The following is a 60,948-nucleotide window of genomic DNA, read 5'->3' as shown; positions in this document are numbered from 1 at the left end:
TCTTCTCTTTTGTCCTGTAGGGCCAGATAGCTTTCTTTACCCCTTAACCTGTATTTCCTATTTCCCAGTGGTAAGAACATTACATATGATCCTAACACTTTGAGTTCCAACTTCTTTAGCTCCCTCCTTCCCCACCCCTTCCCCTTGGAAGACAAGCAATTCAATATAGGCCAAATCTGTGTAGTTTTGCAAATGATTTCCATACTAGTTGTGTTGTATAGGACTAACTATATTTCCCTCCATCCTATCCTGTCCCCCATTACTTCTATTCTCTTATGATCCTTTCCCTCCCCATGACTGTCAACCTCGGATTGCATTCTCCTCCCCATGCCCTCCCCTCTATCATCCCCCCCCACCCTGCTTGTGCCCTTGTCCCCCACTCTCCTGTATTATGAGATAGGTTTTCCTATCAAAATGAGTGTGCATTTTATTCTTTCCTTTAGTGGAATGTGATGGGATAGACCTCATGTTTTTCTCTTGCCTCCCCTCTTTATCCCTCCACTAATAAGTCTTTTGCTTGCCTCTTTTATGAGAGATAATTTGCCCCATTCAACTTCTCCCTTTCTCCTCCCAATATTTCTCTCTCACTGCTTGATTTCATTTTTTTTTTTAAGATATGATCCCATCCTCTTCAGTTCCCTCTGTGCACTCTGTCTCTATGTATGTGTACGTGTGTGCATGTGTGTGTGTGTGTACTCCCACCCAGTACCCAGATACTGAAATGTTTCAAGAGTTACAAATATTGTCTTTCCATGTAGGAATGTAAACAGTTCAACTTTAGTAAGTCCCTTATGACTTCTCTTTGCTGTTCACCTTTTCATGGTTATCTTCATTCTTGTGTTTGAAAGTCAAATTTTCTTTCCAGCTCTGGTCTTTTCATCAAGAAAATTTGAAAATCCTCTATTTCATTGAAAGACCATTTTTTCTCCTGAAGTATTATACTCAGTTTTGCTGGGTAGGTGATTCTTGGTTTTAGTCCTAGTTCCTTTGACTTCTGGAATATCCTATTCCATTCCCTTCGATCCCTTCATGTAGAGGGTGCTAGATCTTGTGTTATCCTGATTGTATTTCCACAATACTTGAATTGTTTCTTTCTAGATGCTTGCAATATTTTCTCTTTCACCTGGGAATTCTGGAATTTGGCCACAATGTTCCTAGGAGTTTCTCTTTTTGGATCTCTTTCATGCGGTGTTCTGCGGATTCCTTGAATATTTATTTTGCCCTCTGGTTCTAGAATCTCAGGGCAGTTTTCCTTGATAATTTCATGGAAGATGATGTCTAGGCTCTTCTTTTGATCATGGTTTTCAGGTAGTCCCAGAATTTTTACATTGTCTCTCCTGATTCTATTTTCCAGGTCAGTTGTTTTTCCAATAAGATATTTCACATTATCTTCCATTTTTCGAATCTTCATGCTATGTTCTGTGATATCTGTCTTTCTCATAAAGTCCTTAGCGTCCATCTGTGCCATTCCAGTTTTGAAAGATCTATTTTCTTCAGTGAGCTTTTGAATCTCCTTTTCCATTTGGCTAATTCTGTTTTTGAAAGCATTCTTCTCCTCATTGGCCTTTTGAACCTCTTTTGCCAATTGAGTTAGGCTAGTTTTCAAGGTGTTAATTTCTTCAACATTTTTTTGGTTCTCCTTTAGCAGGGAGCTGATCTGCTTTTCATGCTTCTCTTTCATCCCTCTCATTTCTCTTCCCAGTTTTTCCTCCACCTCTCTAACTTGATTTTCAAAATTCTTTTTGAGCTCTTCCATGGCCTGAGCCCATTGGGTGGGCTGGGACACAGAATCCTTGATTTCTGTGTGTTTGCCTGATGGTAAGCATTGTTCTTCCTCATCAGAAAGGAAGGGAGGAAGTGTCTTTTCTCCGAGAAAGTACCCTTCAATAGTTTTATTTCTTTTCCCTTTTCTTGGCATTCTCCCCAGCCAGTGGCTTGACCTCTGAATATTCTCCTCACACCCACCTCGCCTCCTGGTCCTCCCAGCCAGCGTTTGGGGACTGAGATTCAAGTGCTGCTTCCAGCCTTAGGGCTTTTGGCAGGGGCAGGGCTGCTATTCAGTGTGAAAATTAAGTTCTGATGGTCAGGTCGGGGCAGGGCTGCCTCTCAGGCACCATTCCCTCAGGGGGTTTATGCACAGACCTTCCACAATGGATCCAGGCTCCTACCCACTTGGGGAGCCCCTGTCTGCAGCCACCTCTCAGCTTCTATCTCACGGGGGGCCCGAGCCATGGGGGCACCCCACTCCCCTCTCGACCCGCCAAAGAGACTCTCTCACCAACCGTCCTCACCTGTGGGTGGAGGGGCTTGTGCCACCACTGGAAATCCTGTCTCTGAAGCCTGCTCGTATCTGTACCTCTCTGTTATAGAGTTTTTTAAAATTACATTTATACTTTGCAGTTAGATGAGACAACTGATGTTTGTGACCTAGCAATTTTAATTGTATTTGTGAAATATCTGTGTGATTGTAAAGTGGAAGATGATATGTTGTTTTGTCAGCAGTTAACAATATACAACTGGGGGAGACATTTTTAATGTACTTCAGATAAATACTTTGAAGAAAACAAATTAATTGGTCCTCTTGTGAAAATGCACAGATGGAAGAAAATTGGCGTGTTGTTTCAAGTATTAAAAAAAGTAATGTGAATTTAATATGGACACACTCCAGCATACATGGAAAAGTTTTGGCACCAACAAGAATGTCACAATGTGAAACATTGTTAGATAATGATGTCAAATAATTAATTTTATAAAATTAATACCCACTTTTAATTGTTTACCATTGTATTCAGAAAGATGGGCAAGGAGAATCTTAGGCTTATAATAGAGAGATTTTAGTAAATTTTTCCGTGGCAGAATTATCATTTGTCTGTTTGAATGGAGAGGAGAGTTTGTTGCCTCTTCAATGGTCATTCCTTTCACCTAAGTGAGTGTACATGTGATATGACATGGTTATAAAGATGAACATATTTAGCTACTTAGTAGCTAAACATATTAATAATAAATATGCTAATAAACTATATCTAATATCTTTTTAAAAAATTAATGAATTTAGAACATCATTATGGAGTATAAATACTAATAAATTCAATATTCAAAACAAAGTAAAAACTATTATTAAGAAACTAAAATTTGGTGATGGCACAATCGATAACAGTGCTTTGTGACAATAATTATTTTATTAGAAAATGAATTTTCTTTGAATCAGGATGTCAACAAAGACATCAGCGATCATCTGAAATATTTAGAAGTGACTTTCAATGAATATTTTTCTGAAATATCCAATGGATTAAGTGTTATTCATAACCGATTTGATTAGACTTTTATGTCATATGGCTGATGAATCAACAATGGATTGTTGACACCAACAGATTTTGGACCACATTCAAAAAATGATAGCCTTGAACTTTTTGGCTAAAAATAAAGAATTAATTTCCATATCTCAGCAAAATTCTCCTACTACTTTCCATCACATTTGTATGAGTATTCTTTTTATTCTTGTGTTATTCTTGTCTGAAATACAGAAATAAACTTAATGTAGACCAGATTTGAGATTATGTTTATCTGGTGTTGAGCCAAATATTGCAAACCTTTGTTCAAATAAAACGTTCGACATCAAAATTAAGTTTGCACATGATTTTCATATTACATTAAATATATTCCAGCTTATTTCATTAAAATATTATTTATATTCAAAACAATTTTTTAAAGTGAAGAAATTTAATATGAAGTCTTGAGGATAACAGTAAGCATATGAGATCTTGCTGGACTCCTTTTATTTCTTATAAATACACATAAAATATTCATAATTATTTTACAATTAGAGTTTAAAATTTTATACTTAAAGTTTTCATAATTACGAGTAGAATGAAATGTTACATTTTATATTCATGTACTGAACATCTTAATTTGGAACCTGTGGGAGCAAAAGTTATTATGGTTATTTTAAGCACTTAATGAATAAATCTAGATTATTATGAGTATTATATTAAACTACCTAACATAGCCTTTGACCCAGTAATATTTCTACTAGGTCTGTACCCCAAATAGATCACAGAAAAAGGAAAAGGACCTATATGTGCAAAACTATTAATAGCAGCTCTTTATGTGCTGACATCAAGTATTGGAAATTTGAGAGCATGCCCATCAATTGGCGAATAACTGAACAAGTTGTGGCATATGATTGTGATGGAATACTACTGTGCCATAAGAAATGACAAGCAGGATAGTTTCAGAAAAATCTGAGAGAACTTACGTGAACTGAAGCAAAATGAAATGAAAGCAACTAGAAGAACATTATATGTAGTAACAGCAATATTATAAAATTATCATCTGTGAATGACTTAGCTATTCTGTGCAATCCAATGATCTCAGACAATTCCAAAAGACTTGTAATGAAAAATTCTATGCACTTCCAGAGAAAGAACTGATGAAGTCTGAATGCAGATCAAAGTATAATTTTTAAAACTTTATCATTCTTGGTTTTTTTTGGTCAGAATTTTCTTTTGCAACATGGCTAATATGTTGCACATGTATCATCTGTAGCAAATTGCTTGCCTTCTCAAGGAGGGGAGAAGAGAAAGAGGGAAGGAGAGAATCTGGAACTCAAAAATTTTAAAAATAAATGTTAAAAAATTTTGTTTACATATAAATTCAGGAATTAAATAAGTAAATAAATGAACTACCCTTGGGATCCACAACACATTTTCTTTTTTGGCTGAGAGGTGTTCAAGGAATAAAAAACATTAGGATCCACTGATCCAATCCAACTCCTTTGTTTTATTTATTTTTTTCATTTGTGGTTTTTTTAGTTAAATAAATATTTTTATTATGAACTTGACAGCCACTAACAAAGATGAATATTTCCACCTGCAAAAGGATGAAAAGGGTTTTACAAGTGAAGCAGTGGATTTGCCAACATATCCCTGGTTGGTTTTTTTAAGTATATGTCAACTTTATCATGGTAGTAGAAACACTGCCCTTCTTGGGCTCCCTTCTAAGCTTCTTTTCACTTTCTCAATTCTTTCATTTTTACGTATGAAGAAAGTTGAATGAAATCATGCCCAAGATTGTATAGTTGACCATAGAGTCAGGACTAAGACTTAGAGTTCTTTCCTCTCCTTCCAGGTAGCCTAAAATATGCCATGGACAGAGAAAGACACAGGTATAACAAGGAAAGTCTCATACGGTCAGTGTTTAAAGCCTTTCTTGGAAGTCTAAGTATAACTGGGTGTTAGCCATGATATCAGCAAAGGAAATGGCCAACATCTATAGCCACTGCATAAAGCCTACACTCTGCAATTAAGAATCTGAATGGCTCAGAAGAGGATGCCTTCAGAAAAGGGAGCTAAAAATATCCTTCAGTACTTTCATCTAATTGATTGTATTGTCTCCAGCAATATGAGTTATAACAATTCCGTTCTGTTGGTATCCCTTTCCTCCTATAAATTGGTCCCAGGAGTCCACCCAATGAGTTAAGTGCCTTCCTCTGGTGGTCTTACCATTACATGGATAGACACCAATGGAATACATGGGATCTTCTTACTCCTTTGTGGCCAGCCCATCTTTCCTAGTCATGTATTTCCCAGATAATTTCCTTTATTCTTCCCTCTTCTGCACAATTACTGCCCATGATATACCTGTCCAGTGCAATTTGGATGACCTTCAACTTTAATTCTTCAAAAAGTGGGATTGTCCATGATTCCCAGTCATATGGCATGGCCAGAAGAAAAAAAGAAACAGTTTTATTAAAAAGATGGATCACTGTTTCAGGGAGAAGCTTGGAGTTATTAAAAGCACTGCATAATATCCTAAAGAGATTCAATTCGCTCTCTTTCTCCCCCTATTGGACTCTGGGCCCATTTTATTGTTCTTCTGTGCATCTATCCTGGGCAGTTAGTTGGAACACTGGATAGAGTGCTAGTAAGACACATCTTCCTGAGTTCAAGTCTGGCCTCAGACACTTACTAGCTGTGTGACCCTGGGCAAGTCACTTAACCTTGTTTGCCTCAGTTTCCTCACCTGTGAAATGAGTTGGAGAAGGAAATAACAAACCACTCCAGTATCTTTGCCATGAAAACCCCAAATGGGGTTACAAAGAGTCAAAAATGACTAAACAACAATGTCTATCCTACCTATCTTAGATAGATGTACAGACAGACAAGCTGAAGGGTATGATGGGAAAAAATGTTAAACATTTGACTCTTTGGGGGAAAAAAGTATGTTCTGTTTGCATTATTAACATTTTCTCTATCATTTTTCTTGTCTAGACAAGCAACAAAACAATAACAATAAACAAACAAAAAATCAAGCCCTGATTTGTAACATTTGCTGATGACTAGGACGTAAAAGCTCACCCTGGAAATTTAATAATTAGCTCTCACAAGCTAATAGGAGCTGGCTCCCTCCCACATACCTCTGGACAAGCTCTATACCTATGAATCCCTTTCTCAGAACAATGTTTTTAAATGCATAAAACACAAAGGATTACACTTTTAAATATTTTTATTTTCCAATTACATGTAAAAACAATTTTTAACATTCATTTTTAAGATTTTGAATGCCAAATTTTCTCTCTCCTTCTTTAAGAAGATAAGCAATTTGAGACAGACAACACCTGCAGTTGTGCAAAGCATATTTCCATGTTAGTCATGTTGTAAAAGAAAACACAGACCAAAAAAAAAAAACCCAAGAAAAATAAAGTGTGTTTCAATCTGCATTCAAACTCCATCAGTTCTTTCTCTGAAGGTGGATAGCATTTTTCATCATAAGTCCTTTGGATCATTGTATTGCTAAGAAGAAGTCACTCACAGTTCTTCATCGTACGCTATCAGTGGTATTGCGGATGCTGTTCTCTTGGTTCTGGTCACTTCACTTTGCATGAGTTCATGTAAATCTTCCCAGATTTTTCATAGAGCTTCTTGCTTGTTTTTTCTTAAAGCACAATTGTATTCCATCACAATCATATACCACAGTTTGTTCAGCCATTCCCCAACTGATAGACATCTCCTCAAATTCTAAGTCTTAGCCACCACAAAAAGAGGGGCTATAAATATTTTTGTACATATAGGTTTTTTTTTTAATCTCTTTGGGATACAAACCTAACAGTGATATTGCTGGGTCAAAGGGTTTGCACAATTTTATAATCCTTTAGGCATAATTCCAAATTGCTCTCCAGAAGGGTTGGATCATTTCATAACTCCATTGACCATGGCCTAGTGTTCCGTGTTTCCCACATTTCTTCCAACATTTGTCATTTTCCTTTTCTGTCATATTAGTCAATCTTATAGTTGTGAGGTAGTACTTCAGAGTTGTTTTAATTAGCATTTCTCAAATCAATAGTGATTTAGAACATTTTTTCATATGAATACACACACACACACACACACACACACATATATATATAGCTTTGATTTCTACTTCAAATTGTCTATTAACATCCATTGGTCATTTACCAATTGGGGAATGGCTTCTATTTTTAAATTTGACTCAATTTTCCATATATTTGAAAATGAAGCCTTTATCAGAGAAAGTGATATTGTATTTATCAAATATTTTTCACAGTTATGATTACTGATTTCCCTCCACCCTATTTTCCCCCATTTATCCTTCTCTCTCTCTCTTTTTACCCTGTCTCTCCTCAAAAGTGTTTTGCTTCTGACCATTGCCTCTCCTGATCCACTCTCCCCTTAGTCTGCCCCCTTCTCTTATCCCCTTCCCTTCCTACTTCTTCGTAGGGTAAGATAAATGTCTATACTCAACTGAGTGAAACACATAGATTACAAAGAAAACCAATTATATTGTAATATAGTTATCAATTTCTTTTTAAGTTCATGGGTCCTAACTTAAGAATCCTTACTCTATAGGGTATCTATCCAAATTTGTGTTATAATCTTGGCAACAGACCTTCTTCATCTACTTAGTCTTTGCTGGGTGAATGATTAGGCTAAACCCCTTTGACTACAGTTTCTTCTCTTCCATGAGGTTCCACAATGACTTGGGGCTTCACACAATTAGCACAATGTCATCCACAAACAGGAGCATCTGGAGGACCCTTTCATTCACAAGGATCCCCTCTTTCACCTATACTCTGTGAGAGATGTCTTCCATCACAATGGTGAATAACTTTGTCAAGTATTCATCTCAATATTTGGTGCTTCATCTGATCCTTATCAGAGGGTCATTGAAACAGGGTTATTTCTTTAGTTATATCTTCCAAGGAATCTTAAGCGATCTTGATGTGGGAATAAGAGGCACTTTGTTGAAAAAGAATCTTTAAGATAGGTTTTGTTCTACTAAATTGAATAAGTTTTCACAAATAAGAACAATAAAATCATATATACTCTACCTCTTCCAGTTAATTATGAAATGGTAAAAATATGAATGTCATTTTCAAAAGCTTGTTTATTACCTCATCAAGGATGCTCTAGATTCACATATTGATGACTCAAAGATTTTGTACAGATGGACAAGGAGGAACATAGGTCAGTAGTTATTGATATTCTATCCCTCTTTTGTGATACCTTTGTGTATACTTCCTTCAGAGACCTCATATAGGGGCCTCTAAATGCCCTCACAATTGTATTGACTATAGCAGGGATCTCCTATATATGCCCTTGAGTAAATGAATGGATAGATGAAGGAATGGGCAAAAAAACATTTATTAAGCCCTTATGATGTGCTAAGTGCTGAGGACACAGAGGCCAGGGAAGAGAAGGAAGTCAAAGAGAATAGTGATTAGAAAAGACTGAGATGTTGTTGTCTGGAATGGTTGTATTGATTTATCATAGTTTTCAGAGCCCCATAAGTAGGCAATCAGCTTCTGCTCAAAAACCTCTAGTGAGGGGCAAATTCCCTCTCCTTAGGAGAACTAATTGAATTCCTCTTCTATATGGCAGCTGTATGGTGCTAGGTAGGTTGTACAAGTATTAATATTCCATTTTCCATATTAAGAAATGAATGCTTGGAGAATTTTCATTTTGCTAAGGCTACCTAGCAACGGTAAATGGAGGAGCTGTCCAACTTGAATCAGATTTCCTGATTCTTTCTTTTTTACCACTAGGCTATTCAATTAGAGCCCCTTACTACAGCAATTGGAATGAGAGCTCCATAAGTTCCAGGAATTTGAAAATGACTTCATCAGTTTCTCTCATCTATTTTAAGTCATTCATTTGGTGGCAAATGTTCCTCCTCTCAGCGAGTGATTTTCTGGTAGCATGCATTTTTGTAGAGACAAAAAAGGAAACCCAATGCACAAGATGTGTTCAAAGGAGAATTATTAAAGGATATTCTTTATAGCTTGCTAGAAACAGGATCAGGATGCTTCAGGTCTGTAAATCTGAGCCTGGATTGAGCTGAGGGTAAATTGGCTCCCCAGGTTGGCATGACATGACCCCTTTAAGATGGCTCCACAGCTTTCTCTTCTTATAAGGGAAGAGTCTCATCTCAGAATATGTAAGAGATGTTCTCTCCTTTTGGGGAACTCCATGATGGTGCTTGGTGGAACAACTTGTTATAGGCTAACAACTCCTAGATCAATGCTTTGAAATCTCTCAGTACAATAATTGGTCAAAAGGAATGTGAGTTACCTGATTTGTTCAAGGTTGACTAATGAGGGACATATGAAGGGTTTTACTGGGGCCAATTGGGTCTTGTCATTGTTGAGCAGTTTCAGTCATGCCTGACCCTTTGTGAGGGCATTTGGGGTTTTCTTGGCAAAGATACTGGAGTGGTTTGCCTTTTCTTTCTCCAGCTCATTTTACAGATGAGGAAACTGGGACAAACAAGGCTAAGTGACTTAGCCAGGGTCACACAGCTAGTAAGTGTCTGAGGCCAGATTTGAAATGGAGAAGATGAGTCTTCCTGACTCCAGGCCCAGCCTGATTCCAGGATCTATCCACTGAGCCACCTATATGTCCCTCACATTAACATATAAGTTTGTGTTTAATAAATGTTTATTGACCAAATGACAGGTGCAAAAATTCCTTCATCAATTTGAAAATAGTGAAAGTCATTGGATAATATAACATGATGCTCCATAGGAAAGACATTAGGCTTGTCTAAAGAGATTCAATCATTCCCTCTGGATCTTGGATAATAATATAATATTATCTTAGAAATAATAATATCTTGGATAAAAATATAATAATTTAGATAACAATCTAGAATTCAGGTGGTGGGTGTGCCCAGTGGTGGAAGCAGTTCCACCCAAGCTCCTGAAAGGTAATTGCTTTGTAGGGATGGAGAACAGTTGCTCTATCGACCCATTCTCTTGACCAGAGAATGATCTTGAGAACTTCAAAAGGTCATAACATTTCAGATATCCAATGGTCATCCTAGAATCAATTCATGAAATAGCTATGGTTGACTATAGAGTCTGCATTGAGATCTAATGAAAAACTTGACCCGCTAGGGAAAGGCAGCTTAAAGATTTTACAAGGAGTCCAGAAGAAAGCTACAAACTACCTAAGGGAAACTTCATGAGGACTCCACCAAGGGGAAAAAGGGAGGACAAACACTTGGAACCACCAGGAGCTGAGGATTACCCCTCTGCAGTGTGTATTCTCTAAGCTTAAACACATTTTCCCTTGGTCTCTGTAAGTATGTCTTGGGCCAGCCATTATTATAAAACCGCTTTAGTGAATGCCATTCTCTAAATATAATAATAACAATGACTAGCATTTATATAGAGCTTTAACAAAATGTTATTTCATTTGATTTTCCCAACAGTCCTGAGAGGTAGGTATTATCCCCATTTCACAGATAAGGAAAATATGGCTGAGAATTTAAGTGATTTGCCCAGGGTCACACAGCTAACAATTATATGTGTCAGATTTGAGTACAGCTGATGCTGAGTCCAGCACTCTATCCTGCCAGATGCCTACTGTGCCACCTGACTGACTGCCTACTTAAGTCTGACTTGTTAATTGCTATCCACAACATAATTCCAGCACACTGGTGGGGCTTATGAACTACTGTACTAAAGAAATGACCTCACAACCCCTCCAGAGATGACCTAGAATACTGGTGGCAGAAGTAGCTAGCTATTTTCTGGGGACTCAGTATGAGACTAGAGTCTGTATTATGCATGTATATTCCCTTTATTTTTTTTTTTTGAGGCAATCAGGGCTAAGTGACTTGCCCAAAGTCACACAGCTAGTAAGTGTCTGAGGCCAAATTTGAACTCAATTCCTCCTGACTCCAGGGCTAGTGCTCTGTTCAGTGCACCACCTAGCTGCCACATTGATCCATTTACATTTACTTAGAGTAAGGAATAGCACTTGAAGATTTAGAAAAATTTCAAGAGGCAAAACTATTTGATTATATATAAAATAAGAAAGGGGTCTAGAATTACAAAGACCAAACATTACAAAACAGGTTGCAGAAGTTTCTATTGACCCTGATACAATTAATTATACTTAGTACCTATATGGCACCTACAATGTGCTAGGTACTTTACAAATATTATCTCATTTAATCCTCATAACAACCCTGGGAGGTAGATACTATTGTTATCCCATTTTATAGTTGAGGAAACAGGTTAAATGACTTGCCTATGGTCATACATCTAGTATACATCTGTGGAAAGAAAGAAAGAAAGAAGAAAGAAAGAAAGAAAGAAAGAAAGAAAGAAAGAAAGAAAGAAAGAAAGAAAGAAAGAAAGAAAGAAAGAAAGAAAGAAAGAAAGAAAGAAAGAAAGAAAGGAAGGAAGAAAGAAAGAATGGAAGGAAGGAAGGAAGGAAGGAAAGAAAGAAGGAAAGAAAGAGAAAGAGAAAAAAGAGAGAGAAAGAAAAATAGAAAAAGAGAGAGGAAGGAAGGAAGGAAGGAAGGAAGGGAGGGAGGGAGGGAGGGAAAGGAAGGAAGGAAAACATCAATGAGACATTAAACTAGTAATACACAAAAGAGCAGAAGAAATCTCAAGAGTGAGCACATGGGCAGTTTTGCCAGACATGCTCAATTTAATATACACTTAAAAAAACTGTCATAACAGAATTCCGCAGTTTCATATACAATCCTCCATTCTGTTTATCTTTGTTGATATTTGTTTGGTTCACAAGAAAAAAAGAAAATGTTAAAAAATATAGCCCTATACCTAATTTTGAATTAAAGGCAAAAACATAAAATTATGGACCACCATGATCTCAATCCAAAAGCTATATGATCTGAGGGATAATAAACGAATATTGCAAATATTTTTCTGTGTTCCATCAGCATGTTTTTGTCCTGAGAAGAAAGCGACATTATTAAATCATACGTGAAGCAGGACTTATAGATGTGGATTTAGGGAGTCATGGTAAGCTGGTCCAGTCTCAGTGCCTAAGTTAAGGTCTACTATACCACCTCCTACAAAGAACACAGGTTCACCACTTTTCCCCCCATTTAATTGTATTTTATTTTTTCCAATTACATGTAAAGATAGTTTTTGTAATACTATTGTGCTATATGAAATTACAAACAGGTAGACTTCAGAAAAACCTGGAAAGACTTACATGAATTGATGCTGAATGAAATGAGCAGACCCAGGAGAACATTATACACAGTAACAGCCACAGTGTTGGAGGACTGCTTCTGATAGACTTAGCCCTTCACAGCAAAGCAAGGACCTAAAACATTCCCAAAGGATCCTTGATGCAAAATACCATCCACATCCAGAGAAAGTACTATGGAATAGGAACACAGAATGAAGCAGACCATTTTCTCTTGTGTTATGTTTTGTTTTGGTTTGGTTTTTCTCATGGTTTCTCCCATTCATTTTAATTCTTCTATGCAATATGACTAATGTGAAAATATATTTAATAAGAATGTATGTGTAGAGCCCGTATAAGATTGCTTGTCATCTCGGGGAGGGAGGGGAGAAGGGGAGAAAATTTAAAACTTATGGAAGTGATTGTTGAAAACTGAAAACAAATTAATTAATTTTTTTTTTAAAAAGAGATAGTTTTCCAAGGACCCCAGCTTCTGGAATAAGAATTCACTGTTCGACAAGAATTGCTGGGAAAACTGGATAACAGTGTGGCAGAAACTAGACATAGACCCATGTCTGACATCGTACACAAGAATTAAGTCCAAATGAGTACACGATCTAAGTATAAAAATTGATACCATGAACAAACTGGAGGAGCAAGGAATAGTGTATTTATCAGATTTATGGAGAGGGCAAGAATTTTTGACTAAAAAAGAGATAGAACGCATTATAAAATGCAAGATGGATAATTTTGATTACATTAAACTGAAAAGTTTTTGCACAACCAAACCCAAAGCAACCAAAATTCAGAGGGATGTAGTAAATTGGGAAAGAATTTTTACAGCTAATCTTAGGGATAAAGGCCTCATTTCTAGAATATATACAGAACTGAGTCAAATGTACAACAATACAAGTCATTCCCCAATTGATAAATGGTCAAAGGATATGAACAGGCAATTTTCAGAGAAAGAAATTAAAGATATCTATAATCATATGAAAAAATGCTCTAAATCATTTTTGATTAGAGAGATGCAAATCAAAACAACTCTGAGGTACCACATCACACCTATTAGATTGACAAACATGACAGAATAGGAAAATGATAAATGTTGGAGAGGATGTGGGAGAGTTGGAACACTAATTCATTGTTGGTGGAGCTGCAAGCGCATCCAACCATTCTGGAGAGCAATTTGGAACTACGCCCAAAGGGCTATAAAAATGTGCATACCCTTTGACCCAGCAATATCTCTTCTAGGACTGTATCCCCAAGAGAACATAAAAATGGGAAAGGGTCCCACATGTACAAAAATATTTAGAGCAGCACTCTTTGTAGTTACCAAAAACTGGAAATCAAGGGGATGCCCATCGATTGGGGAATGGCTAAATAAACTATGGTATATGAATGTAATGGAATACTATTGTGCCATAAGAAATGATGAACAGGAAGACTTCAGAGAGGCCTGGAAGGACTTATATGATCTGATGCTGAGTGAAAGGAGCAGAATGAGGAAAACTTTGTGCACAGCAACAACCACAGTGTGTGAGTTTTTTCTGGTAGACTTGGAACTTTGTAACAAACAAGAACTTAAAAAAAAAAATTCCCAGTGGTCTTCTAAGGCAAAATGCCTTCCACACTCAGAGAAAGAAATATGGAATTCATTCGCAGAATGTAGCAGATCATTTGTGTATGTGTGTGTGTGTGTGTGTGTGTGTGTGTATTATGTTTCGATTTGTTATATGATTTCTTCCATTTATTTTAGTTCACCTACACAGCATGACTATAGTGAAAACGTATCCAATAGGAAAGTATGTGTAGATCCTATATAGAATTGTATGCCATCTTGGGGAGGGAGGAGGGTAATGGGGTGTAGGTAAGGGGAAAAAAATCTAAGAAAAAAATACAAAAAAAATTAATGAAAAATTAGATTTGGTTTTAATACTATTTTTTTTTAAATAAGTACTACGTCCTGGGAATATGCCCCCTCTCCTACCTTATGAAATTCTTCTTCCTTCACTTTGTGAGGTTAGGGGGAGGAAAGAAAACTATTTCTATAATTATATCTTTATAGAACTAGAATTATTATATATCATATGTTTGTGATTTACCATTATATTTTGCAATAATAAACATATATTTAAGCAATCAAAAAAAAAGAGAGATAGTTTTCAACATTCACTTTTATAAGATTTTGAGTTTTAATTTTTTTCTCCCTTCCTCCCTCCCCTCCCTGCTTCCCAAGATGACATGCAATCTGATACAGGCTATACAGTCAATATCACACCTCCAGACTTACAGGATTATTGGCCATGTGGAGATAATTGTAAAGTGCTTTGCAAGTCCTGAAGCATTGTATAAATACTTATTATCATTATTGTCATTGTTATCTGCCTGCTTGGTGCTTGAGCAGAGATTTTTCCCCCAGGCCAAAATAATAGCTCCAGAAACTTAGAGAATTCTGAATAGCATATACATATATACACACCACAAAATTTCTGTGACAATTTCTTTGAGAACAAGGGAGATCTTTCTGAGGTGACATTTATAATTTTTTACCTTTGGGGTCATCAAGTCCAACTATATAATTTTGCAGATAAGGAAATTAACGCAGTCAGTAACCGGTAGAACTAGAATTCAAACCCAGGTCCCCTCCCTCCAAAGGCAACGCTCCTGACACTGTACCATATTTTTTCCTGTGTTTGGATCTTGACTATGCCATATATGAATCCATGTAACTTTAGACAAGTCACTTAATAAATCACATTCTAGATTTTTTCACTTACCTGATGGGGATAGTGTTACTTGTATGAAGAGTAATGAGAAAAGAGGTTTGTAAACTCCCAAGTACTATGGGAATGACAATTTCCATCACCATCTTTCTCATAAGCTTTCTTTCTCTGCCTTCACTAAATGACACAAATACTGGCTGAATGATTCTAGGCAAGAAGTTTAACCTCTCAGTGCCCAACCAACTTCCTAAGACTATAATTGAAGAGTAATTGTGTACTTGCATTTGCAGAAACTCTTTCCTCACTGGGAGTTTCCTCCACTAATATCACAGGTGCAATAAAAAGTGTGTAGCATGTACCTTCTCTAACTTAGAAAATATGTAAATCCTATAACTGGGAGGAGAAAGTAATGGCAAACCACTCCAGTATCTTTGCCAAGAAAACCCCAGTGGAGTCATAAAGAGCTGGACATGACTGAAAATGACTAACCAAGAAAAATTGGGAGATAGTATAGTGCAGATACAAAATAAGGGACAGATTTGAAGCCAAAGGACCAGAGTTTGGGTTTTTCATTTTTTTCATAATTATTTTATTAATTTTCAGTTTTCAACATTCACTTCCATAAGATTTTGAGTTTTAAATTTTCTCCTCCTTCCTCTCCTCCTCCCTCCCCAAGATGGCATGCAGTCTGATATAGGGTCTACTTATATATTCACATTAAAAATATTTTCACATTAGTCATGATGAAAAATTAGAAGTAATAAGAGGAATCACAAAAAAAGAAGAAACAAAACAACAAAAGAAAAGGAGAGCAAATAGTATCCTTCCATCTGCATTCAGACCTCAAAGTTCTTTTCTGGATGTGGATGGCATTTTCCATCATGAGTCTTTTGGAGTTGTCTTAGATCTTTGCACTGCTGAGAAGAGCTGAGTCTATCAAAGTCAGTCATTCCACAAGTTGGCTGTTACTATGTACAATATTCTCCTGGTTCTGCTCATTTCACTCTGCATCAGTTCATGTAAATCTTTCCAGGTTTTTCTGAACTCTGCCTGCTCATCATTTCTTATAGCACAATAGTATTTCATTGCATTCATATACCACAACTTGTTCAGCCATTCCCCTCAATTTCCAATTCTTTGCCACCACAAAAAGAGCTGCTATAAATATTTTTGTACATGTGGGTCAAGGACCTGAGTTTGAATCCCCGATCTATTACTTAATCTCTTGGTGACCTTCAACAAATTATTGACTTCTCTGAGCCTCATTTTTTTTATCTATAACATGAGGGAATGGGCTAGATGACATTTGAGGTCCCTAAATCTATGCTACTATTATAGCATGGTATGAATATAGACATAGGGCTATCTTCCAGTGATAGGTTAAAAATAGTGCCAAAAGTGCACTATCACAGACAACACATTCCCACAGGCTCCTGTCATTATTGACTTTCTCTCTGGGTTCAAAGGCAGCCCATCTGATAGGCTCTAGAATATACACAGAAATCACTAATACTAAAAAACTTCCCCTCTTTCTACTTAGCTGGTATCCTTAATTTTTACCCATGGGCAAGTTTCTTTTTCTTAATCTTGAAACCCCAAACTCATAAGATTAGACTATTAATGACCATGTAATTCAATAGCAGTATCAAATAACTAAAAAAATGCAATTAGAAGTTAAAACATTGTCCAAAAAGCTGTTATAATATTGCAATTTAAATTAAGTTCTTCTTTCCTCCTCATTCCTTCTCCCAGACAATTTGAGAAAGGAAAAATAATTGAGATTCAAACTCTGGATGGAAATTTTCAAAGCATTGTTCTCTTGAGAAACAGCTGGGTGCCCCCCCCCCCCCAAGAAGTTCATTCCAGGCCAAGAGTCCCAAAAACCAGAAAATATATGCCTTCACTCACATCAGTTCACCAAATCTCTGGGATACCCCAATATCTCTATGATCTCAGGAGGATTAGGAACAGGAGGTTTACCCATTAATATACAATGGTCAGTCAGTAAATAATTCATTAGGTTCCTATAATATGCTAGGCACTGTACTAAGGGCTAGGAGTACAAAAAGAGGCAAAAGTTTCTACCCTCAAGGAGTTCACAGTCTAAAGGGAGAAATAACAACCAAATAAATACGTATAAATAGGTTTAATAGGAAATGGACACTCTAATTCAAAGAGGTTGGAAAATCTTCCTGTAGAAAATGGGATTTTAGTTGGAACTTTAAAGAAGCCAGGAAAATCAAGAGGCAAAGATGGGAAAGAGGGGGACAGGCACAAGAGAAAAGACCTTAGCCCTAAATACCTCTGCCTCTGATTCTCTCATGCCAACTCTAACCCAGCCCTAACCCAGGACCAGTAGGTGCAGTGTCTTGTTCCAAGAATAGTAAGGAGGCCATTTCTCAATGCATTGTTTCCTTCAAAACTCTTTTATATGTCACCTTTTATATGAAGTATTTCCGGATTTCCCCCTTCAGCAGCTAATGTCCCCCTTCCCCTAAAAATCTAGCTTTGCATTTATTTTGTATATATTGATCTATGCAAGGACCTCTACAACACATTACCAAAACTAGTCTTCATGGTATACTTCACACAGTTATACTCCATCTCCCGTTCCTTGGCATTAGTTGCTCCTCATATCTGAAATTCACTTTTTTTCTCCTCCATTTCAGACAATATCCAGTTTCCTTCAGAGATCTGCTCAAATGCTAGCTGCTGCTGGAGGCCTTTCCTGATCCACCCAGCTGTCAGTCTCCCCTCCCTTGAAATTACTTTATAGATAATAATACGTATACATGTCGTCCCTCCCATAATAAGTAAGTTCCTTGAGGGAGTGTTGTCTTTGTATCCCTAGAGAATGGTACGTAGTAGGTGATAAATAAATGATTGCTGATCGACTGACTGATTGATACAAAAAGACAAGTGGGCATGAGCTCTGGGGACTTGCCCTGCTGTCTTCACTAGATAATTTCAATTCAGTTCAAGAAAAAATTACTAAATCCCTACTATGTCCCAGCATAGTGCTAAGCACTAAGACACACAAAAAAAGGCACAGACTCTGTCCTCGTTAACAATGATCACAAAGATGTATTTATTAAGTTCCTCTGCACAAGAGACTTATCTAGTCCAAGGGTTCTTAGCTTGAGCTTTAAGATAGATTTCAGGGATTCTGTGAACTTGCATGGGAATTTCCTTTGTGATCCAATCTATTTTAAGTATTTAAAAAGATCATTCTGAGAAGAGGTCCACAGATATCACCAGACTGTCAAATGGGTCAAGGATACAAAAAAATTTAGTCCTATCCTCTCACTGAAGCAGACAAAGGTCACACAATAGTCAATTAATAAGGAAGTAATTATTAAATGCCTGCCCTCAAGGAGCTTGAGGAATTCTCTCATGGAAAATGACACAAACATGTTGAGCCCCCTGCCCTCCCGTCTAACTATTGAAATTATAGCACAGGAGGGGCTATAGTCTGAGGCACTCACCTTTCAGACTTTGCTTATTTATCGGTTATAAGAGTTGTGCCCCTTTCAGACCTTGCGTGAGCCACTTGCATAGAAAAGAGTCAGGAAACTGGGCGGAAGATTATAGGCCATCTTCCCTTTTCTCTGTCCACTCAGTGAGTAGACAGAATGTTTGAAAACAAGTCAACCCTTTTAGCAATCTAGCTCAAGGAACTGAGACAGGCAACTCTTGGGATTGCTTCTAGAAGTGTTCTACAAGAGATAAGGGGCGGGGGGTGGGGGGGTCTTCTCTCTCTTTCCCCACTGTGGGCAATGACTTCATGAAAGTGATGGTAGAATTCAATCTAAGGTCCAGTGCCTGAGCTGCTTGGATGTTAATCAACCCCAAAGTTGGAGGGGGGTGACTACAGTCAAGTAGCAAAGCAACACACATCAGAGATGCCCCTGCTGCACCAGCCTTCAGCAGGGTCCAAGTGAAGCTTCCAGGGGAAACCAAAGTCTGTTTGAACAAATGTGACTATTAATGCATTACAACACAAATTGCTTCCACTAAGATATGCCTTGGCTGATTGTGTTCCCTACAAGTATGCCCCAAGTGTGTAAATGTGGCATGTGTCCACTCTTCCCATTGATGCTCTGTGTAAAAGAGTATACACCAGATTTGTAGAGGGATAACTTTTTACTGTTACTAACTTTTACTAAGCCAAGCAGCCAGTAAGAATTTATTAAATGCCTACTATGTGCTAAGCACTGTTCTAAGCAATAGAGATACCAAAAAAAGCAAGTCTGTCCCTGCCCTCAGGGAACTCACAATCTAATGGGAGAGAAAACATATAAACAGCTATGGATAAACAAGATGTATGCAGGATAAATTGGGGAAAAAATCAACAAACAGAAGGGAATCATTAGCATTAAGGGGCATCAGAAAGGCTTCCTGTCAAAGATGGGATTTTAGCCAGGACACTCCTTTCTTCAGGGCCCAGCCTCCTCCCAGGAATGGACCTGGCTTAATCTGTGTTCATCAACATACTTTGCAAACCCTACAGTCCTATACTATCATGAGTATCTTCTCTTTCAGCAGACTTTTATAGTAGTTTAGGGGCTCCTAGAATCCTCTGTGAGTAAAATGCTTTGTCCCTATGTATGGATGTCAGTGTTAGTTTCCTAGGATTTACAGGCTAATCCAATGGTGGCCTTAAGTATGACTAGGGGAAATCCAGAACCCAGCCAGTGAGGGTGGGGCCCAGCCTGTCAGGGGAGGAAGCAGTGGTCCCAAGAGGTAAGCAAAATGACTGGCAAAAAAGGAAAAGCAGCTCTTCCTGCCACGGGATGAGAGGAGGCTGAGGAAGGAAAGGAAGTCTGGCCGGGAGAGAGAAACTGGAAGGGGTGCCTTCAATGCTTTTTTCCTGTTCCACCCAGTCTGCCTGTGCCTCTTTGCCCACTGTAATTTTGGTCCACTCGAAAAAGCTTTTCATCCTTTCCCTTTCATTTGCATTTCCCTGGTCTCCCTTTGTTCTGTTTCTGTGTCTTTGTCTCAATTTCAGACTCTATCTCTGTCTGAGCCTCAGTTTCTCTATCTGTAAAATGAGGGGGCTGGATTAGATGGTCTTCAGGTCTCTCTTTTCCAGATCATCCAACAAGCATTCTAGTCTGGGGGTGTGTGTGTCGCTCTCGGTCTCTTTAATCTCTGTGTATCTCTGTGGTGTCTCTCAGTCTCCCTCCCACTCCGAGTGGTGTGACTGGCCCTTTATCCCCAGCCAGTTAGACTGGAAAGGTGAGCAGGGCGGAGAAGGGAGGAGGCTGGAGGGCGGAGGGAAGGGAAGTTGATTCCCAGTCACCTTTGCCACCGCAGGACCACAACCCGCAGCCTCTGAGGCTAGGGTGCCAGGCGTGAACCTCTCCATCCTTCTAGTCCAACCGCGCTACTGCCCCTCTCCAAGGTCTCCGGAACTGAGCCCGGAGACACCCGGGAGCGGACAGGTCCTCTCCCCATCTGGTTTCACCTCTCCAGGTAAAGTGGGAAGCGCGCTCCAAGTCTGCTCTGCCGTGAGCTTGTTCTGTTCAGCAACAGGGAGGGAGCCTTCTGGACCAGAAACGAGCGTAGACGATGGACCCAGGAGCGCAGAGCACCTAAGCTCTGCTGTTTGGGGGCTTAATGAAGGAGGTAGGGGTGGGGAGGAAATAACCGGGCGGAGGTGAAATATTCAAGACCGGGAATGGAAGGACTTGAGAGGTGGGTTGCGGACGAGGGTTTAAGCCCAGAGTGGCTCAGGGCAGAGGCGGCCCACACTCAACCAGCGTGGTCTTGAGAGTGAGGACATTTTCTAGTACCATGGCATCCCGAGGACATGTGCCCCCTACCCCCACCTCACCCCGACCCTCCCTATCCTCTGGTCACTCCCGACGTTGAAGGTGCTTGGAACCGAGTCTCCATCAGTTCTGTCCTGACATCTAGTGGACAATCTCTAGCGGGCCCATTCTCCCGACCCAGGTTGTCGCTTTCATGCCAGCTTACCCATTTCTCTAGGTTTCCCTTTTGAAATGAGTTAAAGTAAACCCTGGGCTGAGTGGAGTTTGAACTTTGCCGGAATGCAAATGAAATAAACCGTAGATGCCATGAAGAGTGGACCTCAGCCAAAGCTGGAACTGGTCCAACTTCTTAGTACGTTTCCAGAGATATATAACCAGAGACACTTAGAGACACAGGAGCGGACAGGGAATGAGATTTGTTATTTCCCATGGACTGTTCCACCTTCTCTTCTGAGAAGGAGAGGTTGGGAAAACAAATGGGTTTGAAGAAATCAGCCATTGGAGAACACCAAAGGCCCCTCTCTCTGGCTCCAGACAATTTTTTCCCCTCCTTTCTCCTTTTTTCCAGGGGTGAAGACTCTTACTTGCACTTATACCAGGGCCACCATGACAGGCCTCCCAACCCTTCCTCCCCCAAAAGGTAAGTTATATCCCATTGGAGAGAAAATTTCCTTTCTTGGGCTTCAGCCTAGGTTGAGGAGAGAAACCCCCAGCACTGCACTCTGACTCAGACCTACCTGCCTTACAAAGGGGTAGCTCCCAGGTTAGCTCTGGGCCCAGGCAAATGAAACACACTTCTAGAGTCACTAAAACCAACTAAAGGCAACCTTGGCACACTGATCATTCATGGGTGTTTTCTCACTTTCTTGGAGCAGATCCTGTCCTGTCTCTGAGCCTCACCTTCTAGTGACACCATTAGTATTTTCCAAAACTAGGTGCTCTTGAGAGGGAAGTTTCTATACTAATATATTTAGGCCTAGTTTCTGTCCTCAAGCTTGTGGTATAGTAAGGGAGATCAGGCCAATTAAAGGGAAACTTTTTAAAAAATAATTTGTATTTGTTATAATAACCTTTTGTTATTATAGCACAATTAATTTCCAAACATATCTCTCCTTCCTGTCCTATTCAGCAAACCATCCCTCTTAACAAAGCTTTAAAAAGAAAGAGGGGGAAAATCATTTCCACAAAACCAACCAACACATCTAAGAGCATATACAATATTCCCCTCTAACAGTCCCCCTTCCCCCCACTTCTGCAATGAAGAGAGAGGAGGTACATCTCCACTATTCTCTGGGGCCAAGCTTGGTCATTATAATAACATTCAGCTGGAGTTTTTTTTTCCTTCCTTTCATTTACATTATTGCAGTTGAAATGAGAAGATATTTATAAAGCCCTAGCACCTACTATGTGCCTGACACAAAGTAGGTGCTTAATAAATGCTCATTCTCTTCTCCCCATCCCTCCTTCCTTTCATTGTACAAATTGTTTTCTTGATTCTATTTGCTTCAGTTTGCATCAGTCTTTCCATGCTTCTTCAAATTCTTCATATTCATTTTTTATGGGGCTGTATGTTTTGTCATTTTCATGTACCACAATTTATTTAGGTATCGGATTCTTGTGTCCAATCAATGGACACTTCTTTTGTTTCTAAATTCTTTGCTACCACAAAAAGTGCAGCTGTGAATAGTTTGTTATGTATAGGACCTTTCTATCTTTGACTTGTTGGGGTACATGAATAGCAGTGGTGGGAATTCTGTTAAAGGGTCTGGACACTTTAGTCACTTTTTTTTTTTAGCATAACCCCAAATTGCTTTCCGGAATGGGCAGATCAGTTTACTGTTCCAGCGAGAGCATGCCTGTCATTCGTGGGACACAATTAAAGAGCAGATGAGAACAGTATATGATTCGGGTTATGAGGTTAGGACTGGAAGTATAATAGTGGTGAAAAGAAGGGAGAAGTTAGTGTCAGCTGAAAAACAAGGAAAAACTTCCTAGAGGGAGGGGGTGGGGACCTGATTTGAGCCCTGAAGACTTTGTCTGCTATCAGAGGAGAGTATTCTTGCCTGGGATCATGGGATCAGAGATTAGAGCTACCAAGGACCTTAGAGATTATCAAATCAAAAACCTCATTTTTTTTACCAATTAGAAACTGAGACTGAATGACGTTAAGTGACTTGCCCAGGGTCACACAAGGGGGAAGGGAACGAGCATTTATGAGATGCCTATTGTATATCAGGCACTGTACTAAGTAAGTGCCTAATAAATATTATCTCATGGGCAATGATATGGTGAGATAATGCAAAAGTATTAAAGGCATAATCAACCTTCCAGCTCAGGTCCTCCTGCTGGAAATCCAGTGCCCTTTAGTTGGTCATAAACTGAGAGCTAAAAGTATGTTGTGGGAAGGGGTAAGGGAATGGGTGGAGGACAATGGTAGACTAACCCACTGGAGCCTAAGGGATTTGCATGGGGAATGAAGAGTGGGGAACAAAGTTAAATAGGCCTTGAAAGTCAAACAGATCAGTCTGACAAGTATCCATTTGGTACAGTAGTCAATGGAGAGCTACTATTGTGTGTGGAAAGATAAAAAAAATTAGATTTGCCCAGACTTTAAAATGAAGAAATTAACAGGCTGAGCCTTTGGCCCTTTGAAAGTTCTCTTTCTAAGACAAATTCACAACCACAGGCCTTCAATCCACACAAGCTGCACAGGAGAAAACCAAGATTAAACCCAGTTTAGAAAGAGAAGGTCACAGGCAGGACATGGAAATGGTTCAACTTTTAGGCTCCATTCTAGCTACCAGAGAAATTTCCTATTGGAGGTCTTTCAGGAGCTATTGAAAGGATAAGATCATCCACTTCCCCAGAATCTCATGTGCCACCTAGGCTCTACTCTCCCTTCTAGCTGGACATCATCCCAATCTGTTCATGTCATGTTGTGCCCATAGATGGGTGCATAATAATTCTGGGAGAAAATATAGGCAGCTATCAAACAGAGAAGGGGACCTAGAAGTGCCTAGGCCAGTGAGCAAGTATCAAGCCAAGAAGGTTAGCAAATCCAGTGGTAAAGTATCAGATACCATGGTGATAAGAGCTTTAGTGCAACTAAGGAATGGGAGAGACAAAGAAACCCGAGTGGTATCTGGGTTAACAACAAAAAGAGACAAATGAGTTAAAGTGCCCCACAAATTCATTTTGCTCTTGGTTAAGATCTAGGCTGGACTGGAACTGGAATGGTTCCCAAATGCTTTCGTCATCTTCTCCTCATTTAAATTGTTTTCTAGTGTAGCAGGACTTCCACACCCCAGAAAGAAGGAACATGATCTTTTTCATTTATTGGGACAAGGAGAAAGGAGGGGGAACCAGGTGGAAGAATTTGACCATGGGAAAAGGGATAAATACCTAATCCAAGTTCACTATTATACTATAGCCGCTCTGGTAACATTCTGGCTAACAATCCAAGGAAAAAGCATTTATTAGGCACCTTTTGTGTGCTTGGTCTTGCAGATATTAAAAAAAAGAAAGATAATGAGATCCTGTCAGGAGGTTACATTACACTAAAGGTGAGGGGGTGGGGTAGGAGATACAATCATCTAAACAGGTAAATATCACACCTTAATTTTAGGAGGAGGGAGAGATCATGAACTTCTGTGGGTATCAGGAAAAGTTTCCCACAGGTAAGAGTACATGAGTTGGGCCTTGAAAGAAGTTAGAAATTCTAAGGGGAAATGAATTGCAGACCTGAGACTTCAAAGATAAGAGTTGGGAGATTGAGGACTGCATTTGGGAAACCACAAGGAAGCCAAAAACTGCAGGTGGAATGTTCAATAAACCTATATAGGGAGACAGGAGCTATATAGCCAAAGGATTGAAGTGTCTTGCTCAGAGGTTTGTATTTTATCCTAAAGGTAATAGAGAGTCACCAAAGATTCTTCAGCAGGTAAATGGCATTGATGTGGATACAAAGGTGTCCTAAGGGTTAATATTAAGGGTTGCTTTTTCCGTACCTTATAAGGCCCCTCCTGAGCTTGAGGGCATTCTAAAGTCTCTTCCCCTTATCTTGGAATACCATAAAACTTCCCCCTTGCCCCGGACCACAAAATTCCTTGTCTCCCTCAGCCTGGGTTATAAATTTTCCCCTGTCTCCCTTATCCTGTTCTTATAAAAACAAGCCCCTGTCCCTGTGTAAATTGCTAGTCCTTATTCCAGGGCTAGCCCACTGCTTTTGCATCAATAAAGTTCCCCTTGGTTAGAAGAAAAAAGTTTCACATCTGAACCTGCTCTCCCAACTCTGACCTCAAAATTATGGTCAAACTTGTGTTTATTTTTTGCCTTTTTTTGTATCCCTAGTGCTTAGTAAGGGGCCTCGTACATAGTAGGTGTTGAATAAATGTTTACCAATTGACTGATTGGCTATATTATCTTGTCCTTGAGGCAGTTGGGAACAATAAGAACTGATTCCCTCTATACACTTACAATGGGGCCCATGTTTTCATGGATGTCTCTTTTGTTTAATCCAGATGCTTTTTTTTCTTTCTCTTTACTGCCTTTTCTTCTATAAGCTTATCCATGTGTTTTAAGTGTGATAGTTCTGCTGTCCTTGGTGGTGAAATAAATAAATAAAATCCTTACAAAAATCAGTCCAAAAAACTGGTTTTTTTTGGTTTGGTTTTGGTTTAGCTCCTTGTTGATGTTCCATTTTCATCTTTTAAATATCTTTAGCCTGATTTTTGCTCCATTAGGTTTTTGATCAAGGTTTCTTTAAACTGGTTCTACCTTCAACTCCTCCTGTTCTACAACTTGGTACATAGCTTTCGAGAGAAGCAGTGGTACTAAAGAGCTCAGGGTTGTGAGGGTCAGTTCCTGGGCTTGGAGGGATATTTTTTAACCTTCTTTTGGATTCTGGGGTCATAGACTATGGAAACAGCAAAAGTTGCTTTATCTTTGTTGCGTAATTTCTGTTTTTGAGGGGTCCTGACTGGAGAAAATTCGTGGTCCACCATGTCATTGCTCATGTGATCCACCCATTTTTTCTTTTTTTCTCTCTTTCTCTTTAAAAAACTTATTTATTTTTAAAACTCTTTTTAAAACTGAGTTCCATATTCTCTCTCTCTTTTCTACCTCTCCCTACCTACTGAGAAGACAAGAAGTATGATATCAATTATACATATTAAATCATGCAAAACATAATTCCATACTAGCCATATAACAAAAAAAGCAAGACAGAAAAGTGAGAAAAATTATACTTCAATTTACACTCAGAGCTTATCACTTCTCTCTGGAGGTGGATAGCATTTTTTTTTCATCATCATGAGTCCTTTGAAATGATCTTGGATCATTTTATTGATCAGAGTAAAGTCTTTTCACCATTGATCATAATTACAATATTGTTATTATTGTGTGCAATGATCTCCTGGTTTTGCTCACTTCACTTTGCCTCAGTTCATATAGATCTTCCTGTGTTTTTCTGATACCATCCCCCTCATCATTTCTTTCACCACAACAGTATTCCATCACAATCATATGCCAAAGCTTATACAGTCATTCCCTAATTAAAGAACTTCCCCTCAGTTTCCAATTCTTTGCCACCACAAAAAGAACTGCTATAAAAATTTCTGTACATATAGGTCCTTCTCCTTTTTCTTTGGTCTCTTTGGGGTACAGACTTAGTAGAGGTATTATGAGGTCAAAAGATATGCATAGTTTTATAGTCCTTTGGACCTAGTTCCAAATTATTCTCCAGAATGGTTGAACTAGTTCACAATTCCCACCAACAGTCCGTTAATGTACCTATTTTACCTCATCCTCTCAAACATTTGTCATGTCTGATAGGTGTTAGGTGGTACCTCAGAATTCTTTTAATTTGCATTTCTCTAATCATGATTTAAAGTATTTTTTCATATAACTATAGATAGCTTTTATTTCTTCTGAAAAAATTCTTGTTCCTATCATTTAACCATTCATCACTTGAGGAATGACTCATTTTTATAAATTTGACTGAATTCCTTATATATTTAAGAAATGAGGCCTTTGTCAGATTAATTTAAATTTTAAATTTTTTTAATTTTAATATTATTTTATCGTTGATGGTTCATTGTTCAATCATGTCTGACTCTGTGACCCTATTTGGGGTTTTCTTGCAAAGATACTGGAGTGGACCACCATTCCCTTCTCCAGCTCATTTTACAGATGAAGAACTGAGACAAACAGGATTAAGTGATTTGCCCAGGATTACACAGCCAGTAAACGTATGATGCCAGCTTTGAACTCAGGAATATTCGTTTCCTGCCTCCAGAGATGGCATTCTATCCACTGTGCCACCTAGCTGTCTCCATTGTCAATGGTACCTTTTAGCAAAATGTAGTTTCTATGATTATCTTTTTTAAGTAGGTCTATTTTTGCTTTTTTGTCTTAGATCATGATTGCTACCCCTGCCTTTTTTACTTCAATTGAAGCATAGTAGATTCTATTCCAGCTGCTTATTTTAACTGTGTATCTTTCTGTTTCAAGTGTTTATCTTGTAAACAAGATATTGTTGGATGCTAGTTTCTCATCCATTGTGCTAGTTTCCATTTTATGAGTGAGCTCATCTCATTCACATTCACAGTTATGATAACTATGAATTTCTCTCCATCCCATTTGTTTCTATTTATCCTCTATTTTTATCCTGTCCTCAAAAGTCTGTTTTGCTTCTGACCACTGCCTCCCTTAATCCACCTTGCCTTTTATCATTCCCTTCCCCCTTTCTTTTACTTTCTTTCCCTCCTATTTCCCTATTGGGTAAAATAGATTTCTATACCCAATTGATTGTGCGTATATGTATTCTTTCCTCTTTGAACCAATGCCAATGAGAGTGAACCCCTCCTCTGTAAAGCACTTTTTTACATGAGAAAAAATCCCCATTGCACTTCTCCTTTCCTCCTTTTTCCCAGTGTATCACTCTTAGTTCTTAAATTTTTGGATCATCCCAACATAATCAACTCACACCCATGCCCTCTCCTAACTCCCTAGAGTTAGACTTGTAGATTCTTTTTCATCAGGAATGCTTAAAAGTCCTCTATTTCATTAAATATCTATTTTTCTCCTAAAGTATTTAACTCAGTTTTGCCTAATACTACAGAATATGATATTCAAAGCCCTCCCCTCCTTTAACGTAGAAGCTGCTAAATCTTCTGTGCTCATGATGGACTGATGTCTCCATAATAGTTGAATTGTTTCTTACTGGTGGCTTACAACATTTTCTCCTTGACCTGAGAGTGCTGGAATTTGACTGCAATATTTCTGGGAATTTTCATTTGGGTGATCTCTTTCAGGAGTAGGTTTTTATAGTCAAGTTCTTTTTTTGTTGTTGTTATTTGCTCATTTTCCCAGTCTATTTCTTGTCTTTAAACTCTGCTAAAATTGGACTCTGCTCACCTCGGACTGGGGAGACAGTCCCAAGCTTAATGCTTTTTTGTGCTGCTCTTTTCAGAACTAGTTATAAGGGTCTGTAAGTTTTCAGTGCTTCCAAGGTTGTTGTGTTTGTCCTTTATTTTCAAAGAAGACCATGGCATCAGGAAGATAACATGACTTTCAGTTGACTTTGATTTGAATGAGGGAGGGCTGTGCAACGTCACTAGACTCACTTAATCCTCCAGAGTCATCTAGATCCAGTCCACATCTGGATGGAGATGGGCCCAGGTGCAATGGGACATCCTGGCCCTTTTAAGATGAGATCTGTTCAGGTTCTCACTTTAAGTGAGGTAACGCCCATTCACGAATAGGCCTCCAAAAAGTGAGTCTTGGGATAGCTTCTTTTATTTAAAAAAATATGTCAAATCAAACTAGGAGGGGAGGACCCTCCAGGTTGCTGGCTAAAAGAGAAACAATTACTATTGTTATCCAATCTATGAGCTCCAGAGTGAAATGGGTTTAAGGTCTGGTCTTTGAGAAAAAGGAAGGAAGGAAAGGCGGTCCAAGGTGATGTGATCCCAGGAAAGGTGTAGTCGCTGTGACCAAGTCTCCTACTCTCCTAGAGCTCCAACTGCTAGCACTCCTCTCTGCCTTGAAACTGGCTGCATATAGTTAATACAGTTGTCAACCAGTGACAGCAAAGGAATCTCCCATAATCTCTTTCTGACCAGTTTTCCAACCCCCTTACTGTTTCTGGGCTAAGAGTTTCCTAAAGCTGTTTGTAGCCACCTCCAAGGCCCACAAATAGCTGCCTTCATATGTGCTCCAAGTCAGCCCCCACCCCAACTGTTACAGATCTCTACTAAGTTGTCTTAGGCTGGAAAAATATCTCACCTGCACCCTTTTTTGACTCTGCTGCTCCAAAATTTGACATGAGGTGTTTTAAGTTATTTGGAAAGGAATGTTGAGAGAGTTCAGTTAAGTTGCTGCCTCTACTCCACTATCTTGGCTCTTTCGTTCTCTTCTTAAGATCATCAACACATAATAGAATTATTCCCAGATCTTGTCTAATTGGACTCCCTCCATAATCCTGAATGATGATAGGATTCAGAAGGGACAAATGTATCATTTCCCCATATCTCAATGTAAGCAGTTTACCTTTGTTTAGTCCTTTATAATTGTTCGTGTTTACCATTTTGTGTTTCTCTTTACTTCTGTGTTTAAATTTCAGAGTTTTTCCATAACTGATCTTTTTTTTCCCATCAGGGATGCTTGGAATTCCCTTATTTCATTGAAGTTTCATTTACCCCTCCTGTAGCATTATAATAAGTTTTGCTGGGTAAATTGTTCTTGGGTGTAAGTCTATATCCTTTTTCTTCTAGAATATTGCATTCCAGTTTACCCATTCTTTTATAGTGATGGTTGTTGAATCATGTATGATCCTGAGTGTGGCTCCTTAGTACTTTAATTCTTTCATTCTGTTTGCAGTCTTTTCTTCTTTGACCTAGAAGCTCCAGATTTTGGTTATAATGTTTCTTGGAGTTCATTTTGGAGTTTCTTTTAGGAGGTGATTGGTGCATTCTATTTATTTCCCTTTTCCCTCTGCTACTAAAAGATCTGAACAGTTTTAAGATTTCTTGAAATAGAATGCCTAAGTTCTTTTTTTGGACATGACATTCAGTTAGTCCAATGATTCTTTATTTATTTTTCTCCTCAATCTGTTTTCCAAGTTAATAGTTTTTGCCTGGCAGTAAGTTTTGTTATATCTTGATGATCTAAAGAAAAGAATGGGAAGAGGGGAAGAGGAATCCACTGGGGGGGGGAAGAAGTGGGGAGCAAGCTAACTTACATTTTCTCCTATTTCTTTAACTTTTGACTTTAATATTGTTTTTGTCCTGAAATTCTAGAATGTCTTCATCTTTCTCTACTTTGGGGATATCTGAGTGATTGGAAGAAGGAAGGGAAATTGACTAGAAGCAGTAAGGGCAGAAAGAAAGCTAATGAGGTCCTCTTCCAATGATGCTTAACATACTCCCAGCTCTAAATCTGATTCTATGACTTCTGTTGTTGTTGTTTGTTACTCAACAAACATACAAATACACACGTGTGTGTGTGTGTATGTGTGTGTGTGTGTGTGTACTACCCTGCCTCTTGCTTACTCCTACCTCCCCCTCCCCAGCCTCTCTTTGTGTGCCCCATTCCTTCTGGGCCAGGGTCCTAATTCGTTCTTTAAGGTAGTCCATACTAAAATGCTAGTGGGAGGTTAGAAACCTCTCTTGTCTTCGAGGTGATATATTCTAAGGGCATTTTAACAGAAGCCTTCTAGAGAAAATGCTCTCACCTAAGCTGTGTACCTCTAAAAGTTTCAAGCTAGGAATGAAGGAAGGGCAAGAAGTCATTGTGATGTCATAGGATGTAAGAAGAGTTAGATTTGGGGGTGAAAGGTAAGATTATTTGGGAAAAGGGCCTTAAAATCCAAACTAAGAGTAAGGCATCAAGGTTCACAAGAAGGGACATTATACAGAGAGGCAAAGGACCTTAGGCAAATCATTTCATCCGTAAAGTCAAACCTTCACATTTATAGTTTATCACTTATATCTCACATTATGATTCTAATTGTAAAAATGAAAATAATAATAGTATCTACCTCCCAGGGCTGTTGTGAAGATCAAATAATATTTTTAAAGCAGTTAGCATCGTCCCTGGCACATAGTAGACAATTAATATTTCCTTCCTGCCTTCTTGGAGCTTTTCTTACAACCCTAGTTATGAGTTTGGGGTTTATAGATTTTTTTTTCTTAAGGACCATGCCTTAAACCCAAATCACTCTGGTTCTCATTAATTGGCCAACAATAGGTCCCAGGCTGGTCATTGTTTAGGCCTCAGTGATTCAGAGTGAATGTAAATAGCAATTGTTTCTCTTTTGGCCAGAAACCCTGAGAGTCTTCCCCTCTCAGATTGATTTATATTTTTACTAGGCAAAAGAAGTCATTCATTGCCTCATTTCTTACTTAGCCTCAATCACTGAATAGGCATTGCCTCAGTCAAACTGAGACCTGTTAAAGTCCTTAGCTTAAAAAGGCCAAGGTTCCCCACTGCATCCAGAGCCATCTCCAATTGTCCTGATCTATATCTCACCACTGGACCCAAATGGTTCCAACTAAGTGACCCTTGAGATCCTTTCCACCCCTGTAATTCTGAGTTGTGACTGCTAAACTAACCTTAGAGAAGAACTGAAAAAATGCACTTCTCTCCTCTTTTGGCAGAAGTGAAGGACTACGGGTACAGAATATTACATATATTGTTAGACGTGGTAAATATTTTGGTTGGTTTTGTTTAATTGCTTTTTCCCTTCTTTTAAAATAATTTGCAAAGGAGAGCTTGATGGGAAGGGAACAGGGAAAAAAATATTCAGAAATGAAGGCAATGTAAAAATAAAAATCTTAACAAAATAAGATGTTAAAAATCTGAATCTGATGTGGAAGATGATTGGGAAGCTGTGGCAATTTCCTTAGTAGTGGAGAGAAGGAAAGAAGGAATATAAAAAGCACCAATTCCTATATTAACTGTGTTTTCTTTGCCCCCTCTTCTGAATATAACAGCAGAAGAACTGATGTCCACTCCACTCCTCCAGGCCACTGAAACCCTGACTCCTACCGCTGTCGCCAACACAGCAGTCATTGCAGGTAAGGAAGCACAGGGACCAAAGGCTCTTTCTTAGGACAAAAGGAAGCGGGGGGACTGTTGAGTGTTCACAGCAAAGACCTAAAGGATGTAGAGAAAGCATCTGCCGATGCCAATAGACAGATGTCCAGATGGTCCATCCAATGGGAACCCGTGGCATTTTTCTCAACCATTCCATGGTTACTGAGCAATTGGGAGGTTTCTGGAGGAAATCATTATGTAATCTTTCCCTCTCACAGTTCAATATTTTGAGGATCTATTAACCTCTCAAAAATTGGTCCTCAGAGATGAAATACTATCTACAGTCAACCTTATGTAAATACTAGTTATTATTATTATCCCCAAGTGAAAATTAAAGGTACACTTGCTTATTTCATTGTCAGGAATATATCCTCAGGGTGTTACCAAAAAGAAAAAAACACTATCTGTTCAAAGATATTTATAGCATTATTGCAGGAGGGAAAGGAAACCACAAGCAACCTGAATATTTAGGAATACGGGAGTGGTTACATAAATTGTGTCATACTAAAGGGATGTTATAATTAAAATTAGTATGAGAAATTTAAAGAAATCTGTTAAGAAATAACTAAGTAATGCACATTTTAAAAGTAGAATATCCTAATTATGACTGGGATTGAACTCATGGTCAAGTTGGTCTGATGGGCTTATGGGTTATAATATTTTAATACACTGAAACTCATGTTTAAATGTAATAACTGCAAAACACTTGCAATTATTAGCATTAGATCCATAATAAATCACTTCACCCTGTGGGAGAGGGGAGGAAGTCAAATGATCAGTTTGGAGGTAGTCAGGTAGACATTAGCCAACCCCAGGAGTTGTTAGGTTGACATTATGTTAGTATGAACAAGTTACCCTGCGTGTCACTGTTTTGTGAACAAACTAGGGAGCAGAGGGAAGGAAGGATAGGAGAGCTCAACAGAACTACCACAGATTAACTATGGCTTTGGAAAACCCTTCCTGTTGAGATAAACTGTTTCCTGTTTCCGTCCTTCCTGTTCTATCAGAGTCATCAGCAGCCAGCTGGGACTGGCTTTTTAACTCATTCAGGGGAGAATATCCTTGTCTCTTGAGAACAGGGATTAAGGCAGCAGGCAGCAATCTTCTTGGGAACCAGGCAGTGTACATTCAGGAAGTCAGTCAGTAGAACTAATAACCATTCTTTGTCGGGGACTTGGTGAGGTTTGCTTAGATTGATGCTGGTTTGTATGGGAGGAGGGGACGGGAAGAGGAGGGATTGATTTCTAGGGAAAGAAAGGAGGGAGACAAAAGCAAAATTTGGGGAAAGGAGGAACAATGACAGGACCCATGCAGATTGGTTCCTCTGTGAAATGATAGGTAAATAGCCCTTCCAGAATCTTATGTCTCCCCTCTTCTTCCTAAGTTGTTATCACAGTGGTCTTCATCACTTTGCTGTCAGTCCTGATTGTCATCATCATTTACCTGTACAAGAACAAAGGCAGCTACATCACCTATGAGCCCCCGGAAGGAGAAGCCAGTGCGACTCTGCAAATGGAGAGTGACTCCGTCCAAGGAAAGAAGGAGGAATATTTCATCTGATGACTCCCAGGCTCCCAAAGAACACCTCTGGCCTCTAAGTGCAAGACTGAGTGCTTAATTTATTAGGCGAAAGATGCATCTGAAGCCAGAGATGGGTGGTGATAACGGGCAAGTCTGTGCTCTCTCCAGGTCAGGATCCAGGGACACTCCCAACCTGAGTGCCAGCTGCAGAGACCCGGGGGATGAAGGGAAGTAGAGAAAGCAGATTCTGATGCTGTTAACTAGACCTCTGTCATGGATTTTAATGTCATATGCCAAATGACCTTTATAACTAGACTGGGTAGAACTAACCTACTGGGCATATGGGCATTTACCCAGTAACCTCCTGTACTCTTTATTTGGTGGGGGAATAGTGATGGGAGTCATCCAAACCCACTCCATACTCCTAATTGCATCAGGTAACTCATGAAGAATTCTAATCACTGGTCCCAAAAAGTTATTTGACATCTTGATAACTAGTGCAGCCAGCTTGAGGAGGGGGATGGTGGTAATAATTCAGCATGTTAGCTGACCTCACCTGCTGGTATCTGGGCCATACTGTTTCTTTGAGAACCCTGCTTCCCAGCCCACTCTCTTATTCCCAATCCAATCTTGTATTTGTGCTATTTTTTTTATCAGAATTAAAACTTTTCATTACACAAGATTTTGATTCTCATTTACAGGAGACAGTAATAATCAGCACTAAATTATCCACATTTGGGCTTTATCTGTCCCAAATCTGGACAGATCTGGAGCCTATACTCCTAGAGCAAGTAATAAGCAGATAATCCAATACATGTATATTTACCTAGTTACATATATTCTAAAAATGACACAAAGACATTAAAAAGGATGAGATAAAAATGAAATAATATAAGATACTAGAGTCAATAGGAAGCCACTGAAGTTTGTTGTTGTTTATTTGAGGGCAGACATGGTCAGATTTGTGGTTTAAGAAAAATCTCTGTTAACTATTTGTGGAGCATGAATTTGAAATAGTGGAGAGACTGGAGGCCTACTCTAGCAAAAAAAAACCCTCAAAAAATAGTAGTAGATCAAATAATGATCAACACATTCAATGATAAGTAATAGAAAGTGATTTCATCAAGCTAGAACTGGATAAAATGTCAGAAATTCATGGGCAATAGGAAATGGGGACCACTAGAAGTGTCCATGCTAGCACAAGTAACCAGGATAAAAGCATGATCCTAGAGACTGGCCAGGGATATCTGCAGCCCGCAAGAGGCAAAAAGAAAGAAAACCAATCCCTGGGTGGTCAGAAACCACATAGTGGACCTTGAGAGCAACTTGAAGTTGCAGCATCCAGTCTAGACAAGACAATATACAAGCCTGGATACTCCAGTCTCAGGAGCTCTGAGGTCCGTATTACTCTGAACCTCAGTGATATGTAGGGAACCTAAAACCTATCTGCACTCTTAGTTTAGATATGCCCCACCCCCACTGGAGATGGGAGTCAGCAGAGAATCCAGGTGCCCCAGGTAGAGACCAAGTAGGGCTGACCATGCCCTACCTGAAAGCATAGGAGGAGGTAAGTCCTGGCCCTAATCTAGCCCTAACACAAAGTACCAAATTGGAACTAAGGCTGGATATCTAAGTGAACAGTAGATACCAATCACTATAAAGAACTATTTGATCCAGAAACACCCAAAAATCCAAATTAGAAGAAGAGAGTAACTAAGCAACTGTTAAGTAGAGACTCAAAGGGAAAAAAATGATTCTTCAAAAGAAAGGGAGGAAGGAAGGAAAGGGAGGAGGGAAGGAGGAGGAATGTTCTGGAAGAAAAAAAATTGGAAAAAGATTTAATAGCTTGAAAAGGGAAGTAAAGTTTACCTTATTAAATAACAGACTTCCTGAAAATTAAAATAGACCAGATAGAAATCAATGTCTTTATGAGAGAAGAAATATTTGAATAAAATAAAAAACTGAGGAAAAAATGGAAGATATCAGTTATCAAAAATAATTGACCTGGAAAATAGGCTGAGGAATAATTTAAGACTCACTTTCATAAATCATTTAACATATCTGACCTCAAATTCCTCACTATCCAGTAAGTGAGGAAAAGTAAGTGTGTGTGTGTGTGTGTGTGTGTGTGTGCGTGTGCGTGTGTGCCAAGGCCCTTTATTTCAAAAAATCGCAAACGAAAACCATCCTGATCTATTAGAACTACATGGCAGAGTGAAAATAGAAAGAATATATTCATTACTTCCTGAAAAACCCCAACAGAAAAAAATCCCCATAATCTCAAGCTTCCAAGTCAGAGACTTGAAGCAAGGAGACTAGTTTGTAAGCTATTATTGCAACAGTGCAAGCAAGAGATGAGGGCTTGAACTGACTGGATGAGTACAGAAATGGGGACATATGTGACAGATGTAAAGGAAATAATAAGAAGGGTCAACATTAGACATGTGGGATGAGGGAGAGTGAGGAGTGGAAATTTTTATTTAATTTTTAATTTTTATTTTCAGTTCTAAATTCTCTCCCTTTCTTCCCCATTAAGAAGGCAAGAAAACATTATACATACAAAGTCATGCAAAACATATTTCCATATTAACCATATTTTCAAAAAAAACAAGAAAAATTAAAATAATAAATAAAATGAAAAATATGCTTCAATCAGCACTCAAGAGTTCATCAGTTCTCTTTCTGAAGGTGGATAGCATTTTTCATCATGAGTCATTGAGGAAATGTCGCGGATCATTGTATTGATCAGAGTAGCTAAGTTTCACAGTTGATCATCATACAGTATTGCTGTTGCTATGTACAATGTTCTGGTTCTGCTCACTTCATTTTGCATTGGTTCACATAGGTCTTCCCAAGTTCTGAAACTATCCCCGTTGTCATTTCTTCTAGCACAACAGATTCCATCACAATCACATACAACTTGTTGAGCCATTCCCCAATTGATGGGCATTCCCTCAGTTTCCAATTCTTTGTCACCCCCAAAAGAGCTGCTATACCTGTTTTTGTATATATGGACCCTTTTCCTTTGATTTCTTTAGGGTACAGAACCATATCCATGATCTCTTTTGGGGTACAATACTTCTGGGTCAAAGGTATACAAAGTTTTATAGTCCTTTGGGCATAGTTCCAAATTGTTCTTCAAAATGTTTGGACTAGTTCTTAACTCCACCAATAGTGCTTTTAGTGGCCCTGTTTTTCTACATCCCCTTCAGCATTTGTCATTTTCTTTTTCTATCATGATAGCCAGTCTGATAGGTGTGAGGTGGTACTTCAGTTATTTTCATTTATATTTCTCTCATCAGTAATTTAGAGTATTTGTTCATATAACCATTGATAACTTTGATTTATTCTGAAAACTACCCTCATATCCTTTGACCATTTATCAATAGGGGAATGGCTCTTATTTTTATAAATTTTGCTTTTGAGAGATGAAACGTTTATCAGAGAAACTTGTGAAAATTCCCCCAGTTTGCTGCTTTCCTTCTAATTTTGGCTTTGTTTGTGCCAAACCTTTTAAATACAATGTAATCAAAATTATCCATTTTATTTCCCATTATCCTATTCTCTTATTTATTTATATTTCTGACAAGTCATAAAGGTCTAAATCATGTGCCCATTTTGAGCTTATCAGTATATGGTATGAGATGTTGATTTATCTTTAGTTTCTGCCAAACTGCTTTACAGTTTTTCTAGCAGTTTTTGTTGAATAGTGAATTCCTCCCCAAATAGCTGGGATCTTTGGGTCTATCAAACAGTACCTTACTGTGGTCCCTTACTTCTGTATATTGTGTACCTAATTTCATTGATCAACCACTCTTTCTTATCCATTACCAGCTTGTTTTGATGATTACTTCTCTGTCATATAGTCTGAGATCTGGTACTGCTACTTTATTAATTCTCTTGACATTCTTCATGTTTTGTTTTTTGAGATGAATTTTTTCTAGCTCTATAAAATAATTCTTTCGTGGTTTGATTGGTATGGCATTGTGTAAGTAAATTAATTTAGGTAATGTCATTTTTATTATCTTGGCTTGGCTGACCCATGAACAATTAATATTTCTCCAATTATTTAGATTTTTTTTGTGGAAAATGTTTTATAATTATGCTCATGAGTTCCTATGTGTGTCTTAGCAGGTAGACTCCCAAGTATTTTATACTGTCTGCAGTTATTTTAAATGGAATTTCTCTTTCTATTTCTTCCTACTGAATTTCACTGATAATATATAGAAATGCTGATGATTTATGTGGGTTTATTTTACAGCCTACAACTTTGCTAAAGGTTTTAATGGTTTCAATTTTTTTTAGTGATTTTCTAGGGTTTTCTAAGTATACTGTCATATCATCTGCAAAAAAAATGAGTTTTGTTTCGTTGTTGCCTATTATCTATTTTTTATATAGTCTTATCACTATAGCTAGCATTTCTAGTATAATACTAAATAATAATGATGATACACATCCTTGCTTCACCCCTAATCTGAAGAGTTGAAAACAACCAAGTTGAGAGCATGGATCACTCTGGACAATAACAGGAAAGTTAGGAAGAAGGATGGATTTGGGGGAGAAGATAATATAGTGAGATCTGTGATCTGCCTGAACTCACAGTATTCAACTCACTATCTCACCCAAACTGAAGAGTAGGGAGGCAAGGCTCTTTCTCACTGCTCATTGTAGCAATTAGATCATAACTGACTGAGAGGCTGACTTCAGGCTTAGAAATGATGAGGTTGGGAACTCATGAGAGGGAAAAGAGTATTGGGGAATAAGGGCAGGTGTGGTTATGTTGGTTTAAAGTATGATTGGAGAGAGTAGGATGCAATCCATCTTCCTTCAAGTTGATTAGTATCAGGCCATGACTCCCACACACACATCTTCATTTTGGAGAGAGTAAAGGAATACAGAATAGCCTAATTTGGCTAGAGCTGGGGTTCTTAACCTTTGTGTCACAGAGACCTTTGGCCATTTGCTGAAGCCTATAGACCTGTTCTCTGAATGTTTTTATATAATTGAAGGAAATGTTAAATTAGAAGTTAATGAAAATGAAGATGTAATTTCCTTTCCAACCAAACTCAAGAACCGCTGGACTGCTGCACAGACTACAGTCAAGGCTAGAAGGTTAGGGTAGTGCCAGATTGTGTAGGCTCCCAAATGGATGGATGGATGAATAAATGGGGGGAAAAATGTATACAGCACAAAGTATCTCTGCCTGAGTTACCCATAATGATCTATAAGCCAAGCATCAAGACAATACCAAGAGTACTCCTGGCTGTTTTGTATTCAGGGGAATAATGTCGGTAACCTGAACTATTCATCCTCATTGCCAGGATGGTTTCAATACTTAAGGAAAAGCTAACTTTCATGGGCTCAAGATTAGGACAATGCTCCACCACAGGGAGACAATATATATAGGGGAGTGATAGCCAATGGGAATTTTGGTTTAAAATGTTACAGGGATACACAGAATGGATACATAGAATAAATAGATTGGCAACGAGAGTTGATGTGATCATGGTACAAGAACTGGAACACAAAGATGAGATGGCTAAGTAGTGAAGTGGCTAGAACTAGGTCCTTCCTATTATAGTAGCAAACTAAAGCAATCACCCATTAGGATGGGAGCCCCACAGCAGGGTGACGGGGTCAGGCCTTCTGGGGAATGGTTTTTGTTCAAGCGGCTAGGCAGATGACAGGAAGAAAATGAAGCATGAATGCAGGCAAAGGAGTTAGAACTGGAATCATTTGGGCAACAAGAAGCTACTAAGGATTTTTAAGGAAAGGAGTACTACAAAGGTGAGATCTATGAGTAAAGATCAACAGGATAGAGTGGGACGGGGGAGAGGGAGAGACAATCTGTTACAAGGCTATGGCTAAAGTCCAGGTAGATTGTAATGAGAGCCAGTCTATACTAGAGGGGTGGCAATGGAAAGAGAATAAACTAGAATGGACAGGGGATTAACTGCTCGAGTTAATAATGCAGAGTGAAAAGTTTAAAATCTCAAACTGTTTCCAGCATCAGAGATTGGACAAACATCACTGACACGAAGAGTGAAATTGGAAGACAAAAGAGACTTAAAGGAAAAGACGATGAGCTTGGCATTGGAAATACTGAGTTGCATCCAGGTGGAGAGGGCTCCCAAGCAGGCCTGGAGCTGAGCAATCAGGACTAGAAAGAGATCTGGAGACTTGTAGAGGCAGTAACTGTTGCTGCAGAAGAAAGGAAAACGCTGAGGAGACAAAGGCTAGGGAAACACCCTGCTTACAGGGTCAGGAAGAGGATAGAGAGACAGCAGAGTAGTCAGGTTAGGAAAACCAGGAAAATGGTGGTCTCTGAGGGCAAGGTTGGAAAGAGGGATTTAACAAACCCTCAGATGCTGTAGAGATGTTAAGGATGCTAACTGGAAAAAATAATGCCACAGAAGCATTTTATTGGGTTCACAACTCCTGGAGATCTAGAAGTTGCTCAGCACAACTTGACTCTGCCTTTGTTCTGGTTAGAATAAAATCCCCCAAGAACGCAGCCTGAAAACTCCAGGGGAAGGGGAGAAACACTGACCTTACCACCCTCTTTGTTCCGGTATCTTCTGGACTAAGCTCAGAGAAGCTTCTGGAGGGCAGCTTTTCATATCTTCTGATTGTCTTCAGCCCTAACACCCTGGTACTCAGAATTCATTTACTGAACAGGGCATTGCACTATGTGTTGGTTGTGGGCTATGGTCCACATGCTGCCAAGCAGTAAAGCGTCTGGATGTTTGGCACACCCTTGTTTTCACCCCCACAGGTGTTCCTTACTACAAAACTAGGTAAAACTGCCAATAAAACCTGGTTATACTGCAGGAGTTTTTAATCTTTCTGTGTGTCAGTGAAGCCTATGAATCCTTCTTTGAATGTTTTTTAAATACATAAGAAACCAATTATACTAAAATTATTTTTTTAATGTTTTTAAGTTCACGCACCCCAAAATTGAGAATCTCTTTTTTATTATCTTCAAATACCTGTCTGAAACCACCAAAGATGCCAGCCACAGGGATTCAGGAATTAACCTGATGGTACTGTACTAGTCAGAGCCCTCATAAGGCTACAGAAGATAATTCAGAAGACATCTAGAAATGAGCTGGGTGAGAAATACTTGGAGTTAAGGTGTAATGCAACTTCATCACTTTATTCAAATCTTCAAAATATTCTTTATTCTACATTTTTAGTATAAAAAATCCACAAGTTAAGTGCACCACAGTGAAGAGAGAGACATACAACGCTGAACTTCCATAACAGTCAATGGTACAGTCAAACACCATATATACAGAATACAGTCAAATTTAGATGAACTGAAATTATAAGATAAAATATATTCATCAAATCCAATTCCAAAAAAACAAAAATTAAAAGACTGAGGATCCCTGAATCTTTTCAACCCTAATGAGACTTCTATTGAACTCATCTTAAAGTGACCCATTCACAATACAATCCCATTAACCCAGCTCTTGAGCAGTTAATTAATGGCCATGGTCAGCTAGCTGCCTCAGACATTTAAACAGATGGCAACCAATTTCTGCTCTCAAAACTCCCCTTAATTGGACTGTGAAGTCATCTATCCCACTGTTGGAAACAGAACCCTTCCCTTGCCTCTCTCATTTTAAACCTATAGTTGACCAAAGCGCAGTTAGCATCGACATTCAGTGCTCAGATCATGTGTTTCTGGCACCAAAACAAATCAGGATGAGGCTTTTGTGTGCAGAGGCATCCATGAGAAGAGTACAAAAGGAATGGTCCATTCTCAGCCTTTGCTGAGGGGTAAGAATGGGGGTCTAAACTGTGAACACAAGTGGTTTCAGAGGATCCTTTTGAATAAAAGGTCAAAAGATAAGGAGAGCCAAGGTCTCCTCTCACATAAGAAGTAGGGAGAGGTGCAGGGAGAGAGAGAAAGAAGTCTGACTGGCTTTCTGTCCTGCACCATTGATTCAATGGAGATTGGCGAGGGAAGTGGGGGAAGGGGCAAAGGATGTGAAGGAAAAAGGCAGACATCTATGCATTTCATTTATAACAAGTAACAGAAATCAAAGACTTTAAGGAGATTTAAGACCAATCAGAATAATTTGGCAACTTTAATTCTTCAGAAGATCAAAGTTCCCTCCAAACCTAATTTGATGGTTTATTACTAAAAGCAAAGACCAGTATGGTGCAGTATTACTCCAAAGGAATTAAAGGAACATCTTCAGGGAAGATTTGCCCACATTCATTTTATGAATGGATCACCCCCCTCCCCCCACCTTGAAATGTTTTAGGGAGGTACTGCTACCATTACATGGTTTGTTATTAAGTTTTGAAAAGTGCCTGAAAGTTTGGGCACCAGAAAGACACCCCAACAACATGTGTCTAAACTTTGACTTCAGGTTAATATGACTAAAGCAGTTACATTGTGAGAAGTGCTGACGGTGTGTGATGTCTTTCCTGGCACGGGGGTGGCTTTGGTTCTTCACCAGATGGTGTAGCCACCATCCGAGCCACCCACGAAGAAGTTCCCCTTCCGCTGAGTTACTAGCACGTTGGCCCCCTGCATTACAGCAAGCTGAGCAGCATTGGGGGGGCAACCAGGGGGTGGAGGCTGGAAGTAAAGAACAAGGTTGAATGGGCACAGAAAAACTGGTGCAGGGAAAATGGGGCCCCAGGGGAAATAGGAAGGAGGGCCTATCAGGAAGAATGGCAATTTGATGAACAAGAGAATTTCGCAGGACTGGCCAACGTATTCCTTATCAGCACATTTGGGGTGCTACTCCCTTCCTGACTACCCAAAGGAAACAAAGAAGAACATTTGGAAGAGGGATACTAATATTCCTTCAAAAGATGCCCTGCTACAGTGAGACAGAGACCATGACTTGTGTAGAGTTAAGACTCATACTGGGTCCTCTACAATCCCGGAACTCTCCAAGGGTTGAGTTCCTTCTAAATCTTCTTTGGATGCTACTTTTGCTCCAAGGTGAGCCTTTTCCAGAAAGTTAACAGGACATTTTACAAATGGTAGAGAGAAACACCAAAACAAAATCCCTGGAGATTCTATCTGGGGGATCAGAATCATACTTTAAAAAGGACATCTCAAATATAGGCATATCCCATCCTATTATTTTGCTCTAAGAAAACAGAAGGTAATGATTGATAAATACCCAGTTTTCATTTTAGGGAGTAATTTACAGGGAGTTTTGTGATGTTACAGTTGTATATGGTAATTATTTATTGATGCTTTGCAATAAGAATCATATTACTGCAAAATAACTCTACTCAGAGCAATGTTATTTGGAACATATGGTAATATAACTTGTGCCCAAGAGGCAAATTCAATGTGGGGCTCTTAAGCCCCAGTAGAATATTCACAGGGAGCAAATACGGCTCTGGGACTGACCTGGTGCTTTGGGGAAATCAAGGAAAATTTATAACTACCTGTATTTACAGCTTAAGAACTTTCCTTTCTCAGAGACATAGATACCTCTTGGGTGCGTACAAAGATGCTGATATGACCATGGTTGTCACTGTTGGTGCAGAGTTACTTAAGAAAAGTTTGACCAGTTCCAAATTTCCCTTTTTAATGGATACATGGAAGACAAATTCCCAGATAATCTGGAAACAATTAAACCAAAAAATGCCAACCTCCTGGAAACAACCTGAAGATAAGATTGTGCAGAACTGTGGCCACGGTTGGTAGTAAGTTAAATGCCTACTGAGTAAAGGCAAACTTTCGTTAAACCAATTTAAACTGCTCCTTCTTTCACTCTTAGATGAACTGGGAAATAGCCCCAAATCTGAAAATCAGGAGGATAGGGTAAAGGGGTCTAGGTTTAGAAAAAGAGATTGTCAGCTACAATTAATTACCAGGTTATTGCTGCTAGAGGTTCTCCTTTCACCTCCCCCCCCTTGATACCTGCCTCACAGGTGGGTGTAAACTGTCGACAATCACTGCCCAGGGATGCTGGAGGGATTCCAGGATCAGGACCACAGATTTAGAGTTGAAAAGAGGCTTAAAGGATATCTAGCCCAGCCCCCTCATTTTATAGATGAGAAAACTGAGGCCTAGTTAAGCAACTTGTCCAAGGTCATGGGGTAATACTCAACATGAAAGAGAAGTTTGAGGTTTTAGCAACTCAGGACATTGGGATGCTTAGAGGCAAACATGCAGCACCAGGAAAGACCCAGTGTTTTCTAGTCATACTCACAGGAATGTTCCCAGCAGTAGCCCCAGCTCCAAACCTGGCACCAGGATCATATGCTCCATCCACCAGCACTGTTGAACCCGGGGGGTATACGTGACCAAGTGGATAGTAAGCCAGTGGTACAGCAGAGCCAACAGGCCCAACAGCCACAGACTGACCCATGGGAAGAAACAAAGAAGCACCAGGATATGCAGCTGACATAGTGGGAACTGTTGCAGTCCCTGGGTGCACAAAGTTTGGACGATAGAGCTAAAAAGGGGCAGAAGAAAAAACCAGTTTATTTCCTACGGTATTTATTTTGTATTTTAATAGTCAACGTTCAATTCTCCAGTAGAAACTATGTCACTTATGAAGCCAGCAAATGTCTTAATCATAGCCTCCCTCCCCCTACCTCTGAGCCTGCTCTCAAGACCCTCTCCCCAATGAGGGAGAGCCTAAGGAGAGATGTCAGGGTTGTTACAGTCACCATCATCACCTCCCCCCTCCCATACTGCTCTGCTCTCACTACCCCCTACCCAGGGCTTTCATTAGATAACACATCTTCAACCCAATAGCAATGATTTTTTTCATTCATGCCACTGTTTCTGAAATTCTAACCCTCTATAAAGACAGGGCAATGGTGGCACATGATTTCGGCCTGCTCCAACACCTAAAAATCTTGACACTCTTACCTCAGAATAGGCTGGAGGTGCATCCGTGTATGGTGGAACCTGAGGGAGATGCATGGTTTGAGGGTACACTGGATTTCCAGGAGGCTGCACAGGGTATGTGGGCTGCGTTGGATACTGCCCTAGAAGACACAAAAAGGCACGTGTAGTGGAATCATATGTGGCCAGAGAGAGGGCACGCTGCCCAAAGACTCACACAGCTGTGCAGACCCCTAGAAGTGGGGTCTGACAAACAGCTTGGAAAGGGATGATGCAGCGGAACAAACAGGGGAAGGGGGAAGAAGGTACTATCTTGCAGCTACAGATTAGGGATTCTGATAGGCCCAGGCTGGGAATTGTACAATCTACTCTACAGGAATATGCGGGGGGAGTGTGTCCAGTCAGTTTCAAGGAAAACACCTTATGAATAGGAACTCTTCTGATTATTCTCGGCTCTCTCTGAAGCTGGAGGACTTCTAGGTACCGGTAAGGATAGGAGATGGGATGTACTCATATCAATTAGTAAGGGATCCCTGGCTCCAGGGTTGGCCTTACTAATCATCCTAGTCAGGTGTCTAGATTTGGATGGGTTTCTTGCCTGGATCCAAAGGTCTACAATGACCTTCAAGGTCAACTTCAGAAAGAGGAGATTTAGCAGATGCAGAAGCCGCTAGATCATACATAGATTAAGAGATAGAAATGGTCCAAATCCCTGATTTTACAGATGAGGAAACTGAGCCCCAGAAACCTTAAATGACATACCCAAGGTCACACAGCTAATAAATGTCTGAGCCAGGATTTGCATATATATCCTGTAACTCCAGCACAACTTCCAAAGCCCATCATGGCCTACCACCACACCAGCGGTTTTCCCCCACCAGGGAAGAATAAGAGGATCTTGAAATGGAATAGACCTTAGGGACCTAGGATCACCTAAGCCAATTATCTTATCTAGAGCACTGGACAAGGAGCCAAAGCTCGGAGCTCAAATCCTGTCATAACCCTGGACAGATCACTTCACCTTTCTGTGCCTCAAGTTCCTTCATCTGCATAAAATGGGGAAAACAGCAGCACCTACATCGTAGAATCGTGGTGAGGGCCAAATAATAACAAGAAATCACTGCAAACCCTTGAGGGTTTGCAAAGCACTTTACACTTCTCATTTCATTCGATCCTTAAGACAAATCTGGGAGGCAGGTGTTAATTACTTCCGAGTATTAGCCTAAAAGCAATGGAAGAAGCCACATCCCTATCCCTTTTAATTTGTAAAAAGGGTTTGCGTCCAGTTCTGTTAAATGCGAATGTCATTTACAAATAAACATTTTGCTTTAAAAAGCGAAAAATAAGTCAACCGACTTTGCCACTGTTTTACAGAGGAGTAAACTGAGGCCCAGGTAAGCTGACCGGTCCGCACTCCTTACCAGACTATCCAAATGCCACCTATAGTGACAATTATTGGTCGTTATTGGGAGCCTAATGGTTAGAGGGCACTCTGGATCCGGGAAGTGGAGTAACTTGCCCAAGGTCACACGGTGGGCCTCAGACCTGAACCCCAATCTGGGCTCCTTCCCCTCCCCGGCCAGGCCCCGTTAGAAGGGCTTCCCAGACAATAGAACAATCCAGGGAGAGGGGCGGAGGGCGCCCCGACCCCCGGAGGGGGCTCGCGCCGGTGCTGGGCCGATTTAACCGACACATTCACAGCTATCAAGAAAAGGGAGGCCGGCAGCAAAGCGAGCAGCCCCAGACCGCGGCCCCTAGAGCCCAGCCCTCCCCCAAAGGCACCGACGCTCCCCCTCCAGCTCCCCCAGGCCGGAGGAGGGATGGGGGGCGCCCGTCACCAGGCAGCTCTCGGTCCCGCCCCCGTCCGGCTTCTCATTGGCCAAGCCCCATCGGAGCCCTCGCTCCCCATTGGCCTCGCGGCCTGCCCATCCCGCCCCGGCCCCCCTGCAGCTCAGAACTGCGCCACAGGCTTTAAGGGAAAAAGCTCAGGGAGGGGGCGAGCGGCCGTGGCTCGGGGCCTCGACCGGGAGCGAGCGCGACGCGGGCCCGGGGCCTGGCCCCTCAGCGACGAAGGCGGCCGGCCCCCGTCCGGGCCTACGGCTCCCCGAGGCCCCCGGCCGGCCGGCCCCCGGCCCTGCCCCGCCGGCTTCGCCCCCTGTCCGCTCTTGCCTTTGCTGTTCATGGCGGCGGCGGGTCCGGTTCGGCTTGGGGCTGCGGACGGTGTTTTTTTCGTCCTCTTCCTGTTCCAAGTCACTTCCGTGTCATGTGACGCGCCGTCCTCCCAGAGTCACGGGACGTCCTGGTGACCCCCCCCCCAACCCCTCCTGCGCCGCCACCGGAAGCCCCGCCCCCGGGCGGTGTCTCCAGGGTCAGGACTGAGCTGGGGGTGTCGGGCCTGCCTGGGCCCTCCCCTCTCCGACCCACCCCGGCCCCGCCCTGCAGTCCCAACCTCGCGGGCCCGGTCTACCCGCTCCGCCTCGGGCCACTCGGAGGCTGGGGCTGGGCCGGCCAGCGCCCGTCCCTGCCTCTCCCTAACCCTTCCCGGGTGGCTTCCTCCGAGAAGCCTTCCCAGTTTAGCTCCGCCCACGCCGACACGAAGGAAACGGCGCCCTCGATTCAACCCCCACCCCACCCCCATTTCACAAAGGAGGAAACGGACGCCTGGTGACTTTGGTAAAGCCACAAAATGAGTTTCGTTTTAGAAAGGTTTATTCCTGTCTCCTCGTGAAGCCAGCACGCCTGGGCTCCTTTCCCTTCCTCCCCGTCTCGGTGCTGCCGTCCCACATTACCCCCCGTTCATCCGGTGGATACACAGATACACGCACGTGTGTGTACATACACATACACGTCTCTGTGTGTTACGGGCGAACAGCTGCGGGCTATACGCATGCGTGTTCTTTCCAGATGGATACATGTAGCACGCAAACGGCTCCGGACAAGCGGTGCGTGCAGGCCCCTTCCCCGCACGCCGGGAGCTTCACGAGAGCCGGACGTTCTTGTCCTGGTTCGAAGCCTGGCGCACGTCAGAGTTTAGTAAGTGCTGGGGGACCGAGCACCTGGCCGGGCCCCGCTGCGGGGCTAGTCCTTGACCTCCTGCTCCAAGGTCAAGGTCATTCAGAGCCGCACGTCACCGGGGGAAGATCCTCGTCCCTAAAGCAGCGAAGCCGTTCTGGACGTTTGTTTGCGAGAGGACTAAAGCTTGAGGCTTTGACTTAACTCGCCTGTCACGTAAAGGAAGACAGCCTAGGACAGGAGTTGTTGGGGGGCCTAAGCTTCGCGAGACTCCCCCCACTTGAGACAATACACCTTCCTGACTGCGTGGGGTCCCCGGGGAAACTGGGGAGCTCCAAGGACCTGGGTCCACCTGAGCCAAGCTGTATCCTTGGTGACTAGCATCCTTTCTAGGCCACTACTGAGTAGATTTCTTTAGTTTATGGTCATATAGCCTTCAGGCATTTCAGTTCATCCCAGTCCTGAGCCTGAACCACCGGGCCACAGACAGTCTGGCCTCCTTCACTGACCAAGCATGTCCACTCCCACATTCATGTGTTTCCATAGGCGGCCCCTCATTCCTGGAATGCATTTACTTCTCCCCTCTCCTTCAAAGTCTTAGCTGCCTTCAAGGCTCAGTTCAGTGCCATGTTCCAGGTCAATTTTTTTCCTATGTTACCTAACTTTTAATACTCTATCGCTCCTCAAATTATTTTATATGTACATGTCATATCCTTCCCAGAGAATGTAAGTTCCTTGAGGGCAAGATCTACAAAAAAATGTCACTGTATCCCTAGCACCTGGTACAGTACCGAGCATGTATTGTTCATTTATTCAGTCATATCCAAGACGTATGGACAGTAGCATGCCAGCCACTTCTGTCCTCTACCATCTCCCAAAGTCCATCCAAGCTCATGTTTATTGTTTCTATAATGCTATCCATCTCATTCTCTGCTCTCCCCCTCCCCTTTTTACCTTCAATCTTTCCCAACCCCAAGGTCTTTTCCAGTGAGTTCTTCTTATGGCCAAAGCATTTAAGTTTCAGTTTCAGTCCTTCCAATGAGTAGTCTGAATTAATTTAAGTACTGACAGATTTGATCACCTTGCAGTAGCTTAATAAAAGCCTGTTGTCATTTTTTTGAGGAAAAAGTCCAAGCTATAAATAACCATATGAAAAAATATTCCTAATCATTAATAGAGAAATTCAAATTAGAGCATCTTGGAGGTTCTCATACCCAAGGCTGACCAAAAATATATATATTACAAATGCTGGAGGGGCTGTGGGGAAACAGGTACAGTAATGTACTATTGGGAGAGTTCTGAACTGGTCCAGTCATTTTGGAAAGCAACTTAAAACTATACCACAAAACTGATTAATTTATGCATTCCCTCTGATAGTAGGGCCATACTCCCAAAGAAGTGAGAGATACGTATGTATAAAGTTTTTATAGAAGATCTTCTTGTGTTGGCAAAGAGCTAGAAAATTAAGAGAGTGCCCATCAATTGGAGAATGGATGAACAAATTATGGCATATGAATGTCATGAAATACTACTGTACTGTAAAAATTTATAAGGGGGACAATCTCAGAGAAACCTGGGAAGATTCCTATTAACTGATGTGGAATGAAGTAGGCAGAACCAGAGGAACAATGTATACAGTAACAACAACATCACAAAGACAAATAGCTTAGGAAGAGTTAAAAACGCTTCTTACAGTGACAAACCATGGTTCTGGATGACTCATGATGAAACATGCTCCTCACTTCCTGAGAAAGGTAATAGATCCAGGGTACAGATTGAGATATGGGGTTTTTGCACATTTCTGATGTGGGGATTCATTTTGCTTGACTGTGTGTATTTGTTACAAAGGTTTTGTTTTTGCTTCCTTTTCAATGGGAAGAGGAGTCAGTCAGCATTTATTGTCTACTAGGTGCCAGGCACTGTGCTAAGTGCTGGTGAAACACAAAAAGGCCTGATGAGTCCTTGCCCTCAAGGAGCACACAATGTAATGAGGTGGAGAGGGGGAAGAAACAGATTTTTGTTCATTGAAAATATTAAAATAAGCAACATGATTCATACAAATAATCAAACATACCTTCTGTAGACTGAATAAATATAATTTTATAAGAAAAAAATGCCTGTTGTTATTTGGTCAATCAACCAGAGAAATAATATATACGTAAATACATACAGCATATTTGCAAAATTATCATACACTTGTGTTCAATCTTCTTGACCCCATTCTGGAGTTTTCTTGGCAAAGGTACTGGAGTGGATTGCCATTTCCTTTTCCAGCTTATTTTACAAATGAGGAAACTGAGGCAAGCAGGGTTAAGTGACTTGCCCAGGGTCACACAGCTAGTAAGTGTCTGAGGTAGCAGTTGAAGTCAGGTCTTTCTGACTCCAGGCCTGGCATTCTTTCTACAGCACTACCTAGCTGCCATTTACAAAATAAATAGAGGTAATTTTGGAAGTGAGGCTCTACCAGTGGAAGGGAGCAGAGAACAGTCTAATCGAGAAGACAGAATTTCTAAGAGGCAGAACTGAAGGGGGCAAGGTCCTTTCTGGCATGGGCAAAGGCACTGAGATGGGAGATGGAGTGTAATGTGGGGAACAGCAAAGAGGCCAGTTTAATTGACCTATAGAAGGCATGAAGGGGAATAATCTTAATCAGTCCGGGAAGTAGGTTGGAAGCAGGTTGTGAAGGGATTTGAACTCTAAAGAGAGGAGTTTGTATTTGATCCTACAGGGAGCCCTTGCAATTTATGGAAGAAGGGAATGACATAATCAAATCTGTGCTTTGGGAATATCACATTGGCCTCTGTATGAACCTTGAAATTGGAAAGATGAGACTTGAGGCAGAGGGAACAATTAGAAAGTGACCGAAATAGTCCAATGAAAAGGTAAGGTGATGGTGAATGAGGCCAGTGACCGTAGAAGTAGAGAAAGGGGACTAGTAGAGGAAGTGAGAGAGGTTATAGACATGAAAAGGACAAATTTTAGTAACTGAATGACTAAGTGGGCTGAGGAAGAATGAAGAGTTGAGGATGACACTAAGATTGCAAACCTGGGTGACCAGAAGGATGGAGATACTGTTGTTATTTTATCACTTCCCAGCTAGAAACCTTTGCATTTTCTAGCCTCTAAAATCTTTTCTTCTCTAATTCCTGCCCATTGATATTCTCTTTTTCCCCTCTCTGTCTGATCAAATCTTGTTCATTTTTCAAGGTCCAGTTCATTCTACAGCTTCCATGGAGCCTTTCTTCCCTAAACAGCTCAGTCCCTGGTGATCTTCAAAGTTCTGTAGTGAAAGAGGGTAAAAACAAATTGAGGAATAGCTAATAATACTGTCTGGCTGGAATGTAGTTCACTTGAAGCAAAAAGTGTGAAATAAGGCAAGAATAGTAGGTTGGAGCAAGATTATAAATTGCCTTAAATGCCAAGCTAAGGAGTTCGCATTCTATAAGCAATGGGAAATCACTAGAGAGTTCTGTGCAGAGAAATCACATCATTAGACCTGAGTTTTAAGAAGATTATTTTTGTAACTGTGTAGAGGACTGATTAGAAAAATGAAGCCTGCAAACAGGGAAACCAGTTAGGTGGATACTATTAGTGTTCCAGCTAGAAAGGGAAGGATGAGGACCTGAACCAGGGTAGTAGCAAAGAAAGGTAAGGACAGATGTTAGAGTTATTGTGGCAGTAAAATCAACAGGACCTTTATTATCTGAAGTTGGGGGGTGGGGATGGAGTGAGGGATTAGAGTCAAAGATAACTGTGAGGTTTCAAACCTGAATCATTGAGAGGAAAGCAGCACCATAAATAGGAACTGAGAAAATTGGAAGGAGGCAGATTTATGGTGGAAGATGAGATATTCAGTGCTAGATGTTTGGAGTTTGAGAAGCCAGCAGGACAATATAGCAGGTAGCTAGATTTGCAGGATGGGAGCTTGGGGGAGATCTCACTAAGCTTTGGAGAAAAAATTGGAAACTGTCAAAAAACTTTTTATCCATCAGTCAGTAAACATTAGTTAAGTTCCTACTATGTACCTGGCACTATGCTAAGCATTGGAGATATAAAGAAAGGTAAATACAACCCCTTCTCTCAAAGAGCTTATAATCCAATGAAGAAACAATGTAAAAACAAATATGTACAAACAAGCCACATATAGGATAAATTGGAGATAATGAACAGAGGAAAAGCAGTAGAATTAAGGTGGATCAGGAAAAGTTTTCTGCAGAAAGTGGAGTTTTAGCTGAGATTTAAAGGAAGCTAGGGAAACTAGGAAATAGAAATGGAGAGGGGGAGCATTCTAAGCATGGAGGAGAGCCAATCAAAGTGCCTGAATTCAGGAGATGGAGTATATCTTATTCTAACAACAGCAAAGAGGTCAGTGTTACTGGATTACAAAGTGGGGAGGGGAGGAAATGTATGATATAAGTAACTGGAAGGGAAGGTGGGTTTAAAGGGCTTTAAAAGCCAAACCAAAGGTTTTATATTTGAACCTGGAGATGATAGGGAGCCATTGAAGTTTACTGAGTGATGAAATAGTTAGACCTGTTCTTTAGGAACATCAATTTGACAGCTGAGAGGAAGTGAGATCAACCAGCAGGCTGTTACAGTAATCCAGGTGTGACTTGAGGAGGGCTTGCACCAAATGAGCTGGGAAAAAATATTCTCCAATCTGTCCATTTGAGAAAATCTCTGAGAGAGGCAGAGCCAAGATGGCAGAGTAGAGAAATATTCAGTCAAGTTCTCCCAAATTCTCCTCCAAACAACCTAAAATAACATCTCAAATCAAATTCTGGAGCAGCAAAACCAACAAAAGGTTGGGTGAAATAATTTTCTAGCCCAAGACAACTTAAGAGGCTGGCAGGAAGGGTCTGTCTCACTGGAGTGTTGGTTGGATCTGGAGCACAGTTCAGATTCCACGATGCAGACCCTCCATGCTACAGAACTAGCAGGAGCCTTGGAGGTGACTATATTGGTGGCAGCAGCAGCAGCAGCTTTGGGAGTTCTCAGCCTAGAGACCATTGGGAGAGGGGCATCAGACAACTGGTCAGGAGATTGCAGGTAACCCTTTGCTGGCCCTGGTTTTAGGACCCTTTCATTGCCCACACATAGTTCTGAGTGACAGTGCAAGGGTCAAAAGGAGTGATACCTCCTGTGGTCACAGGGAAGCTGGGGCCTTGATTGAGGTTCCAGGGCAGAGAGGAGTGCTCTTGGGGGAATAGAGACCCTGATCTCAATTCCAAGACAAATGGAAGCACTAGTCTGCAACTTCAGGAACGCAGGGACCTGATCACAATCGCAGGCCAGTAGTGGTGGTTAAAGGGGAACAAAATTCTTTCCTGGGTAAAGACCAAAGCACAAGCCAGGAGAGCAGGTTCTATACTCTCCTTAGATCTTAGCACCTTGGAAGCACTGAAAACCTACAGACCCCCCCAGAACTATCTCTGAAAAAAAGTAGCAAAAAAGGCCTAAAGCTTGAGACAGTGCCACTTCCATCCCAAGAGCAGAGCCCAGCTTTAACATAAAGTTCAAAGTCAAGAAATAGACAAGGAAAATGAACAACAACAACAAAAAAAAAAAACAAAAGAACATGACCATAACAAGTAATCATAGTGATTAAAGATCAAGACACAAACCCAGAAGAAGATAACAATGTTAAAGTACCTGCAAGCAAAGCTTCAAAGAAAGATGTGAATTTTAATACAAGCCCAACCAGAATTCCAGGAAGGAAAGGAAAGAACTCCTGGAAGGAAAAGGATTTTAAAAATCCAATAAAAGAGGTAGAAGAAAAATTGGGAAAACAAATGAAAGTTATATAAGAAAATTATGAAAAGAAAGTCAACAGTTTGGTTAAAAAGGCACCAAAAAATAATGAAGAAAATAATACTTTAAAAAAACAGAATTGGCCAAATGGCAAAAGAGGCACAAAAATTCACTGAAGAAAATAATTCTTTAAAAATTAGGATTGGGCAAGTGAAAGCTAATGACTCTGTGAAACCAAGAAATAAGAAAACAAATTTAAAAGAATGAAAATAGAAGAAAATATGAAATATTTCATTGGGAAAACAACTGACCTAGAAAATGGATTGAGGAAAGATAATATAAGAATTATTGGACTACCTTAAAATCTTGATAAAAAAAAAAGAGCCTAGATATCATCTTTCAAGAAATTATCAAGAAAAGCTTCCACAATATGCTAGAATCAGAAGGTGAAATACAAATTGAAAGAATCCACCAACCCCTCCTGAAAGATTCCAGAGCTCCCAGGTTGAGGAGAAAAAACTACAAGCAACCAGAAGGAAACAATTCAAATATCACAGAGCCAGAGTCAGAATCACACAACATTTAGCAGCTTCCATGTGGAGAGCTTGGAATATGAGATTCCAGAAGGCAAAGGAACTAGGATTACAACAGAGAAAAACCTATCTAGCAAAACTGAGTTTAATCCTTCAGGGGAAAAAAATAGACATTTAATGAAATAGAGGACTTCAAGCATTCCTAATGAAAAGAACAGAATTGAATAGAAAATTTGACTTTCAAATACAAGACTCAAGAGAAAGATGAAAAGGTAAACGTGAAAGAGAAATCATAGGGGAATCAATAAGGTTAAGATGTTTACTTTCCTGTTTGGAAAGGTGATAGTTGTAACTTCTAAGATCTTTATCATTATTAGTATCATTAGGAGTATACAGTTATCAGAAGGCATAGGTGTAAGCTGACTCTGATGGGATGATTTTTAAAAAAAACAAAATTATGGAATGAGAAAGAGGGACACACTGGGAAAAGGGGGAAAGGAGAGGAAAAAGAACAGGGAATTTTATTTCACATGAAAGGAAGAATTTTTATAATGGAGGGAAAGATGGGAGGCAATGCTTGAACCTTACTTTCATTGGAATTGACTCAAAGGGGGAATAACATATACATTCAGTTAGGAATAGAAATCTATTTTACCCTACGTGGAATTAGAAAGGTAAGGGAATAAGAGAAGAGGAGCTTGGCTAAGAGAAGAGAGGTTGAATTAAGGAAGGTAATAGTCAAAAGCAAAACAGACTTTTTTTTTTCCCTTTCATTTTTTTTTTTTATTTTTTAATGTTTAACAATCACTGCCATACAATTGAGATTTTATCCCCCCACCCCGCACCTACCCCCCACTACCCCCCTCCCTCCCCACGACTGCATACAATTCTGTATAGGTTCTACATATACTTTCCTATTGAGTACATTTTCACTATAGTCATGCTATGTAGTCGGACTAAAATAAATGGAAGAAATCATATAACAAATCAAAAGATGATACACAAAAACATACACATAGACAAACATGATCTGCTACATTCTGCGAATGACTTCCATATTTCTTTCTCTGAGTGTGGAAGGCATTTTGCCTTAGAGAACCACCACTGGGATTTTTTTTTTTTTTTAAGAAGTTCTTGCATTATTACGAAATTCCAAGTCTACCAGAAAAAACTCTCGCACACTGTGGTCGTTGCTGTGCACAAAGTTCTCCTGGTTCTGCTCCTTTCACTCAGCATCAGGTCATATAAGTCCTTCCAGGCCTCTCTGAAGTCTTCTTGTTCATCATTTCTTATGGCACAATAGTACTCCATTACATTCATATACCATAATTTATTCAGCCATTCCCCAATCGATGGGCATCCCCTTGATTTCCAGTTTTTGGTAACTACATAGAGTGCTGCTATAAATATTTTTGTACATGTGGGACCCTTTCCCATTTTTATGATCTCTTGGGGATATAGTCCTAATAGTGATATTGCTGGGTCAAAGGGTATGCACATTTTTGTAGCCCTTTGGGCATAGTTCCAAACCACTTTCCAGAATGGTTGGATGCGCTCGCAGCTCCACCAACAATGAATTAGTGTTCCAACTCTCCCACATCCTCTCCAGCATTTATCATTTTCTTGTTCTGTCATGTTTGCCAATCTTATAGGTGTGATGTGGTACCTCAGAGTTGTTTTGATTTGCATCTCTCTAATCAATAGTGATTTAGAGCATTTTTTCATATGATTATAGATATCTTTAATTTCTTTCTCTGAAAATTGCCTGTTCATATCCTTTGACCATTTGTCAATTGGGGAATGACTTGTATGACTATACATTTGAGTCAGTTCTCTATGTATTCTAGAAATGAGGCCTTTATCCCCGAGCTTAGCTGTAAAAATTCTTTCCCAATTTACTACATCCCTCCCGATTTTGGTTGCATTGGGTTTGGTTGTGCAAAAACTTCTCAGCTTAATGTAATCAAAATTATCCATTTTGCATTTCATAATGCTTTCTATCTCTTCTTTAGTAAAAAATTCTTCCCTTCTCCATAAATCTGATAAATATTCCTTGCTTCTCCAGTTTATAAATTCCTTGTTTCTCCAGTTTATTCATGGTATCAATCTTTATACCTAAATCATGTACCCATTTGGACTTTATTCTTGTGTATGGTGTCAGGTATGGGTCTATGCCTAATTTCCGCCACACTATTATCCAGTGCAAAACAGACTTTTAAGGAGGGACAGAGTGAAAAGAAAGAAAGAGAAGAATAAATGGAAAAAACAGAATGGAGGGAAATAGCAGAACAAAAGCAAATAGCAAAATGAATTAAAACCAGAATCCAAAAATATTTTTATTAGAAACATGCTTGAAATAGAGAGACACAGAGTTAAAATAAGGGGCTACAGCAGAATCTATTATGCTTCAGCTGAGGTTAAAAAAAAAAACAAACCTGGGTAGCAATCATGAATTGGACAAAGCAAAAGGAAGAATAAACCTAATTAAAAGCGATAAGCAGGGAAACTACATTTTACTTTAAAAAAAATACCATAGACAAAGTAGCAATATCAATACTAAATATATAGGCACAAAATGTTATAGCAACCAAATTCTTAAAGGAAAAGTAAAATGTGAATGTCTCTAGAGCCCATCTCCTCATATAGGGAAGGGTATCATATATTTCTTGGTGTCCTTTATACCAGCACCCAGCAATAGACTCGTGAACTATAGTTTTAGAAACCTCTCACACTCTTTTCACTCTATCCTTTTATCACCAGGAATGCTTTCAAACTTTCTCATTGTCTCCTGGTCTACAGTAAGGTGTAAAGTAATTACCTTTGGGAAGGATGCTGGAATAACCACTGTTTTAGACAGTTTACATAACACAGCTATCACTTCTTCATCCCTGTATATCTTAGATCATAATTTACCTTATCCCAAAGTGCGCATGGCATGGTGTATATCTATTACAATATCATAAGGAGATATAGAGATGTGGCCCAGGAACTGCTTCTGTGAATGAATGCAGTCACAGCTACTAAAGACTAGGAAAAGAAAGTTTTTGCTACTAAAGTTCTTGGCACTTACAAATAGTTCAATATCAGAAGCTGATATAATTTTGTATCATATTTTTATGGTTTTATATTTTATGTAGTAGAAATGACATTGAAGATAATATATTACCATCTATGCTGCTGTACCCTACAGACCATGGGACCTTTCCAATTGACTTATAGACAGAGTCTTCTATATGTATTGTGTCTCCCTTTAGAATGTATGCTCCTTGCGAGTGTTTTCTTTTTGTATTCCAACACCTAACGAGGATTAAGTGTTGTACATAGCAAGAGTTTAATAAATGCTTTTTGCTTCCTTCACATATTCATCATTACTTCAGTCAGTAGCTACCACTCTTGATGAGGGTCAACTTCTGCTACTGGGCACCAATTCTCTACTAACTGAATTGCTGTGGTGGCTAGCTATTTAGCCTAATAATCAAATACAAAATGTACAATTGTTGGGGTTTCGTGATGCGTTGTGGTGTAACCATCTAAAGAATTCAGAGTCAGACCACCTCTAATCCAAGTGTAGGTGTTTATTGAGATTGACGTCTCTCATGAAGTGGGCTAAGTTTCAAGAGAAACCATCAACTTCAGAAAAAGCACGATGGATTTTTATAGGATAAAGATGCAATTACATAACATAAACTATGAAAATTAAAAAGGCAAGAGGGTTTGTTAAGGGACTAGGCAATAGGGGAGGGGTTCGGTGGTTAAACATTCTAGTCATGCTGTCCTCCAATTGGCTAGCTATTGTGGTCCTGTCTGGTCAAGATGGATAGTTATGTATTGTGGTCCTGTCTTGGGCTAAATGGATGATGTGATTGTGGTTGAATACAATAACACACTTGTTCAAATATGTGAATTGGATCTGAGGGCAGTGATTAGCTAGGGGCAGTGGCTATATTAAGTCTGGGGGCCTGAGGTGTAGTTAAAGCCAGATTGTGGGGTTAAATCAAGATGTGCCTGTTGTCCAGTGGTGCCCATCAGGAACACTGGGGCTGGGGGCAGCTTTATTAGGATTCATCAACAATCACAACTGAACAATTGAAAATAGGCAACAAGAAACTTAAATGACATTATGATCCACAACAGCATAACAGTTCCTTGAATCAAGTGATTTTGAAGTGAAAGGAATTCATTAGGAAATTTTACTGTTAAATCACAGCCTAGAAAAAAAAAAGAAAAGGAAAACAAATCAATGGCTCCTTGCAATGATATAACAGGAAGTCTTAGTTTGATCTGGGGCTCAAAATAATCCCCCACATGTAGCACTTTTTAAAATCTATACACTGTAGCTTAATATTGTAGAACGGGATGTATCATCTCTTCACATCATCATAGCTTTCATCTCCTGGCACAATGTCTCCATGCCAGATGACTCATGAAGTTGCAACAAAACACATAGAAAAGAAAGGATAGCAATGTAAATAACAAGAGAAAATCTTTAAACAAAAGGCTACAATTTCCCACCGATTCTAACATCGATTTGAGAAGGAGTACTACCTGAACAAGTCCTCAGATCCAAGTTGGAAATCTCTCATGATTCTGTCTCCCAGCAACCATCTGTGTTTCACTGATGCTCCATTTTGTCTCAGCAACTTCATTCCAAAGCTGTCACTTGTTGCTTGCTTCCCAACAAAGATGATGCCAGCCTTCTTCTCCCCAGAGATGGCTGACATCTGCTGGAGCTGTCTTAGGTTGTTAGTATTTTTTTCTTAAAGGAATGCTACCACTTTTTTGAGAGGGGGAGGAAGAGAGGGAGGGGAAGAGACTATCCATAACCTGGCTATTTCATCTCCTTTATTAGTCAAGGCCACACAGAAAAGACCACCTCAGTTAAAATATTTCTTTCCCAACAATAAATTCAGCAGGAATTTCCTTAGGTCTAATTGGACGATCCAGAAGGTTATGAGTAAAGTTCTTTCAATACCCATGATGCCCTGGCAGCTAACACCAGCATCATGCAAACTCTCCTGGAACTTCAACACGCTTCAAGGAGTCAGAAGTAACAGAGCTGGCTACCTTTGCCCTTCATTCCTATTGCTGTGTTCAAGTCATTCATACATGCATCGTGCATATATGGACATATATACATATATATGAATTTATAATTATCACTTTAAAATTTATGAAGCGCTTTCCTCCAGACAGCTCTGTGAAGTAGGTACTAAATTATTAGTTGTATTTATAGTGCGGTGAAGTTCAGAATCAGAGACTAAATAATCTACCGAGAGTCACACGGCTGTTGGAGCTAAATAAAGTTTTGGTTTCAAAACCAATACTCTTTAGTTCCCATTTACATAGCACTTTATGGCTTCAACAGACAGATGTTCCTGTTTGTATATGACTTTACACTGATTGTATCAAGATGCAGACAACTATATTCCTCCCCAAATACAGTTATTCAATTCAACAAGATTATTTTACAAAATTTTTGTAGGTGTTTTTACCTGTCTTGGTGTTTGCAAAGGCATTTCTCAACCTACAGGCAATAAAAAGAAAGAAGAAAAAGAAAATCTAGCTGCTTGTTGGAGAGGGAAGATCGGTATCAGCAAAACTCTCCCAAAAGGTAAGGGATATAGGGTTTAGGGAAAATTCCCTGCCCCCAGACTTAAGGTGAGAAAGAAAACTATCCTTGGTAAAAATTCCCTTAGGTCTCTGTAACACAGAAAACTTTCTCCAACAAACTCCTGCAAGACAAAAGGCATTCCAACTGAAAATATAAACAGAACTTTTCAAAGGATCTCTTCAACACAAGGGACATTTGAAGTTTCTTCACTAAAGCCCTGCTTTACACAAGCCACAAACAAGCTAACGTAAAGAAATCAAACAAATTCAAAAAAGTCTGCCTAAAAAGAATTAAGTACTTGGGATCAATTATTTAGGGATCCTAGACCATTGTTGTTCATCTTTCATCCTTCATTCTCAAAGAGGACCAATGACATCAGAGGGGTGATGTCACAATTTGCAAGTGAATTGGATTTAAGTGAGGCAGAGCTATGCAAGATCAGCCTCACTCTCCTCTAGAGTCATTGGGATCCACTGGAAAGATATAGGTCAAGATGATTGTCAATGATCCTGGATGTAGGGGGAGATCTTGGTCTTTTTAAGCTGACGTCTTTCCCAGGTCTCAGTTTGTATGAAGCAATACCCATTTGGTAATTAAAAGCTAGGTAAGAATTGAGGCAAAAGATGACCTAGTTTGCCTTCACAAAAGAATTAGTCTGAGAAAGATAGAACCTCAAAGTTTCTGTCCATAATGGAAACAATTGCTATTTATACTCACTCGGAGTCATCATAATGAGCCAAATAATGAGCAAGTAAGGCTTGAGCAGGGATCTATCACTGGCCAATTCAGTGAGAGTCAGAGTGATTTGGATTTAAAGGCTTAGTCCAGTAGTTCCATCATGGGACTGATGGGGTTCCTGGGCTTCATCAATGCATGGTTTTCCAAAGCTATATTTCAAGAAATTATCATTAAAAACTACATAAGGCAAAAGAATTGTCCTAGTTTAAAAAAAGATAGAATAAATAAGTAGGGAAGAAAAAGGTTAAAGCCTCTAGGATGGTCCTGGGTCCCTGGATCCTGCTCCTAGGTGAATTGATTTTCTGTGTGGACAGGGTAGCTGGCTCTGAACTGTGCTGAGGGCCTTGCCTAGCTTCAGTTTTCCTCCTCTGCAGCCTTCTGCATTGCAGCACTATGATCAGCTGGGTTTGGAGGTGAAGAGAGATTCCCAACTCCCCCTTTCTACTTCCCTCTCCTCCCCCCCTTTCTCTCTCTCCTCCTCCTCCTCCTCCTCCCTCAGTCCCACCCCAACCTTGCCCTTCTCTTCTACCATTAGGTAGATTTTATCCTATAGATCTACACAGTTCATAAGGATCTCAAATAGGCTATTCATACTCATGCCACATTATAGCATAAAGTCTTAATCTATTGAAAAGTAAATTTTTTAAAATTCATGTACATAAGCTTTTGGTGAGCATAAGGGATATTGCTAGGCATCAGCATTCTAGGAATGCAAAATCTACAATGCTTGTAACACTTTCCATGCTCACAATAGACACAGTAATATAACAGATGCCAGTACAAAAGCATTCACCTTTGCAAAAGTTATCTCAAAGAAACTGGTCTGGCTTGTAACGGAAACATGCCAGAAAATTGACTGTTCAGTCATAGTCTAAAAACAA

General features: G+C 40.0%; 2 protein-coding genes across 5 annotated transcripts; one reads left to right on the top strand and one right to left on the bottom strand.

The window, feature by feature from the left end:
• The first annotated feature begins 19,884 nt into the window (after positions 1-19,884).
• SMAGP (small cell adhesion glycoprotein) lies at positions 19,885-34,262 on the top strand. 3 transcript variants are annotated; one of them, XM_072654705.1, is made up of 5 exons: positions 19,885-19,933; positions 20,507-20,665; positions 21,533-21,604; positions 31,959-32,042; positions 33,446-34,262. In XM_072654705.1, the coding sequence occupies exons 3-5, from the start codon at positions 21,571-21,573 to the stop codon at positions 33,619-33,621; spliced, it is 294 nt and encodes a 97-aa protein (XP_072510806.1). In that variant the 5' UTR covers positions 19,885-19,933; positions 20,507-20,665; positions 21,533-21,570; the 3' UTR covers positions 33,622-34,262. The 3 variants fall into 3 exon arrangements, with proteins under 3 accessions (XP_072510806.1, XP_072510805.1, XP_072510804.1); XM_072654704.1 differs by lacking the exon at positions 19,885-19,933 and adding an exon at positions 20,091-20,428; XM_072654703.1 differs by lacking the exon at positions 19,885-19,933 and adding an exon at positions 20,154-20,428 and having other exon boundaries at positions 20,489-20,665.
• Positions 34,263-40,711: 6,449 nt separating this feature from the next.
• DAZAP2 (DAZ associated protein 2) lies at positions 40,712-46,789 on the bottom strand. Of its 2 annotated transcripts, none has more exons than XM_072654706.1 (4): positions 46,592-46,789; positions 44,447-44,565; positions 43,779-44,024; positions 40,712-42,178 (listed from the first exon to the last, which is right to left on the bottom strand). In XM_072654706.1, exons 1-4 carry the CDS (start codon positions 46,602-46,604, stop codon positions 42,050-42,052), a joined length of 507 nt encoding a protein of 168 aa, XP_072510807.1. In that variant the 5' UTR covers positions 46,605-46,789; the 3' UTR covers positions 40,712-42,049. The 2 variants fall into 2 exon arrangements, with proteins under 2 accessions (XP_072510807.1, XP_072510808.1); XM_072654707.1 differs by lacking the exon at positions 46,592-46,789 and adding an exon at positions 45,844-46,233.
• Positions 46,790-60,948: the final 14,159 nt, after the last annotated feature.

Source organism: Notamacropus eugenii, chromosome 3 (genome assembly GCF_028372415.1).
Source record: "Notamacropus eugenii isolate mMacEug1 chromosome 3, mMacEug1.pri_v2, whole genome shotgun sequence".
Lineage (NCBI taxonomy): Eukaryota > Metazoa > Chordata > Mammalia > Diprotodontia > Macropodidae > Notamacropus > Notamacropus eugenii.
This window is presented reverse-complemented; position numbering and strand designations above follow the sequence as displayed.

Coding starts and splice junctions, on each gene's coding strand:
- SMAGP (XM_072654703.1), top strand. CDS start 20,257: ATGGTCTTCAGGTCTCTCTTTTCCAGATCATCCAACAAGCATTCTAGT. Junction 20,666..21,532: donor ATCTGGTTTCACCTCTCCAG/GTAAAGTGGGAA, acceptor CCTTTTTTCCAG/GGGTGAAGACTCTTACTTGC. Junction 21,605..31,958: donor AACCCTTCCTCCCCCAAAAG/GTAAGTTATATC, acceptor TGAATATAACAG/CAGAAGAACTGATGTCCACT.
- DAZAP2 (XM_072654706.1), bottom strand. Junction 44,025..44,446: donor CACCTCCAGCCTATTCTGAG/GTAAGAGTGTCA, acceptor GCCCCTTTTTAG/CTCTATCGTCCAAACTTTGT. Junction 42,179..43,778: donor CTACTGCTGGGAACATTCCT/GTGAGTATGACT, acceptor CTTTACTTCCAG/CCTCCACCCCCTGGTTGCCC.